Raw genomic sequence first — 72,089 nt, forward strand, 5'->3', positions numbered from 1 at the left:
CAAGAATATGTCCACATTCTCCCAAGTCCTTCATATCAAATTGCTTGGACATCCATATGCTTACGTCTAACAACACTTTGACATTGTTGCCAATAAGCAAAATGTCATCTATGTATAGTACAAGAAATACCATCACGTTTTCATCACTTTTCTTGTATACACAAGACTCATCCGGACACTGAATGAATCCATAAGACTGGATCATTTCATCAAACCAGATGTTCCAAGATCTCGAAGCTTGTTTCAGTCCATAAATGAACCGATTGAGCTTGCATACAAGATGCTATTTGCCCTTCGCAATGAATCCCTCTGGTTGTTTCATATAGATATTTTCTTCAAGAGTTCTGTTAAGGAAAGCTGCCTTGACATCCATTTTTCAAACCTCATAATCCATATGAGCAACAATAGATAAAAGAATCCAGATAGAGTTGAGCATGGCTACCGGCGAAAAGGTTTCCTCATAATCGATTCCCTCTTTCTGAGTATACCCCTTCGCAACAAGCCTTGCTTTAAAGGTTTCCACCTTCCCGTCTGTCCCTCTTTTCCTTTTGTAGATCCATTTACATCCAATGACTTTTACACCATTTGGTGATTCTATAAGCTCCCAGACTTGATTAGAATACATAGATTCTATTTCAGAGTTCATTGCACTTTGCCAAGATGCTGCATCTTTATCTTGGAGTGCTTCATCATATGTCCAGGGATCAGGTTCATGTTCACCAGGGATCAAGTCCGAAGACTCTCCCAAAAACATGAATCTATCAGGTTGCCAAACAACCCTCCCACTACGATGAGGCACTACCTGTAATTGTGCATCAATTGTGACATGTGTTGCAGTTTCTTGTGGTATCTCATCTTGTATCGTTGGTACTAAATTAGACATGTCCTCTCTTATTTCCTCAAGAACAATTTTACTCATGACTTGTGGTTCATTACATAATCATCTTCTAAAAATCGGGCATTGGTGCTAACAATGATCTTTTGATCTTTAGGACTATAAAACAAACCACCTTTCGTTCCTTTAGGATAACCCACAAACAAACGAACTTCTGTACGTGATTCCAACTTATCAGCATCTCCCTTCAGCACATGTGTTGGACTATCCCAAATCTAAATGTGTCTCAGACTAGGCTTACACTCATTCTATAATTCTGTGGGAGTAGAGGGTATTGACTTAGAAGGTACCAAGTTCAGAATGTACGTCACTATTTCCAGAGCATATCCCTAAAATAAATTTGGTAATTCTAAATAACTCATCATTGATCTAACCATTTCCATAAGAATATTATTCCTTCGTTCTGCCACACCATTCTGTTGGGGTGTACCAGGTGCAGATAATTGAGATTGAATCTCGGCATCTGATAAGTAATTCCTAAACTCTCCTAAGAGGTACTCTCCACCATGATATGACCATAGTGTCTTGATACTTTTACCATGACGTTTCTCCACATCAGCCTTGTACTCTTTGAACTTATCAAAGCATTCAGACTTGCAGCGCATCAAGTAAATGTACTCATATCTCGAATAGTTGTCTATAAAAGAGACAAAATATTTGAAATCACCTCTTGCCTGGATAGCCATAGGTCCACACAAATCAGAATAAACCAATTTCAACACTTCTTTGACTCTATACCCCTGTGCCTTAAAAAGTCTCTTGGTCATTTTTTCTTCCAAGCAAGATTCACAGGTTGTAAAGTTTTCCACCACTAATGAACTCAAAGGTCCATTGGCTATTAACCTTTGAATCCTACTCAAGTTAATATGACCTAGCCTTAGATGCCAAAGATATGTTTGGTTCATTTTCGAAGGCTACTTTCTCTTATTAGAATTAGAAGATGTGTTATTAATTTTCATTTGTTGCATCATGGGAGTTATTGGATTAAGAGTGTACAAATTGTCAACCAACGTACCAGAACAGATAACCTCCCTATTTTTCTTGACAACTACTTTGTCATCAAAATAAACAGAATATCCATCCATAAATAATTTAGAAACTGAAATCAAGTTCTTTCTAAAACATGGTACGTAAAGATAATTTCTCAAAATCAATGTTTTATTCCTATCAAAAGATAAATAAACATCTCCCACTGTAACAGCCATCACTTTCATAGCATTGCCCATGTAGATGGTGATCTCCTCTTCATGTAGTCGTCGAGTTTCTTGGAACCCCTGTAATGAATTGCAGACATGATCAGTGGCTCCCGTATCTACACACCAGGTACCGGTAGATAACACCACTAAACATGTTTCAACTACTAGAGAATAAGATATATCTTTATTGTTCTCTTTTCTACGAGGACAGTCCACCTTCCAATGTCCAGACTGCTTGCATGTGAAGCACTTGGCCTTCGATTTCTTCACACCTGCTTGCGGTCCAGTCCCTTGAGGTCGAATCACTTTCTTTGCTGAATCAACTTGTTTTCTTTTCTTCTTCCTGTCTTTCGGCTTAGAAGCAGAAATGTTTTCAGTAATGTGAATTTGAGAACTTTGACAAAATAGCCCTTCTATTGCTTGGAGTTCTGTCAGAAGTTCCACCAACGAATAAGTCCTTTTGTTCATGTTATAGTTCAGGCGAAACTGCTCAAAACTCTTGGGTAGCGTTTGGAGAATGATATCGACCTGGGTTTCCCCCATCGATTTCAGCTCTAAGGATTTGTATCTCGTTCAAGTGAGTCATCATTTTGAGGATATGATCCCTCACGGGTGTCCCCTCAGTCATGGTGGTCGTCATCAGGTTTCTCATAGCCTCCTGCCTGGCAACCAGATTCTGGTGTTCAAAGAGTTCTTTGAGATTGTACATCATGTCATAGGCAATAGGCATGGCCTGATTCTGATGTTGCAGCACATTTGACATAGAAGCCAAAATGTAACACTGCGCCATCTCATCTGTCTTGACCCATTTCCTATGTCTGTCAATCTCCTCTTCACTAGAATCGCTATCAGGCACATTAGGACAGACCTCAAAAAGTACGAACTTGTATTCTTCAGTAGTTAAGACAATGTCCAAGTTTTGTTTCCAATCAATATAATTGGGACCAGTAAGTTTGTTTTCTTTTAAAATAATAGCAAGAGGATTGAAAGCCATTTTGAAATCCTGAGAATCACAAAAAAAAATATTTGGTCAAAACTTTAGAATTTAAAATAATATTGATTTCTTAAACAATATAATTTAAATTCACCAATATCTCAAAACACCGTGAATTTCGTATGCCAAGATAGTGTGGACGTATACTAATTCAAACATTTGTAAGAGGAGGTTTTACCCATTAATTTTATTATCTTGTCAACCTAACTTTATGACAAATAAAATTAATAGTTGATTTTTCTTCGGTCACACAAATAATAGCAGTGACTCCGATGGGGAGGATACTATTAAATGCGCATAAGTGTATACCATTACTTGATAATTAGTCTATTAATTAGAATTGTGCCTCTTCAGATGGAGAAGATCACACAAACCTAAATAATTTCCAATAATCATCCATAGAGGAAGTTTGATCTAGTGATCCGCAAACAAGTTCATCCGATGTGGAGGAAGGCAGTCAAAGCCAATGCGCAAGTTTGAATACATCACTTACAAACCAGTAATGGAGACCGTTGAATTTATTTAAATAATTCCTCTCCCACTTAGTTATTTAAATCTAGGAATTTTAACATGCACACACATCACACATGCACACAAGCACACAAACACAGCATATAAAGGCAATAAATATGAAAATAAAATTTCAACTATTATGGCCTCATTCATCACTGTCCTCCATATGCCACCAACCCTAGCCGCCGCCAACCCTAGCCAGGTGAGGAGGAGAAAACCTAGCCGCCAGCCCTAGGGTTTATGTCGTCACGTCTATCTTGCTTCCTTCTTCGCCGCGCCTCCTATCCTCAAGGTAGCACCACGCATAGCAAGCCGCAACAATAAGAAATAAAAAATTACATTTATCGATCCTATATTCCATGAAGGAATGTACATGTAATATAGATCAAACAAAATATAAAATAAACTAATACAGCTTCGGCTATATTTAATAATTACAATCATGCACACACAAAATACCCTCGACATGCCTGAGGGTTCAAATCACATACAAACACAATAGGCCATAATAGTTGGAACTAGAATGCATGCAACCATAGAGTTAATCTATTTTGCATATCCTACTATTATACTGCCTAAATTATATATGAACAGTGCATAATTTAACCAAAAACCAAACACTCAGAGGCAGAAAACTTGCTCTGATACCAATTGTTGGCGCTGGGAATTCAGTTCTTTGTAAATCCCCTGTACAAAAATTTGTACGAGCACAAAACCTTTCCTAGCAACCCACATGCTCGATCAGACATGTGTTTGATCAATCAAGAAAGTTCTTGATTGATCAAAGCGCACCTTGATCGAAGCACAAGATCGCTGGCCTCTTGTGTTGGTGTTCAGGATCCATACAAAGAAAAACAAACTAATTGCGTTGCGAAATAAGAACTAGTTGTACCTTTCCTCGTATACTAAGACCTCTTGATCTTCTGCTGTATTCCTCTCCTCTTCTTGGACATCGTGTGGGCGACGATCTACCAAGACAACACCACCCTCCTCTTCTCGGTTTTCAAATCGCCGGCTACAAAAGGAGGCTCTAGGATGGGGCACCTTTTAATCTTCTTCCTTCTCTTCTTCTTCCTCTTATTCAAGCCGCCGGCCACCAATAGATTGCTAGGAAGGGGCGCCGGCCCTAGCTAGGAGAGGAAGGGGGCTGCCGGCCCTAAGCAAGGAGAGGAAGGGGGCGGCCCTTGCAAGGTGAGGAAGGGGCGGCCCTAGCAAGGTGAGGAGGGGCGCCGACCCTAGCAAGGGAAGAGGAGGATTGTGGAGAATTAGGAAAATTAGGTTTTAGGGGCCACAACCTACTCCTTTTATAGACTTGCCGTCGGTTACAAGGAAAGAAAAATTAACAGAATTCTATTTAGAAAAATTCTCCCTTTCTATAACCAAACCAAGTTAAACCAAATCAAGTTAAACTAAGTTAAGTTAAAACAAACCATGTTAAACCAAACCAAGTTATGGATGGGTGGATGCGAGGCTTTATATAGAGGCTACAACAGGGACCTAGAGGAGGAATTGGTTTAGGCCTCCTGATGGGCTTGGGCTTCCTATGTTCGGCCCGAACACCCAATCCAAGTTCATCAATAATAACTCATACCACTAAAGGGTTATTATTAAACTACCGCACCAATTCCATATTACAATATGAGCTCCTTCTTATCATGAGTGTGTTAATCTCCCCGTGTTTAAGATATCGTATGTCCGTTAATTAATTGAGTTACTGACAACCCAATTAATTAACATCTGATTCCAAGAGTAGTACCACTCAACTTTATTATCATGCCGGACTAAGTCCACCTGTAGGGTTTACATGATAATCCTTATGAGCTCCTCAAGGGAACATCATCAACCTAAATAATTAGGATACAGTTTCCTTTTATAATCAACAACACACCATATAAATAATACTATCTCCCAACTCATCGGGCCTATTGATTTAACGAATACATCTCACCCATTGATAAGTTAAAGAAATAAATACTAAGTATACATGCTTGTTATTATATAGGGATTAAGAGGACGCACATCCATAATAACAGAGGTTCTGTTCTTTTATGTACTCAGTATAAATCGAACAACCTCAAATGGTCCTGCTCAATACACACATAGTGTACTAGTGTAATTTTATAGTCAAGATAGACTAATACCAAATTACACTACAACCGTTCCAATGGTTTGTCCCAATGCATCTTGGTTGTGAGCTACTATTTATAATTTATAAGGAACCGATAACATGATATTCTGTATGGTACCACACATCATGTTATTTATAATATAAATTAAATAGACAACTATATTTACATATATATAAATATAAAATACAAATATTTGACCAAAGTGATTCTCATTTCAAAATATTTCAAAACAGATGTTCATACAAAAGTTAGGCTTATAGTATACATCCCAACACTCGTAAGATTCACAATGTATCCAACTCAACATATAGATACATAAGCAATGAGTGACATCTAGCAAGACATTATGGCTACCCAAGTGACGAGAATGTCGAGATCCGACTTAACCTTTCCATGGCTATTATCTTGTATGACTTGGTCCCTCTATCCTTGATATCTAGATTGATCAATGAGGTATAGACTGTGGCATCCTCTTATCAACCTTTGTGTTTCTTGATCTCTAAGTAAACACACTCAATCAAATAAGCTCAATTTCTCATATTAACTCATTTGCACATGGTCATGCTTTCTTGTGTCCTACTAATCAAGGGGCCCACAGATATCGCTTCTGTCATATGGAAGGGATAGATTTCATCTACATCACTCACATCTCTCTACATAATTCATTGCATACCCAATGATCGACTTTATTGTCCACCTTATTATAGGTGGCATTTGCCGATACCAAAGTACACAACTCCTTATGTAGGGAACCATAGTGATTTCATGTCTAAGGACTATTCATACCAATAGTCACATGAGAATGATTATGACACTCATATTACAATCAATGAAACACTGTCATGGCGGGTCATTCAGTATATATTCTCTAATACATACCCATGTGTCAACTTGATATCTCATATCCATGACTTGTGAGATTAAGTCATCCATTGACCTACATACTAGTCTCAACGTATTAATATTGTCCTTGTATATTAATGCTTGACTAAGAATAGTTAAGAGTAGTGTTTTATGTATATCTACAATCTCACTATCAATTTAACCAATTGATATGTTGTTGATAAGAACCTATTACCTAAGGACATTATTATATTTATAACCAACTATTTTTTTTATTAATAATGAAATATGATACAAAAAATGAGTTTTTTACAATCATCTCATAATTAGTATTAGGATTATTACTAACAATTCTATCATTTTTAATATCAAATCAAGAGAGAGAAAAAGAAAAATAATATTCTATCATTCTTTAAATCAAAAATTGATAACCCTTCATCATGACCCAGACTAGTATATCCATTCTTAATCAGAGTATGAAAGAAAGAGGCAAATAATTCTACCCCTTTATTAGAATAATTACCTTTATTTAACTAGATGATAGGAAGCTAAGGAAGAGGAAAGAATCCATACCATATTTGTTTGTTTCTACCTATTGTCATTTGTGATATGTGAATATCTTATTACTCCTTTAGTCAATTCTTTCTTGTCTATAAGTATAGTCCAGCTAACTATTCACAAAAATGAATTAATTTACTAGGTAAAAATTGAAAGTTTGAGATAAAACGGTCTACTTTTACATCCTGCATTGTTCAACTTTAACTAAGGTTTCTGTACCTTGAAATTTTGCATGCTTTGGATCTACTGTACCGCTTTATATGTTATAACATGTTCATATTGTAGTCATCTTTACTTCATAACTTCATAAGAATTTTTTGTGAGGGTTATTTTCACATATTAAGTTATTGTAATCTAGTTATTGATTTTTTTTTTTTTTGTCATTTTTAGGAGTATAAAAGTATTTCAAAAATGAAGCTAGATTATATCACTGGATCATCTCCAAAGCTTATTATTTTATGGTCATTGTCCGTGGTATTCCAAAGTCAATAGGGAACCTTTGGGTGATACGATTAAAAATTTCTTCCCATACTATCATGGATCAAGTTTCTTAGGACATCAAATAATTTGTTGAAAAGGAAAATTATAGAATTCTTTTGTAAATATATTTACTCTTTATTCATTATTTATTTAAGATGTTTTTAATGTTCAGTTGAGATGTTATACTTAATTATATTTACATCGGCATGTAGTATATCATATTTGAGAGTTATTTGAATGTAACGGATTTATAATTAATGTTCCCAACACTATATTAGTGTTTTGTTATATTTTAATTTCTTATCCATTTCAAACATAATTTTTTGTTACAGAACTCAAGAAGAAACATTAAAGAGATTTGTAGAACTTAACTTTGGTCACTCAAACATAATTCTATTCTTTCTTCTTTCCTCCAATGAAATAAATCTCATTAAACTTATACAACAGGAAGTCTATACTTTGTTTCCTTTATCAACTACAGTACTCAGGATGGGAGTAGAACTCTTGTCAAAAACAAATAGATCAAGGATGAATTATTCATAATTACGATCAAATTATGACCGTGATCAGATCGTAATTAGTTGTAATTTTTTCTTGGATTCACCGTTCCCTCAAATTATAATTTAGATCGGAGCGGACGGTCAGAGGTCATCCGGAGGTCGCCTCCCGCTCAGTGGCCAGCAGCCTGACCATTTGCCCACCATCGGCGGTATCCGGGCGGCCTGCCACTCCAACCCAAACTATAATCCAGGGAGGACAATAAATCCAGGAAAGGATTGCAATCAATTACGATCAGATAACAGTCATGATCCAACTATAATTACGAATAGTCCATTTCTTACATTTTTTTTTTGTAGACTGGGAGATCTAATCTCCTCGGGATGGAAAATGAATCCCGTTAAGCCGGCCTCGTACCCTTTTTTTCTTTTCTTTCTTCGCTCGCTCCTCGACGTACTCGAGAGGTTGGACAAAGGGGAGCTTTCTCAGGACATAAAAAAAACTCATTACGTTTATCTACTCAAATTATAATTTAGGTCGGAGCAAACGGTCGGAGGTCATCCGGAGGTCGCCTCTCGCTCAGTGGCCAGCAGCCTGGCCATTTGCCTACCATCGGCGGTATCCGAGCGGCCTTCCGCTCCGACCCAAACTATAACTCACGGAGGACAATAAATCCAAGAAGGGATTGCAACCAACTACGATCAGATAACAACCATGATCCGACTATAATTACGAATAGTCCATTTCTTACATTTTTTGTTTGTAGACTAGAAGATCTAATCTCCTCGAGATGGAAAATGAATCCCGTTAAGTCGACCCCGTGCCCTTTTTTTCTTTTCGTTCTTCGCTCGCTCCTCGATGTACTCAGGAGGTTGGGTAAAGGGGAGCTTTCTCAAGACGTAAAAAAACTCATTATGTTTATCCAGCAGGCAGGTTGGGCAAAGGGTAGCTTTCTCAAGACATAAAAAAAAATCTCATTAAGTTTATACAACGGGCAGGTTGGGCAAAGGGGAGCTTTCTTAGGACATAAAAAAAATCTCATTAAGCTTATACAACGAGCATTTGAGGAGAATTTGGACATAACATGATATTGCATATTCATTTTGAAAAGATTAGCACTGTGAGAACTCGAGGATTGTACAAAATATATCAAGTAAGTTAACACCGACTATAATAATAAGCTAAAATAAGGGTGATTAAAAATATTAAAAATTTAGTATACCATATATGTTGTATTGAAATATAATGAATCATATTGATATTATCAGCCTATTGAAATTTTAGTAGGGTATTATGCTATACCAAAGTTTTCAATATCGATATTAATATGAGATTTAGTATCGATATATCACATATAACATATCGATATTAAAATTTTAATATAAATGGTATGAAATTTATACCATATCAAAAATTTGGTTTACCAAAATTTCAGTACGGTATCCGTATAAATTTTTTTATATTGAATTTTTCGATATAGTATACATGTTTTGGGTTGGGTATACCGTACCGAACACCTCTACGAAGAATAAACTACTTCGAGGTATAGTGTGATGGTAAATGATGGGACAAGATTCTTAAATAATGAGGATTTAAACCTCACCTAGGAGTCCAGGCATATTACACATGAGGAGCTTGAATTACTTCTTATATTAATCGACAGTCAAGATTCATTTGTGATTTCTAATTTATCTTAATGGCTGATGAAAATTTTCTTTGAAATTGGATAGATCGTAACCAAGATTAGTTGGATCGTAAAATCTAGACACCTGAATTAATAAAAAAACATATTGTTGCCCTATGAATGATGCATCTAATGTCATTGTGGGTCCTCAATAGATTGAGTGCATGTTTGCTAAGAATGAGTGAGCCCTGAAATTGGCCCAAACCTGATCCGATGGATATAGAGACGGCTATCAATTTAAATGAGTTAAATTTGGATATTCATTCATTGTTAGGGTTTAAAGATGAGCTATACAAGGAAAGAAAATTTTCTCACAAGCCATATCTATTTGTCTAAACTTAGTTTTATCCTGATAATTTTTTATTAGTGATTGACTAATATACGTCATTATATTTGTTTTTTTTGATATTACTCTTAGAAGAAATTTTATTAGAAAATTGATTGACATAACCCCTAAATTCATTAGGGATGAGAGACGTATTTCACGAGTAAATTATTATAAATTAATTTATCGAATAAATATGAAATTAATGTCTAAAATTATTTGAATAATGAAGCATTCATTCAATATGAGAGGGACTAACATATGTGCTAACACATGTGAAACTATTGAGGGATGTGAAATTTAAATTAATTTTTGATATTCCAATTAATGGATTAATTAATTAAAAGATTAATCAATTGTATCAGTTGCTTAACTGAGTAATTAATCAATTTATTAACATATGGCAACATTGATTAATTAATCGAATAATGATGTGTTAAAAGACACATTCATATCTTTTCACCTCCTAGAACTCTTCGTCCACACTATCCTCACTTTTTCTCCTCAGCTCAATGTTAACTTGTGAAATCTCCTTTTACCTTCTGTTCTGTCTTTCACTCCTCTCTCAGGTGTTCCAATAGTTCGAAAGTTCACCGTGACTCAAAATTCAGAATGCTCATAGATTCGATCTAAAATCGATGAGAGATAGACTATCGATGAGGTATTATTGGTATTGATCAAGTCATCATGATCAGGAGAAAGATGGGGATTGTGTTGTCTTCAATATTGATCAGGTCATGGAGTTTCCGAAGAAGAGGGTCAGTTGTCCTCATTGTCGAAAGAGCCTGGGAAGAGTAAGAGAGCGAGGGAGGGGGTTAGAATGGAGACCAAAGTACCCCGACCTTCCACTCAGACGCTCAAGTCAGATCTTCGGCAACATAAAAATGGGGAGAAGATGAATAGTAGTTGAGTAATGAAATATGAGTGTATGTAGTAATAAGTATCTAACCTACCTTGGCCTGCGGGGTAGGACTTTTTATAGCGTGAAGCAGTGATGTCACATCCGTGGCTATCACTTATGACTAAATGTTATGTTCACAATAAATAATGTATCATGTCAAAAGTGTCAGAGGATCATGTCACACATATCTTGTACTATAGAGATCTTGAGAGGATCGTGTTATGTCATACATACTACTCTACGTGTTTGGAAATCCATGTGTTCTGACAACCCACGGGAAGCCCACATGCTAGAATGTCTAGATATTTGGGCATAGGAGAGGTGTCGGGTTAAAGTGGAAGTGAGCTAGAGCGTCCGATCGATAGAGCCAATTGGACATGAGTTGGATACCCGGTTGAGGAGCTGAGCCCCTGGAGTCAGTATAGGACCACTTGGTGGGTGGCAGGTTAGAATGGCTGAACTGACTAGCAGGTCAACTCAACTAGACTAACTAGCGGGTCAGTTGAATGAGTGGCAGTTGACTCAGCCTGGAAGACTGGCAAGTTGGCCTTGGAAGATTGGTCGGTCGGCTCTAGCGGATCGGCCTTGGAAGACTAGTCGGTCGGCTCTAGCGGATCGGCCTTGGAAGACTAGTCGGTCAGCTCTAGCGGGTCAGCCATGAAAGTGTTGGATCGTAGAGACGCTAGAAGGGGAGGGAGTGAATAGTGTTCGTCAAAAATCGCGAGTTAAAACGAGTTAAGCGAAAAAAAGAAAAAAAAAAAACAACTCTAATAAAGCCAAGTTTTACTTGGTTCAGAGCCTGTGACGACTCATACTCCAAGGTCCGCGATCGTCAATCACTTTCGTTAGGCAATCACTATCAGTTTGAATAATGTGTTACAAGTATTGAGTACAATAACCGAAATAATTGTTATCGATAAACAGAAAGGAAATTAAAATCTTTCGTTCTTCGAACTTTGGAGCAGCCTTTCGATGTCGTCAGAGCCTTTTCGGAGCAACACTCAAGAATGAAACTTATAGCAGATGATCTTCTGAAGCTGCTTGTTGAAGGCCTTTATAAAAGCCCATTTTGGGTGCTTGGAGTCCCTCCCGAGCGCCTGGACCATGCTAATGTGGTGAGCTCTCGTCCAAACTTGATATGTCAAGTTTATCCACTTCCAGGTGCCCGGACCCCCTCTGGGCGCCTAAACCATTGACGTGGGTTCTGCTAGTCATCGTGCTCCAACTCAGTTTCTGGGTAACTTTTGTAATTTGGTGCCTGGACCAACTCCGAGCGCCCGGACCACCCGAGCGCCCGGATCACCTGAGCACCTGACCAGGCACCCACGGGCTAAGCTGGTCCGGGCGCCCATAGCCTCTTTTTCACCCTTCCCTTCCCTGGAAAAAAGAGTTAGTCCAGGCATAAAAATTATCCTACAAAATAGAGTTAGCACATTAAAAATGTGATAGTAGTAGTAATTAGATCCTGTCTCCTTGAGACCAGGATCTAATCAAGGTCTCATCTTAGGTTTTTCAAATGGACCTAAGCTGGACTGATGCCTACAGTTCCCTCAACCAGGAACACGTCCTCACTAGATCTATCCTCCAGTTGCTTACCTCCACTTACCAACTGCAGTCGCTTAACTTTGTCTTTAACCCACCAGGTCTTCCCACCAGTTGTTAGGTCCTATGAACACAACTGAATTTCGGTCGGTTGTCAGGTCCCGCGGACCCAATCAGACTTCTCGCCAGATATCGAGTCCCATGGACCTATCTGGACTTCGCACCAGCTATTGGGTCCCATGGACTTAGCTAGATTTCAGTCTGGTGTCAGGTCCTTCAGACTAATCAACTCCTGCACACTTGGTAGAAAGGTTAGACAAACAATACATCTAAATTTAATCTATTTGTTATACATCAAAACTTAATTATCAGTGTAACCTACACCAACAGAAAGACTAGTCGGTCATATCTAGTGGGTCTACCTTGGTGGGTTAGCCCTGGCGAGTCGGCCTTGGAAGATTGGTCGGTCAAATTTGGTGGATCGGTCTTAGCGGGTTGGCCTTGGAAGACTGGTCAATCGGATCCAGTGAGTTAGCGTTGGTGAGATAGCCTTAGAAGACTGGCCGATTGGATCTGGCTGGTCAACCGTGTAAGTACCCAGTGATAGTTTTAATGCAATCAACCAAGTCAAGTTAGGTTTTGTTGTCTGTTGATACCTTGTGTCTAAGTGTGCAGGAACTTAGGAGCACAAGAAATTGAGCGAAAGATGCAGCTAGCGAGAAGGATAGCACGGGAGAGAGTCGACAGGCTCGGTGCGTCTGAGGGACGAGGTGCTACGAATGAGTACGCTGGCAGACGAGAAGGAAGCGCACGGTGTTTCTTAGGGATGAGAAGATGAAGCGGAAGATTGCTTGAGAAGGACGAAAAATGAGCTCGGTGAGCCTTATTCCGAATGGCCAAGATCACCCAAAAGAACAGAGCCAGATCGAAGAAGAACCGGACAGTTAACATCTCGTTGACTATCCTAGCGCCTGGACTAAGTCCAGATCCCCGGATGCTTCGAGCGCCCAAACCCAATTACGACGAGGCACTGTTTGTAACTGTGCATCATTTGTGACACGTGTTGCAGTTTCTTATGATATTTCATCTTGTACTGTTGGTACTAGACTAGACATGTCCTCTCTAATTTCTTCTAGAACAATTTCACTCATAGGCTTATGATTCATTACATAATCTTCCTCTAAAAATCAAGCATTGGTTCTAACGATGATCTTCTGATTTTTAGGATTATAAAATAAATCATCTTTTATTCCTTTAGGATATCCCACAAATAGACAAAATTCTGTACGTGATTCCAACTTGTCAGTATCTCCCTTCAGCACATGTGCTGGACTACCCTATATCCGAATATGACTCAGACTAGGCTTACGCCCATTTCACAATTCCATGGGAGTAAAGGGTGTACACTGCTGTTTCCAGAGCATATCCCCAAAACGTATTTGGTAATTCTGAATAACTCATCATCGATCTAACTATTTCCATAAGAGTCATATTCCTTCGTTTTACCACACCATTCTGTTGAGGTGTGCCAGGTGCAGACAATTGGGATTGAATCACAGCCTCTGATAAGTAATTCCTAAACTTTCCAAAGAGGTATTCGCCACCACGATCAGACCGTAGTATCTTGATACTTTTACCATGACGTTTCTCCATATCAGCCTTGTACTTTTTGAACTTATCAAAGCATTCAGACTTGCGGCACATCAAGTAAATGTACCCGTATCTCGAATAGTCATCTATAAAATAGATGACATATTCGAAACTACCTCTTACCTAGATAGTTATAGAACCACACAAATCAGAATGAACCAGTTCCAACACATCTTTGGCTCTATACCCCTTGGCCTTAAAAGGTCTCTTGGTCATTTTTCCTTCCAAGTAAGATTCGCAAGTTGGAAAGTTTTCCAACACTAATGAACCCAAGAGTCCTTTGAATCCTACTCAAGTTAATATGACCAAGCCTTAGATGCCAAAGATATGTTTGGTTCATTTTTGAAGGTTCCTTTCTCTTATTAAATTTAGAAGATGTGTTATTAACTTTCATTTGTTACATCGTGGGAGTTATTGGATTTAGAGTATACAAATTGCCAACGAACGTACCAGAACAGATAACTTTCCTATTTATCTTGATAACACCTTTGCTATCATAAATAGACAGAATATCCATCCTTATATTGTTTAGAAACTGAAATCAAGTTCTTTCTAAAACTTGGTACGTAAAGACAATTTCTTAAAACTAATATTTTATTCCTATAAACATCTCCCACTGCAATAGCTGCTACTTCTGTAGCATTGTCCATGTAAACAGTGATTTCTCATTCGTGTAGTTGTCGGGTTTCCTGGAACCCTTGCAATGATTTGCAGACATGATCAGTGGTTATTATATCTACACGCCAGGTACCGGTAGATAACACCACTAAACATGTTCCAACTACTAGAGAATAAGATATACCTATATTGTTCTCTTTCTACGAGGACAGCCCGCCTATAAATGTCCAGACTACTTACAAATGAAGCACTTGCCTTTCGACTTCTTCATTCATACTTTTAGTCCAGTACCTAGAGATCATACAGTCTTACCTGTCAGCATGATTCTAGTGTCCGAAGAGTTCCTTGAGATTGTACATCATGTCATGGCCAGTAGGCATGGTCTGATGCTGGCAGCACATTTGATATAAAAGCCAAATGTAACTCCGCGTCATCTCATCTGCCTTGACCCATTTCCTATAATACTCAATCTCGTCTTCACTAGAATCTTTATTAGGCACATTAAGGCAGACCTCTAACAGTACAAACTTATAGCCTTCAGCAGTTAAGACAATGTCCAGGTTTCTTTTACAATCTATGTAATTGGGACCAGTAAGTTTGTTCTCTTTCAGTATAGTAGCCAGTGGGTTGAAAGTCATCCTAAGAATCACAAAATAAACTTTTGGTCAAGACTCTAAATTTAGAATAATATTGATTCCTCAAACAATACTATTTAAATTTACCAACACCTCAAAACACCGTGAATTTTGCATGTCACGTTAGTATGGACGTATATAAATTCAACATTTGTAAGAGGAGATTTTATTCATTAATTTTATTATCTTGTCATCCTAACTTTATGACAAATAAAATTAATAGTTGGTATCTCTTTGGTCACACAAATAATAGCAGTGACTCCGTTGGAGAGGATACTATTAAATGTGTCTAAGTGTATACCATTACTTGATACTTAGTCCATTAAATAGGATTGTGCCCCTTCAGTTGGAGAAGATCACACACTCCTAAATAATTTTCTATAATCATCCATAAAGGAAGTTTGACCTAGTGATCCGCAAACAAACTCATCCGTTGTGGAGGGAGGCACTCAGAGCCAACACGCAAGTTTATTGTATCACTTACAAACTAGTAATGGAGACCGTGGAATTTATTTACTAATCCCTCTCCCACTTAGTTATTTAAGGTGAGGAATTTTAACCATGCACACATACATCACAGCAAATAAAGCAATAAATATGGAAAAGTAATTTTCCAACTATTATGGCCTTTTCCATCACTGTCCTCCGTGTGCTGCCAACTCTAGCTATTGCCATCTTTAGCCACCGCAATTGGGTCTAGTAGCCGCATCTATCTTGCTTCTTTTTCCGCTGCACCTCTGGTCCACAAATAGTACCACGCCTTGCAAGGATACGATCCGCGACAAAAATAGAATTGTACATTTATCGATCTTATATTCCACAAAGGAATATACATGTAATCTAGATCGAAACAAAAATGTAAAATCCTAAAACTAATACAACTCCTGCTGTATTTAATACATACAATCATGCATACAAATAAAATGTCTTTGATATGTCCAAGGGTCCAATCACACACAATCTCTATAAGTTATAATAGTTGAAGCCTGCAACCACAGAGTTAGCATATCCTATAATTATCCTGCCTAATTATGTATGACATGTGCATAATTAATCTAAAAACTAAACACACAAAGACAAACCCTAGTTCTGATACCAATTGTTGGTTGCTACTTAGAATATTATACCGGTTCCCCTGTATAAAAATTTTGTACAAGTCCTGAACCTTTCCTAACAACCTATTGTGTTCTTTAGAAATTAAATTTAGAATCGCAAACATAACTTAACAGTATTGATTCCAAATTCAACTTATATATTTTTAGAGGTTTAGACTTGGATTGTAAATGATGCATAACATTATTAATCCAAATCTACCTATGTTACAAATTTGATTAAATATTTATTTCAGAGATCGACTTCCAGGTTAAACATGGCGAGGCACTAGGCCTTTCAACGAAATTCAATATTTAATCTCCTTATAGTAACCCTAGGTTTAACCATTAAGAACAATCGAATTAGAAGATCGAAAAAATAAAAGAAACACAAACTCGAATCATAAATTCGAAACCTAGAATCGTTAGCCTCTTGTGTTTGATTTTTCAAGATTTAAACAAAAAGATGAACTAGTTATGATGCGGAAACTAATAACTAGTTATACCTTTTGTAGCTTATAGACCTCACGATCTTCTATCGTATTCCTCTTCTTATCTCGGGTGTCGTGTGGGCAACGATCTACCGAGACGAGAATCCACCCAAGCTTCCTTTTTCTCCAAGCAAGTTTCGGCCACCACCAATCTTCAAGAGATGAACTTTTGGCCACCAACCAAGCTCCAAGGGATGCTAAGAAACAAAGTCTCCTATCTCTCCTTCTTCCTCTAACAAGATCCGGCCACCACCAAACTCCTTGAGATGAAGATGCCGCTGGCCATAAAAGGAAGAAGAATAGGAGAGGAAGAGGGAGAGAGGGTCTGCCACCACCAAGGAAAAGAGGAATAATAGAAGATGTATTGTTGTTGTGAGGTGAGACACCTCTACCCTCTCTTTTATATTTCATAGTCTTGGCAAATAAGGAAAGTTTTAATAAAAACTTTCTTATTTTCCTTGCCATTGAAAGGAAAATTTAATTAATAAAAAAAATTCCCTTTTCTCTTATTAATGGCTGACCACCTCAAATCCTCCATAAAAGGAAAGTTTTAAACATAAAATTAAAACTTCCTAATTTGTTTCCGAAATTTTTTAAAATAAAAATTTCTCTTTAAAAATTCCCTTCATGGTTGGTTATAAAAGAAAACTTTTATAAATTAAAATCTCTCTATTAAAACATGTGGATGATTACAATAAGGAAAGTTTTCTCCAAAATTAAAATCTTTCTTTCAATCTACAAATAAGGAAAGATATCAAACTTTTTATCTTAATCTTCTGTAGAAATATAAAAGGAAAAATTTAATTTTAAAACTCTCTCTTTTAAAATCATAAGGAAGGTTACAAAAAAGGAAAGTTTTATCAAAAAATAAAATCTTCCTTTTAACTACAAATAAGGAAAGATATCAAATCTTTCTCTTAATCTATTATAGAAAGCTATAAAAGGAAAGATTTAAATTTTAAACTCTCTTTTAAAACCATGGCTTCTACATAAGGAAAGATTTTAAAATAAATTCCTTTTATTTTTTTATGTGGCCGACCACCTAAGCTTGGGCTCCAAGCTAAGGTCGGCCACACCTCAACCCATCCAAGCTCTATCTTGGTTGGCTCTTGCTTGGGCTCCAAGCTTGGCTTGGCTGGCCACCTTGGATAGGTAAGAAGGTGGGTTTATGTGGGTATAAGACTTTATAAATAAGAGGCTACGACAGGGACCGAGAGGAGGAATTGGTTTTGGTCTCCCGATGAACTTGAGCTTCCCGTGTTCGCCCCGAACACCCAACTCTAGTTCATCAATAATATCTCATTCCACTAAAGAGCTATTATTGAACTACCGCACCAATCCCATATTACTATATGGGCTCCTTTTTATCATGAGTGTGTTAGTCTTCCTATGTTTAAGATATATAATGTCCACTAATTAAATGAGTTACTAACAACTCACTTAATTAATATCTAGCTCCAAGAGTAGTACCACTCAACTTCATCGTCATGTCGGACTAAGTTCACCTCCAGGGTTTACATGATCATCCTTATGAGCTCCTCTTTGGGATATCATCAACCTAGATTTCTAGGACACAGTTTCCTTCTATAATCAACAACACACACTATAAATAATATTATTTCCTAACTTATCGGGCTTATTAATTTATCGAACTAAATCGCACCCTTTGATAAATTAAAGAAATAAATACTAAATATATACGCTTGTTATTATATCAGGATTAAGAGCACACACTTCTATAATAACAAAGGTCTGTTCTTTTATGCAATCAGTATAAAAAGAACTTACCTTAAATGGTCCTGCTCAATACACTCAGAGTGTACTAGTGTAATTTTCTAGTCAAGATAAACTAATACCAAATTACATTACGACTATTCTAATGATTTGTTTCTATCCATCTTAGTCGTGAGCTACTGTTTATAATTTATAAGGAATTGATAACATGATTTTCTGTGTGTGACATCACACACCATATTATCTATAATATAAATTAATTGAATAACTACACTTAGTATATCACTACAAAAATTTCTAGGATTACCGACGGGCTTACCGACGGATAACAAGTTCCGTCGGTAATGTCTGAAAACCACCGACGGAAGATACTATTTCGTCGGTAATTTCTACATTACCGACGGAATTAAAGAATCCGTCGGTAATGTTCTGACATTACCGACGGAATATTTAATTTCGTCGGTAATATGTATTTTTTAAAAAAAAAAATAAATTACACCGACGGAAAATATTTTCCGTCGGTGTAATTTTTTTTTTTTTTAAATAATAGCTTTACCGACAGAATCTAGATTCCATCGGTAAAGCCGACTAAAAAACCCTAACCCACCCTTTCCTTTCTTTCCACGCGCGCGCGGCAGCAAGCTCCTTCCTCCTCCCCGATCTCGCCGGTAAGCTCCCCTCGTTTTTCTCTTCCTCTCTTTGTGGCCGCCAACGCCCTGCTGGCCTTTGTGTCGGCCGACGCCGGTCGGTGCCTGCCGCCAGCGACGTCCTGGCCACTATGCTAGCTGCCAACGGCTTGGTGGCCACTGTGTCGGTCGCCAGCGGCTTGGTGGCCGCAGCAGGGCCTTTGTGTCGGCCGACGCCGGTCGGTGCCTGCCGCCAGCGACGTCCTGGCCACTATGCTAGCTGCCAACGGCTTGGTGGCCACTGTGTCGGTCGTCAGCGGCTTGGTGGCCGCTGTGCCGGTGAAGACAGTAAGAGTGAGAAAAAAAACATCTTTAGATATCATTTTAATAATTAATAATAATAAAAGGATGTTTTTTAAAAAAATTTATCCTTAAATTTATTTATCCACCGTGAGCATGGCAGATGAACCACCGGTGATAAAGCCAAGGCAGTTGATTAATCAAACCCCTGTTCTTCCACTAACTGCTCTGCCACTCTACGTGGGAGAAGGAATGGGCAAGGCCACTCGCTCTCTCTCTCCTCCCGAAAGGGGAAGAGAAGACAGCCAGACGGACAGAAAAGGCTCAATTCTCCACCGCCGCCCTCCACTCACATCGTTGCCTTTTTCTCCTCGCTGGAGAATGACTCAGCTAGGGCCTTTTTATCCCTGGCGATAGTGTTTGTCTTCTGGGTAGTCATGCTCTCCGGATCACAAACCGGTTTCCTCGGCCACGTAGGACGACAGGTACAGAGACAGCGGCATGATCTGCTGGTTCAGTTCGCTTTCAGAACGAGAGGGAGAGATCTCAAAAAAATCCATCAGAAATTGCATATTGATGCTGATGCAGACCAGCAGTAGACCGTCCGGTCTGATTAGTCTCGGTCCTGACCAAACTCGATCGATCGCGTTGTTCGATCACATGTAAAAAATTAAAATATCAATATTAATTATTTTATCTTAAATTTTAAATAAAGTAATTAAAAAAAATTTAGATCGCTATCTTATTTATTTTCTAAGGATATCATCTCATTAAAAAACATGGATCCACTCCTATATACTAATTATAACGTATCTTTTTCAATTATATTCCTTTTAATATTAATCTATATTATTTATGAGTTTAAAGGATCATTTAATTATCTTAAAATTATATCATATTAAATAATTATATTTTAAAATATTAAAATTATTATTATTATTTTAATAATAGTCTTACTTTAAAAATAATTTTAAAGTTTTAAAAAAATAATATAAAAATTTATAATTGTTTAATAAATGAAATTAAAAAAAATAAAAAGAAAACACATAAGGGGTCGGTCAGCCAGCCCACCCCATGTTTATTTAGAGCATCCACACCAACTTCTTTATCCAAAATACATAATTTAGGGTAAAAAAGTTACTTTATTAAATTTGGATATCCATTTTTCAAAATATCATATATCAGCTTCCCTATTTCTTCTCTCTCCTCTATAATGTTTAGGGAATGGAATCCATTCCCTAAATTTAGAGAAGTACTGTTCATAAATGCATAATTTAGGGAATGGATAGGGTAGCTGATGCAAAGATTTTTTAGCTACCCTATATAAAATTTAAGATAAAATATTTAAATAGGGTATCTGATGCAGATGCTCTTAAATGCGTTGAATACTTTGAAATCATTCAAATTAAAGGTGTTATAATATCCCATTAATATATTTATTATGAATGTTATAAATTTAGATTTAATGGATAATCATCCCCTAAATTTAGATAATTAAATTTCTATTCTAAAAGTAAAATAATATTTCTTTTTAATATCTCCTCTTTTACTTTTTTTTCTTCTCTCTTTTTACTCATTTTATAAATATAATAATAATAAATTAGAATAAAAAAAATACTAATAAAAAATTAAAGATAATAAAAATTTTAAAATCATTGATATAGTGTATAATGACATGTATATTAAATTTTAAATATAGTGATAAAAAAATTGATTTGGAGGATCTTATGCGAGAAAATACGACTCTGTTTCATCTAGAGCTGTCAAACGGGTCAACCCATGATGAGGCGGGTCGCCCCGTGACAGGCCGATCATTTGGCCGGGCAGGACGTGCCTACTCGTCAACTTGACGGGTTGAGAAATTTTCAACCCAACCCAATCTAAGACGGATTGCGGGTTTAGCAGACCAACCCACGCGCACATCAATTTTAAAAAAAAAATAAAATATTTTACTTTATAAATATCTATAAACATATATTTTAAATATAAATGAACACAAACGAGTAGTTATGGGGATGAAAAGTACTATTTTTATTTCAAAATTATAATAAAGAAAGATAATAAATTGATAAAAAACTTAACTTATATGTGTTTTTCAACCTGCGGGTCAACTCAAGTTCATCGTGGGCCGACCCGCGTAGGTCGCGGGCCGATCCGCACAGGTCACGGGCCTAGGTGAGTCGACCCGTGACAGATTTAGGTTAATAAAATTCTAATTTAATTCACTTAAATTATTTGACAGGATAGATCAATGCGACGAATTAAATCTAAATTGACGGCTCTAGTTTCAACTTATGACACCGGAATCTATCCATCGATTCCGTGAATTATATGATCAATTAAAATCGACCACGTATTATTTCTGCCGCGAACATTTTTTTTATTTATTCTGATCTTCGATATATCGACTTAAATATCTAATATCAATTTAAAAAACAAGATTCATTTTCTTGAAGGTAGAAGTTTCTCCCAGAAATCGTTCAAGACCTTGGACGAACAGGTAAAGAAAGGAAAGAGTAGATGAGTGTTATCATCACATGGGCTGGGCAGCGGTGGGACAGAAAAATATTCTCTGTTTTGTCCTTAGCAACAAGAGCAAAAAGGCTGACGCATTACTGTTCGACGCGGCGGGTGATATCATGCTTCTTGTTCTGCTGCGGCGGAATCCGTCCGTCACCTTTTAGTCCCTCCGATCCCCGCCCGTTCCGGCACTTGCTCCCCCCGGGAAGTGCGGGTGATGTGATCGCTGCGGCTCGTGTCGCCTTCGGGAGTGGATTTTCGGGGTTGTTCCGGTTGTGATGGGCTGCGGGGGGTCCAAGCTTGAGGAGGAGGCGGCGGTGGCGCTCTGCCGCCAGCGGTCGCAGCTCCTCTCCCACGTCATTCGCTGTCGCTACGGTCTTGCGGACGCGCACTCCTCGTACGTCCGATCGCTCGCCTCCGTCAGCGCTGCGCTCAGTGAGTTCCTGAATGGGGCACTCCCGCTTTCTTCTCCCGTACTCTCCCTCCCGGCCCGGCGGAAGGGTGACCCTCTCCCGCCACTCACCCCATCCCCTCCTCCGGCGTCCGTGTGCCTCCCCTCTGCTGCCGTCCGCGGACACTCTCGTTCCCACTCCGGCTCGCACATTCATTTCCGCCCCTCAGATTCTGATTCGGACGAAGATTCGCCCCTTCACTCGGATAGTGTTTCTCCGGTTCACCACCTCCCGGCGGATGACGCTCCGCCCGTTGGACGGTCCTACGTCAATCTCCGCTATTTGCGAAACGGCCCGGCGGAGCCGTCGGTCACCTTTGAGCAGCAACCTCCGAGTTCCGAGCCGATACGCTTCGGCACCGTTGATGATCCTGCTCTCGCGGCTTCCCCTTACTATGGCTACCTGTACCCCCTTCAAAGTTCCGACTTTTACCCCTCCTATCCTTCTTATCCATCAGATGCCAACAACGGTGGCGGTATCTTTGGCTCCTCCTCACCGCCTCCAAACATTCCGCCACCTACCATGGGAGCAGGTGAGAATCCTACTCCTCGAGAACCTCCACCACCCCCGTCGCCCAAGGCTTCAACCTGGGACTTTCTCAACCCGTTCGAATCGTACGATAATTACTATGCTCCCTATACCTCAAGCCGCAGCTCAAAGGACTTGAGGGAGGAGGAGGGCATTCCTGATCTGGAAGACGAAGAAGAGGAAGTGGTCAAGGAAGCTTATGGAGATCCAAAGTTCGCAGCATCCACATCAGCCGCTGCAGATGGAGAGCACTATAGTAAGGCGGCTATCGGGTTGCAAGAAGGTGACAACGGCAGTGTCGGGGAGGATTCCAACAGAAAGTCAAAGTCAGTGGAGGTGGGGAGTAGCTCGGAGCTTGAGGTTCCTGTGGCCGAGAAGAGTGTGGTGGCTGAACCAGCAGAGTGGCACAATGAGGAATTTGTGGTTTGGAAGAATTACCAAAATGATTCTGAGATCGTGCAGGAGATTAAGATTCAATTTGATAGGGCTTCCCAATCGGTTGTTCAGGCATCCAAGATTCTTGATGTGGGAAAGATTCAATATCAGCGCAAAAATTCTGTGTATAAAGGTGTAACACGCAGTTTGCAATTATTTTACAATTTGTGTCTCGATATATCTTATCCATTTGTGGAATAATTTGAGCAGTATATTTTCTATCTGTTTGGTTATCAAAACAGTTTCTGCCAGGATGATATGTGGATTTTCTCTATTTTCAACTTCTACGGGCAAAGATCTTTCGTATGAAGAAGACAACAGCCTTTCATCAACATTGCAGAAGCTTTACAATTGGGAACAAAAGCTTCTTGAGGAAGTCATGGTTAGTACAAAGATCATCTTTTTTAGGTCTAGTATTCATCTGATCTTGACTCTTTTTTGTTTTATTTGGTGGCGATGATTTAAGAGAATTAAAAATGTTGATTCTATGGTTGTCACAGGAAACATAGCAGCTCATAAATTTTATACAAGTTATAGCACTTGATTATTTGTTCATTTTCCTGCCTAAATAATTAAACCATATATTTAGTTCATTGGTCAAACATCTTCAGACATTTTTCTTTTTTCTTTCCATGAGTAACTTCCTTCCTCAATGACAATTTTTTGCTTAATTTTTAGCAATAAAATGTGACAGACATCTATCTACATTCTATGCCTAAATCCACATTTGGATATTTGATGTTCATCATAATTAAAACATGTTTGGACCATCTGTTTCTTGAATTAATCTATCACAATGCCATAGTGGTTGAACTCATCTTGTATCTAATGAAACATATGTCTATATAGCTATATTTTCATTTGATCCCGTCAGGAAGCTGAGTCGGATGAAGGCGGGCCTTGGTGTGTTGGAAGTTGACGGAAAGTCGCTGAAGCCTCGGATCTACCTGACACCTGGAAAGGTTCTCACGGACGGCTGACGAAGAAAGATGACCAGGACGATGACGCTATTGCTCTGCGCACACTCAGACAAACCCCCGGGTCGTTAGAGACCAGAAACCAGGGAAAAAGTCCCCGGGTCTGACCCTCCGACGCTCAAGTCAGGTACTTTTTCCCCATAAATCACGGAGAAAGGACGAAAAGTAAAGACTAGTGAGAAATGACGAGTGAGCGTACCTGCATAACGGAAAAATCATCCCTTTTTATACTGCAACGGATGCCTCTGGGACCTGGCAAGTGTCAGGGAATGTCGGCTGTCAGGCTTTGTCTGGCGGTGATTGATACGTGGCTCTTCCTGATAGGCTGGCGACAAAACCGAAGGCGTTGTGCACCCCGACTGCTAGCATATTCCCTGACACCTTGATTGTTCTCTGACATTCACTGACAAGCGGTTACGATTCCTTGGCTTGTTTGTCTTGTAGTGCCTAAATGCTGGGACTACATCCTGACCTGCTTCGATCCACTACCATCCATAGCTTGTACGTTCCGACCTGCCTGACCGGTCTGTTTCCTGACCTGCATTTGTTCCCTGTAATCCTTTGCTCGCATGTCCCGACCTGCACGCCCGGCCTATTTCCCGACCTGCTTCTATTTACCGTAATCATTGGCTCGCATATCCCGACCTGCACGCCCGGCCTATTTCCCGACCTGCTTCTATTTACCGTTATCCTTGGCTTGTATGTCCCGACCTGTACGCTAGGTCTGTTTCCTTACCTACTTCCGTTTACCCTTATCCTTGTCTTGTACGTCTCAACCTGCACGCCAGGTCTGTTTCCTGACCTGCTTCCGTTTACCCCTATCCTTGGCTTGTACGTCCTGTCCTACACGCTAGGTCTGTTTCCTGACCTGCTTCCGTCTACCGTTATCCTTGGCTTGTATGTCCCGACCTGCACGCTAGGTCTGTTTCCTTACCTGCTTCCGTTTACCCTTATCCTTGTCTTGTACGTCCCGTCCTGCACGCCAGGTCTGTTTCCCGACCTGCTTCTGTTTACCCTTATCCTTGTCTTGTACGTCCCGACCTGCACGCCAGGTCCGTTTCCCGACTTGTTTCTATTTACCGTTATCCTTGGCTTGTATGTTCCGACTTGCACGCTAGATCTGTTTCTCGACCTGCTTCCGTTTACCTTTACCCTTATCCTTGTCTTGTACGTCCCGACCTGCACGCCAGGTCCTTACCCTTATCCTTGTCTTGTACATCCCGTCCTGCACGCCAGGTCTGTTTCCCGACCTGCTTCTGTTTACCCTTATCCTTGTCTTGTACGTCCCGACCTGCACGCCAGGTCTGTTTCCCGACCTGTTTCTATTTACCGTTATCCTTGGCTTGTATGTCCCGATCTGCACGCTAGGTATGTTTCCCGACCTGCTTCCGTTTACCTTTACCCTTATCCTTGTCTTGTACGAACCGACCTGCACGCCAGGTCCTTACCCTTATCCTTGTCTTGTACGTCCCGTCCTGCACGCCAAGTCTGTTTCCCGACCTGCTTCTGTTTACCCTTATCCTTGTCTTGTACGTCCCGACCTGCTTCCGTTTACCTTTACCCTTATCCTTGTCTTGTACATTCCGACCTGCACGCCAGGTCTGTTTGTTCTACGCCCAAGGCCTTCTTTTCTTTACTCATGGCTTATGGGCTCAATCCTTAGATGTACTTGGCCCACGGGCCCTATCTTTGACCGCTATCAGGGCTGACCCTTGTCAGATTTATGCTCCTATCCCTTGACCGCCCCGTCAGCTGAGACTGTGACCCTGGCCATGTAATCTTGACTTCTGACCAGCCACGGAGGCTAGACTTTTGACCTCCATGTAAGCTTGACTTTTGACCGCCACTTAAGCTTGACTTCTGACTTCCACGTAAGCTTGACTTCTAACCTTCCCGTGATCTCGACTTCTAACCACCTTATCTTACTGACCCCACAAACATGCACCGTATCATCATCCTTGCTCATTGTGTCATAAAATATAATTTAAACAAACTAATGCCTTTAATTTTGCAGCTTTTCATAATATTTGTATCGGAATCACATGCATCCTGCTGGAGAATTCTTGTATAGTAAACCGCACTATGCATCTTCCTATTGAGATATTTCAGAATGAAACTACAGATGTTGTATTGAAGCTTTTATTGTTGTGGGTTGTCTTTACAAAGTCTTCTATTGAATATTTGTCAAGTTGTTTTATAAACATTCATTCATCAACATTTTCTTATACTCAATTAGGAAACAGAAGTGCTTATCTTGATTCGTATAAATTTATGTTGTCCTTATATACAGGCTGAAGAAGAGATGAGGGTACAATACGAAAGAAAACACCAATGCTTGAGGCACTTGAGTGAAAGGGGTGCTGAAGCTGAAAAGCTTGAGGCTGTGGAAACTACCATGAGGAAGATATCTACAAAGTTAAGAGTAGCCATTCAGGTTGTGGACACAATTTCAAGTAAAATATGTCAATTAAGGGATGGAGAATTATGGCTACTAGTTAAAGAACTAATTACTGGGTATGTGATTATCATTATTCATGCATCTGTTATCTTATTGTTTTGGAAATGTTTGTGGTGGAACAGGTACTCCTATCAAAGATAAAACCAGAGGAACCACACTGGTTTTACTTGGGTCTGATATGAGCTTTGTGTGTTCAAACCCTTGTCAGTTATAACTATTTTCATATCTTATGAAAAAATATCAGCTAACTTGTCCTTCTACTGTCTTGTATCTCAGTGAAAATAAATAAAGTAATAATCAGTAACAAATTTGCATCTGTTCCATTGAGCTTCTAGAGATTGAACGTAAAAGCTATAAATTTATGTTTCTTCATCATCAACATCATCATTATCATCATCTTACATTATAAAGAGAATGGTCTAGTATGAGATTTATATTTGATTCCTTGAGGTGTTAGAGATATTCTATCTTGTTCGTCTAGTTAAGCTTGCATGTAATAGTGTAAATTATGCTATATTACTTTGAATTAGTAAGAAAATTTAATTTATACCTTGTTTTGTTATGAATGCAACTTATTGTCAGTATAACTTGCCAGGTTTAAGGAAATGTGGGCGGTCATGTTAGAATGCCATCAGATTCAATATCAAGCAATATCCGAAGCCAAAAACCTGGACTCTATTGTGTCCAGAGGAAAGCTTTCTGATACTCATGTGGAAAAAGTAAAGCATTTAGAACTAGCAATGGTGGAATGGATTGCCGATTTCTCTGCTTGGGTTAGTGCTCAAAAGACCTATGTTGATGCTTTGAATGAATGGCTGAAGAAAGGTATAGCTTATGAACCAGAGGTTACTGATGATGGTGAGGTTCCTTTTTCTCCTGGAAAATTAGGTGCACCTCCTGTATTTGTCATTTGTAACTATTGGTCTTCCAGCATAGAAATGGTATCTGAAAGAGCTGTTGTTGAAGCAGCACATGATTTTGTAGATAATGCCCTTAATATTTGGAAAGACCACAAAGTTTTACTGCAGCAGAGGTTATTAGTAAACAGAAATATGGATGACAAGCTAATAAGATCAATGGAAAATGAAGAAGAAGAACTTCTTAAGCAGAGAAAGAGATTAATGATAATTTCTGGCAGGGATTTGTCGACAACTGAATATGTGCATCGTGAATCCACTGCGAGTAGTCTTCAGTCAAGTTTGAGACACATGTTTGAAGCTGTAAAAGATTTTTCTGCTAATACCATGAAAGCATATGAGGTACTCCACAAACAAACTGAAGGAACGGATCTGCTAGGAACTTCTTAAGCGGAGAAAGAAATTAATGATGATTTCCGGCAAGATTCATCAACAACTGCATAGTGAATCGACTATGAGTAGTCTTCAGTCAAGTTTGAGGCAGATCTTTGAATCTATAAATGATTTTTTCTGCTAATACCATGAAAGCATACGAGGTAGTCCGCAAACAAAATGAAGAGAGATCTGCTAAAGGGCAAGCAAGAGAGTTGTACTGCACAACTACTTGACCTTGCCATTCATGACAGAAGCACAAGCCCCCTTGTGCTGCTATAAGATTCAATGTTTGTCTCTGGCATGCATCATTCAATGCCTAAATTGTTCTGGAATGATCTTTTGTGTAGCACAAACACATAAACTTGGCACGAGCCTCTTAGAAGAAGATTTCAATGGTTCACAATCATGTGCGGGATCGGTATTGGCGCCAGATCATTCTAGTTAATGTAACCCACAAGGTCTGAGAAGCTTTGTATCATTGCAATGGAAGGGCCACACAACTGGAAAACAATTTCCCAGCCACTATATTGGAAAGATAGGTGGTATCTGATGATTAGTTGGTTTAGTTCTTGGTATTTCATTTTGTTCGACAACATCAATTTGAAAGTGGGAAAGGTACGTTGCTGCTAGCTCTGAAATGTTCGAATCCCTTTGTATGTCTGACACCTGATATTCCAATAATGGTCCTCTAAGTTGGATATCGACATCCAATTGATAATCAGACACTGATCCTCTGAGTTGGCACTGACATCCCATTGCTATTCAAACACTGATCCTCCAAGTAGGATACATGACAGTAGAATCTGATGTGATCACTGACTGAAGTTGAATTGCTGATTTTTGTTAGGAAGGCCAAGGTAGTCCCTTTGCTCTAGAGTAACATAGATTTAATTTTATTTTTATAGCTTTTCTTATATTCTGTTATTTATTTTTTAAGATACATATTTTATCCTAGCGCTAGCATTGTTTGGTGCCTGATGGATTATTTGGTCATGTATCCTCCTTAGCTTTGCGCATTTGGAAGTTAAACTATGTGCAGTTCGATCATCAGCTATTTCATGTGGCACTTGTTTCTGAAGTGATTTGATGCAGAATGCTATTTATTTATTTTAGTTATATCTCCCTTAGATTTGTAGGAAGTTTTTCTATGTATTATACAATTCATTAGATGCATTTTGTTTACTTTATCTACTGTAAATCTGCATTAGAAAGCAACACAGCCCTTTAGATGGTAAACAAGGGTATCTATCGTCTATTAACCCCAACGAAGAATCCGTTCGAAGAGTAAGGCGGGAGTTGCATAGGTCATACGGTCCTGATAGGTTGAGCTGAGTCAAACAATTCAAGTAGGTTGGGGAAGTCGACCTAGCCTAGTGGACGGTGAGTTGATTGGTGATATTAGATAAGATAGCGATTATCCTAGAGATTACCGAGAAAGAAAGATTAAGTAGAAAATAAAAAGAAGATTTTTCTATAAGAAAGAGAATACAGTGTTTGTTGATTTTATTATGAATAAAAGATAATTCTTAAATGACTCTTATATAGACCATTCAAGTAAAGAAAAGAAATTATAATATCTATAGATCTTAATTTCAATCCTGTAAAAAAAGAAATGAATTTTTTACTTAAAAAGAAAAGAAATTATAATTAACATATCTTAATTTCAATATGGTAAAGAAAAGAAATAGATCTTTTATCCGAAATAAAAAGTTTGTAATTGAACGGTCTTAACTAGATCGAGACAAATTCTTTCCTATAAATACCAGGAATACTAAAATTACCTTAAATATATTAAAAATACAAATTATCAAAAATAGTAAAAATATTCTAAAAAGGGTTTAAATGTTAGAATTTGGGATCAAATTTTGGTGGTTATACTTTCACCCATAATAAACATAAGTTTTTGAATTATGTACGTGTGATCATCAATAGAGCATAATTTCGAATTTCGAATAAAAAATTATGTCCATCTAAAGTTTAATATGAAGTTCATATTATACTTCATCATAGGTTCAGCCGGCATCATTAGTCAATTTGATGGATGGGTCAAGTGGGTTGATTAGGTTTGTAAGTTGTTGAACGATTAGGGTAGCTTCGGCAAATCGGATGATCCAAATATGACAGATAATTTAGACACGTCTAGATGGGTCAGACAAGTTAGGCGGGTCGAACGGTGTAGTTGTGCTGGTGGGGATGAGCCAACTAGGCTAGGAAATTAGTTAAACATGGCAAATGCTTTGAGCAACCTTGGTAGGGTGATCGAACTAGGTGGGCCAAGAATGTGGGTGCAAGAAAGTGGTCGGGTCGAGTAGACTGATCGAGCCATGCATGTGGTCAACCTAGTTGGTCGAGCAGGTTGAATGAGCTTATTTGGCTTGGTTGGTCAGAAAACTCCGTCGCCTGAGCTGGTCGATCAAACCAAATCAAGGTCGTGTCAAGAAGCGGAGTGAGATATGTTTTCGTTATTAGTACTTAATTAGTTGGTATATTATTTTTGAAGTACAATCTTTAACTTCTTTAACCTCTGCAACCATGAAGCATCATCCAGTTCCACCAAAACCCTAATCCACACTGCATTGCAACAATCATACATTTCTGGTAAGAAAGTGGTTAACTACTTTGATGCTAGAAGGCGCAGTGCATCACGACAAAAACAGCAGTTATCTCGATGTAAACCAACTTCAGTGCACCAAATAAATAATTCTGTGGAAGAATTGGATGATCAACAAAACCGCACAGAGTTTTATGATTAGTCAGACAGTATATCATCAATCTCAGAATCTTCTGTTCTTGTAAATGAATCATAGTCCATCTCTGTATCATTAGATGAACTTTTACTTAGAGATGTATACTCCCCGTAGTCACGTTCAGACCCATCTGGTTCTTCAGGAAAATCGTCAGATGTAGGCTTGCCTTTTCGATGTTGATTGTTAGGGTTGATTTGATTCAGTGACTCCGCAGCATCACAGATACAAGTTGATGGATTTTCATGAAATTCACCTCTGCCTGGTCGAACCTCCTTTGGCTCTCCCATATATCCTCTCTGATGAGTGCGAACCTTTGATGCAAATTCATCCCAGCTTATGTTTGATCGGTTCAGGAACAAAGAGTACAGCTTCTTGGCATTTGGTCTAATAGTCCTCTTGTGCCCAAAGTATCTCCTGGTAAATGTACAAGTGATCAATCGAGCATTGTCCAATGTGTGCATATTGTTAGGCAATCTTTATAAAAGCAAAATTTACCTTTTCCCGGCCAATATCCGAGCCATGTTGCCATTGTTGTTTGCTACAAAAGCATCGCTACCATCACACACAATAAAATCAAGGGCAGCCATGCGTGATGAGAACATAGAGAATGGTTCCAATTCCTCTTTGCTGGCTAATGTATCTTTTGAATGAAAATTTGGAAAGAGCGTTTTCAGAGGTGCCAATGATTCATCACCGCCATATATCTCACCGGATGCCACATATATGTGGGCATCCGTTCCATAGCCCAATGCCCTCAGCATCAGCCCTACTTCTTCTGGTGTTAGTGGGCATCTTCCTTGCCTTCGTGCCTTGTCAGGGTTGCTTCTCTACTCACGGTTTGTAATACACTTAGGCATCAGACGAACACTAATCAAAGAATAGAGAATACTTTTTTACTTACGTGTAAAGTTTTCCACCTCCTGCGTATTGCACCAAGTTCTCTCATTTCCTTCTCTCCTCCACCATAGTAACACCCTGAGAAGGCAAGCATATCTGGTTCAAATCTGAAACAGAAATCAACTGAAACATCACCGCATAAATCCCAGTAATCAAGAAAGTGTGAGACTATGTAAGAAGAAAAAAAACAAACTAAAAAGAATCTCAATTTATCATTCAGTCTTTCTCTTGATTTTATTCTATTCCATTTTGGAACCATTTGATTGTACCGAAAGTATCAACAGTGCTCTTCAATAAAGAACATGGAATATATATGAGCTAGTTCCCCACAACTTCGATGAATTATTAGGCTCAGGTATGTTCAGCATCAACTTCAATACTAAACAATCAGGATCAAGCTATGCAGCTAAACAACAGACTATTCAAGTCATAATTCTTTTATTGTTGTTTTGAGTGACAGGATTATCAATATATACAGAGCAACAAATGACAAGTGCTGCATATATTCTCTAACTAAAACTTTATCAAGATAAGGAAGATGAAATTGAAGTTTTTTTACCTCAGGTGAAGGGCAATGAATTGATTGCCTTTTCCTTTCATTCGACGTATCAGTTTCTCACCCATTTCTTGTATTGAATTAGTAAACCTCAATGCATGATAATTTACTCTACATCTAAGCTTCTGCATCTCTGTTTCCAACTTGTTTGCAAGCCTGTAATCGAACTTTGTCAGCTGAACAACCTGCATATTACAGACATTAATTCCACTTCAAAAAGGCTATAAACATTCATATTAATTTTTCCTCCAGAACACAACAAATGCTCATACAATTTACCATTTCCCATGCTATATAGACAACCTTTAACATATAATCTTGTCTGTCCTTGATAAGTAGAGAAAACAGAAGAGTTATACAAAAGTCCTTCATCTAAACATGAAATTATTAGAGTAACAGAAGAAACAGAGATAAACTTTCTCAAATTATTTGCATGAGCAAGTTTATCTTTGAGAAAGAGGTGAAGATTTCCAAATAAATGTTTCATGGAGATGGAATAGCAGAACCTAACTCTTGAACAAAGCATATGACACAAACAAAGCTTATATACTATTATACAAGTTAACCCAAGACAATACGCACTCACATGCTTCTTCATAAGAACAGGTAAGACTCTATTTTGGTAACATCTTGGAGTACACTTCCGTGGAACTCGCATTGTGTATGGAGACCTGAAATACTTCCCTGCTTTCTTCGGAAGCTCTTTTATGATTTTAACATCTTTTGAAAGTAATGAGATGAACCAATCGGCATCAAAAATATCACCAAAATTGCTGGATAATGTATCACAAAACATGTCACAGTTTTCGATCAACCTTGTGAGTCAATAGTATTATATAAATCTTTTCAAGTGCCAACTGAGGGTTTTTGAAGTTAACCTGGCATCCTTCCAGAAAGATCTCTGGTCCAGCTTTGGAACAATGAGAGTGGCATTCAGAATCCTAGCTGCAACAACAGCATCTATTATCTGAAACATATCATGGTTTTTGTCAATGATCTAGCATTCTATCAAAGAAGTAAGGCCTCGAGGCCATGTTGCTGCTATCACTTTAACCAAGCTAATTGGCATTGTTACAACAGACCAAAAAAAAAGGAAGTTGATATTCCCAAGGTGTCAAAAACAAAGTTTCCTATTTGATTGATTGATAATTCAGAAAAAAAAATCCATAACCGACACTAATTTGACAATTATGAGCAGCAATTTGAAGCATGCCCTAGCCATATTTCTAGATATATAGAATTGAAATTTCCAATAATATTTTGAACATAGTTGTGCAAAGCATGCGCTGGGCTATGCCTAGGCGCAAGGCGCAGCCAAGCGTGTCATTTGCGCAATGACCCAGGCGCAATACTTGAAAGAAGCATACTTAAGCGCATACCTTTTGAGAGGTCAGGCGCACTTAAGGCGCAATTTCCTTGCCTTATTGAAGTGGGGAAAAAAATTTAAGCCCAACCCATATCTTTAATTACCCTTTAAATTAATTAGGTTGCATGCATGTGGCACATTTTTCTAACATGACTCTTCCTCCCCTAAAAGATAAACATCAACCTTTAATTTGGTTGCATGCATGCAACACATTTTTATTGCATGACTCTTTCTCTGCCCTAGAAAATGAACATCAACTTCCCTTGCAAACTTATTTCTCTTTGCATGGCTCTTTAATATTGGAAGTTTGTTGTTTCTTTAATTTGAATTTTGATTTTGATTATAAAGACAAACTATTTCAATATTTGAATGTGAATTTTATATTTACATTATTGTTTAATAGTTTATAGATTATAATTTTGTTAATGAAATATGTTGGCAAAAATTTCCTATATATGTTTGAATTATATAAATTTATACCCAAAGCGCCTTACTTCAGTAAGGCATGCGCCTCACCTTGTGCCTAGCGCCTCAGACCCCATAGCACCTATGTACTTTTGGGCATCTCATGCCATAAATAACTATGATTTTGAATTTGAACTCAAATTTATTTTTCTAATGGACCACTATTAGAGTCCCTTTGAAGGGCAAAAACCATGATAAGTTAATCTAGACTTTCAGGGATTCCCCCATTTGTCTGAAAAGTCTCATTCAACAGTTTTTTCTTTAGCTGTTCTGTCTAGGTCACCCACCAAGTTGCATTTTAGCATATGTTCATTTTAATTAGTCAGTCAACCAACTATTGTGGCTGATTTTAATTAGTATTAACTAAAAAGATCAAGTGCTAAAAAAATATCTGAAAGAACTGACCTGGTTTCTGATACTATTTGTTTAACTACCACCAAAATGCTGCTTTCTAGTACTAGAAAAATCAAGTGATTTGCTTCTTCTTATATGAAACAAGTGAAGGCTCTGTTATGGTCTTTTCGAAAATGCAGGAAATCCAATAACCCACCCTAGGGGAAATGCATCATGTAGAACTGATGCATGAGGAGACCACAAGCAAGTTGATTCCTTCCATTATGATATTTCACTATGAACAGCAGTCATTACATCCACTAGTAGATCGCCTGCTGCTCACAACATAACTACCAGCCACAATTGCCCACTAGGTGACCATTACATCAACTATGGTCCACAATACACAAGCACAAAAAATAAGCTTCATCGTTAGAGTTCCTTATTTTAGTACATATAAATCCAATCCAATGATGATAAAAATCTCATATTGAGGATATAATATTCACAATATGCCAGTAATTACTAATTCAAAATACACTTGTTTTCAGGTTTAAATAGCATACATGCATTTGCAATACCTTGATACTTGATACTCTTAAGTTGTACCAGAACTAAGACCTCCAATGCGAACAGAATATGTAGCTGATGTTCATCTTCTGGAGGAAATATAAAAAAGAATGGCTGATGAAACAATGACAACATACATGCATTTGCAAAACCTTGATACTCTGTAGGTTGTACCAGAACCGAGACCTTTTATGCAAAAAAGATGTGTAGCTGATGTCCATAGAAAAAAGGAATGACTGCTGAAACCAACTCAACCAGTCTATTGATCAAACATACTTTAAGAACACTGATAAGAAGGGAAGAATGGTGAAGCAATTTATTATATTGCAAAGGATACAAAGAACTCACTCCTGTCCTCTGTTGATTTAAGCCTCCACTAGTTCCAATCATCAAGTATCTATCACGATGAGTGACAGTTTCAGCTGCAGCCAAATTCATGGAGAAAATAATGTATCATACGAACTATTCAAACTTTCAAATGATCTAAAAGATTACAAGAATTTTAATGTAAAGAGCCTAACATCTCATTAGCACATAAGTACATTAACAGCTTGATATTTAGTATCGCAAACCTGCAAACTTATTACTAGCATTGCTGCACCCGACGTAAAACCTGGACCGCTTTGATCTCCAAAGGTCATTCTTGACCCTCCCGTCAACTCTCTAAGAAAAGAGATCGAGAAAAACAAAACGAAAGAATTGTAAGTGGAAATTTGAATGAGATGAAGTGGTAAGAATCATAAAAACAATGAGAAGTTTTAGAACCGGAACACGGGAAGTTTGTTCATTGACCGCACCCGTCTGCAACCAGCAAGAAAAGAGATAAGAAGCAATGACGAACTGTTTGCGTACTTCTTGGAAGCAGACTTAGAGTATAGAAAAGGGAAGAGGTAGAAAAATTGGGGTTTGCGCACCGTGAGATGGGAAGGGGGATCGGCGAGGCGGCGGCGTTGTGTGCCGGGGAGGGGCGGGTGGTCGAGTAGTGGCGGGGCAAGGTAGGAGAGAAAAGAGAGGAAGATAAGGAGGATCAAGGTGGAAAAGGAAAGGGCGGAGACGTCGGAGGCCCCCACGATTTGGCACCGGCCACGGGGGTGGCGCCGCCGCGGTGGAGGCATTGCCCACCGTTCTGCTGCCGCCTTCACCTCCCCACGCTCGCTTCCTTCCTCCAATCCCTCGCTCGCTCACCTCTTTATCGGAAGCGCGAGCTCGACGGAGTGCTCTTCGGCGGCCGCTTGCTATCGCGGGACACGGCGGGCGGATCCATCGCCTCACTGAAAGTGAAACGATAGAAGTTAAATAACGGGTGTTACAAACTTGATTTCTCGAGTATGTCGGTATCGTTTTTGTTCTGACATAAACTGACTGTTCAAATGGTTATCATAGCAGTTGGACCGCATAAAGTTTTTGTAAGAAAAATAAATAAATAAAAAAGTACACCCTTTATTTTTATTATCATAAAAAATATATTTCATCTTAATTTTGTACTTTGCTTAGCATTAACTAAAAATCTAAAACTATGATCAAAACTTAAAATTATACCAATATTAATTGAAATAATTTTAATTTAATTTGAAACTTGATCCCAATACAATTGAGAAGATGCACATTGGGAAATGACTTTAAGTTGATCAGTACTTTTTAACATCATTAAACTGTTTTAACTTAATAAAAACTATCTAGCTTGATCAAAAGTGTTTAATTTGATCAAAGTTATTGCAACAATGTTCTAATAATAATCAAAATTATTTTATATTATAATAATTTTAATTAAAACTGTTATAAATATGTTAAAAGATAGTAAAAAGTATTTTGAAAAGAAAAATTAGAATGATGTTTTTTTTATTTTTAAAATTTAAGATATTATTTTAATAACAAAAATAAAGAGCATCTATCAGCAATTGACGGGTGCATTTAAAATTATAAAATTCTCAAAAAAAAAAAACACAACACACCTAACTTTTAGATTTATCAAAGACATTTATTTTTTATTTTACTCTTTCCGCAAATTATTATGATATTTTTATTCTTTTCGTCAATCATTATGCTGTTATATTTAAAATATATTATTATATGATGATGTATTTTAAAAATCAACTTCATTTTAATATTATATAAATTTTAAAATCAATTCCACTATAATACTATATTTTAAAAATCACCATCACTACTATTTTTAAAATTTGAATGCACATGGTTAGTGGACGAGTAAAATGAAAAATATATATGTTGTTTAAGAAATCTCAAAGTTAAATCCGTCAATTTTATAATTTTAAATGTGTCTTTTAAAAATTATTTATTGGTAGAAGGTGATACGAATAAATAAATTATAAAGGACATTTTATTCTATCACAATGATCTTTTGCACAGAAAGGGCAGATATCTAATAAAATATTTTATCCCTATTAAAAATTAATCCCAAGGGATAGTATATATTAGTTTTTAGACTGAGAATTAATCTGAAAGTGGAATGCAGAGACGGCTATTTGGAGAATGGGCGTCCTAAAGCATGAATGTCTGTTTCTGCTTGTTTGATTTGCATTATTGTCTGAAAAGGTGAAGTTGTATGGTAGAGTGGAGCGAGGAAGCATAATTTTAATGCCACCTGCAACTTTAGGTTTTAGCTTCTGCAGCTGCAATAAAGGACTGTCACAGCCTCAGAGGCAGTGCTGAAATAGTGGACTCTTCTATCAGGCAATGAATGACCAGCAACTCAAATGTTACTATTTTTAGAATTTTTAATTCAGGTAAACAAGTCGAACATCAATAATGCCTGTGCTCTGACACGATCTTTAGTTTAGTGCATGGTTTGAACTTGGATAACTAAAGGGACTCACTGTTCGTTCAACTCTATCATTTTGATTATGCTATAGACTAACAATCTTTTTCTGATCTTTATAAAAAAAAAAGGACTAAATTAAAATAACAAACAAAGTCAATATCACAATCTAGATTACAAGGGTGCAAAAGCTGAAGATCTCCCTTCTCATCTTGCTTAGTTGTTGCAATGCCGGCCGGTCGTACACCACACTATGCTTTGAACCTGAGTCACAACCGCCACTGTTGTATTAGGGAGCATTAGTTGGAGCCTCTGCTCTAGAGATTCCTTTTGTTGCCTCAATGCGCTCAAGTGCCTCCACGACTTGTTTCATGGAGGGTCGGCCCTTGGGGTTGCCATTAAGGCAGCTGAGGGTGAGCTTTGCTGTTTGAAGAGCCGCTTTGGAGAAGTACTTCCCTTCCAGATGCGGGTCCATGAGTCGCGCTAACTTTTTTGGGTTGCCTAACATTGGCCTAGCCCAGTCCACCAAGTATTGCTGGCCGCTCGGACGGCTCGGGTCGTATGCCCTCCGTCCCGTCAACAACTCTAGCAACACCACTCCAAATCCATACACATCGCTCTTCACATACAAATGACCTGATGATTCACAACACCGACAAAGCCATTACTAGACATCAAATGGAGCTTTGATACTTTCTGAAGAAGAAAGACATCTTGAATTGAAATGCTTGGTTGGTGAGAACTTTATTTTACCATTATATTTTGATCTTCTTTTTGAAAATGTCCCCTATATATTTATGGAAATGTTCCTATAGTTCACTGTTGCCATTTTACGTGGCAACATTCATAAATAGAGTGGTGTTTTGACTAGGATAGCACGGTACACGAAATTCCTGTCGGTATAGGATTCCAGAGAAGAATCGGATCATATTGGATCCATTATATGTAGCTTTCCCTTGCACTTTGCAAGAAGCTGTCAACGTACAAGATCACATGGCATGATGTTTTGACTACAATAATGAAAATACATGGACATTTTGAAAAAAAAAAAGTTAGCAAAAACATATGAGTAAATGGAATTTTCTCGTGATTCATTTACATACCAGTAACAACGTATTCTGGAGCAGCATACCCATAGGTGCCCATGATTCGTGTTGTGACGTGTGAATTACTGCCAGTTGGCCCATGCTTTGCGAGGCCGAAGTCGGAAAGTTTTGCATTGTAGTTCTGAACCAGTGAATGCAAACTTAGATTTAGTATAGTTTTGTTAGGATTGCTAGGTGTATAATTTCAACCTTAGAAGCTTACTGTGTCAAGGAGGATGTTTGAAGCCTTGAAGTCGCGGTAGATTATTTGCTTCTCTGAAGAATGTAAGAACGCTAGACCTCGTGCTGCTCCAGCAGCTATTTTGAGCCTTAAGTTCCAACTGAGTCGCTCGGTGTCTGTTTCTCCTGTATATGACAATGATAAAACGATGATTACTATTAGTGCATGGTTGTCATTAAATTAACAACTGATGGATCCTTCAAATAGTTCTATTAAATGATGAACTATATGTACCATTATACGTATGTTAGGGTTGAGTCTGTACATCGATGTACTAGTCTCGACAATAGTGAAAATTTGTCAATATGATCAAATACATGAAGTTATCGTCTCAAATTATTCTTTATAATTATCTCCTCAAATACAATAAGATAGTAAACACAGACACACAAGTAAAAGAACAAGACCAATAAAACATCAGTTAATTAAGCATACTCCATGAAGAGAATATAAATATACACAATATAAACTCCATGAGAGAACATAAATTCCACTACGAGGGAGATTTCCTGAATCTCTGTACACTAATAGATCTAGTATTTTACTTATCTAACGTCCTGATGTGTGTTGCGCTATCTTAGCTCACTGCAAGTCCTACCTATCTCATGTCTCCTCGGAAGGTATTGCAGGAGAAATTTGTGCAACGGAACACTTAGGTGAGAGTTTCTGGAATTATTAGATATGGGAAAGATTGAAGATACTTAATCATTCTATGGCTGCAATTTGATGAGTATCCCTACTGTGATTCCTATATAAATTGCATAAACTTCATTGTTTAGTAAATATAGGACTCATATGCAGTAGATTTGGTTAAAAGATTAATTTCTCAGATGTTGGCAGTCAGTGTTTTTCTTGACAGTGGATTGATATTAGATTGCCATTGAGATGCATAATTACCTGCTTGATTTCCTTTGGCTTGTAATATGCATAAATATTTGTTAGTTTAATTTTCTTATAATTGAACCTTACTGTCCACTTTAGTAATTGATTGAAACCATATTTCCATAATATGTAAATGTTGAAAATAATAGAAGAAACATTTATAACACATAACTAGTCAATGTAAAACTGAATCTAGTAACATAGAGAAATGAAGGTGGCATTTACCTACTGCCATATGATTATATGCCCCCACAACTGGCCCTCAGGGCTATGGTGCAACGGTAGGGCATCCAGGTTGTCACCCAAGCATCCGCGGTTCGATCCCCAGCTATAACGAATTTGCAGGAATTTTTCCTCCAAATGGGGTGCGCAACCAAAAGATGCTGGACTTTTTGGCCGTCCGCTGTGAGTACTTCCCAATTTACCCTGGTAGCCGGTAGAAAAATTCCATAGAGTCGGGCCGATCACCACATATATATACATATGGCCCCACAACGGGGTCTTCTAGATTATTCTAACCAACGACATGACAATTATTAATGTTTTCATATGTTACTTAATTTTTTAATAACTAATTTCTTTTGTTATATTATTATTCTTAATAATTAAAAAAAGACATTTATTTATTTATTAATTTATAATTATTTATGATTTTATATATTAATTAATTAATTAATTAATATTTTTACTATATAATTATTCTTTATAAGTCCAACAGCATTCGAGACCGACAAATAATTTTATAAATTTTAAAAAAAATAATATAATAATCTTAAATTATGGCGAACCGTGCACAAACCGTGAACTAGCAATTCCGAACCTTGAACCGGCGGTTCCAAGCCATGATTCGTAACCATCTTAGATAATTAAGGTTAACTCCCTTGGAACCGTCGAATCGTTGGCTCTAAATCAGGGTTGGGTCTACATGGGTGTTTGCTACAATAGACCTTGGAGTCAATTTCCAACGGATGTGAAAATGCCTCGCTGAGTGTCTAACCTCCCCATGTAAAGGACCGCTGCACTAAAGCAAATGTCCCTCGTGATTTACCCCCTTCCAGAATGTGTGGGGTCATCCTAGTCCTAGAAGAGCTGCTAAAGTGGCGGCTTAACCTTTTACTACAATTAGGAGCACATGCCCAGATCATTAAAGTAAGACTATTAGCCAATTTATAAAGGTGGGGATTCTAGCCAAGCATAAAGGTGGGGCTTTTAGTCCAATTTACTAGAAGGCTTTTATTCTTGTTAACACCTACTGGCCATATTTTGCTCTTTCCAATTTTCTTTTGGCTTCTAGATTTGCAACTAGCAAACTTTAGGTGGAGATACTATCATACTTATACTTACTGATAAATGAAGCAAATTCTACTTACTTTTGAAGAGGTGGTTTTCCAAGCTTCCACTTGGCATGTACTCGTAGACAAGGAGCAACTCCTTGTCTTCCCAGCAGTATCCCAAGAGCTTGACGAGGTTTGGATGCGAAAGCCTCCCTAGGAAGTTCACTTCTGACTGCAGCCACATTTAGCAGTTATCATTAACAAGAACTCCCAAGTCAATTAAACCAAATGGCAGAATTTACTTTGGAAGCCACAGTATCCAATAAGAAAATATACTTGTTCGAAACTATCTACAAATTGGGCATTACTGATTTCTACTACAAACTGCAATAAAAGTTGAATTTTCAATCATCCACAATGAGTTATATGTCACAAATCTAAAGAAGCAGAAGAAGGAATAGCAGATATTGAACAAGGGGAGGAAGGGAGAGTATCTCAGACCTGCCACTCCTCCAGCCCCTGCACGCTCTCAGGGTTGAGCTTCTTCACGGCCACCAACGTGCCCACGCCGCTCTTTGAAGGATTGAGAGTCTTCTCCTCCACCCAGCCCTTGTACACCTTCCCGAATCCGCCCTCTCCGAGAACGGACTCGGGCTTGAAGTTCCTAGTGGAGCTCCGGAGCTCGGCGAAGGTATAGACGCGAAGGTTGGGCGCCTCCAGGATCTTCCCCTCCGGGAACACCTTCTCGACGCTGACGCCGCTGCCGGAGGACTCCCCCAGGGTCGTGCTGCTACTGAGGTTCGACAGCTTCCCGGTGGTCGTCTCGCTGCCGCTGGTCCTCGACGTCGAGCGACCTGCGCGATTAGCCAAAAGGGTCAGGATTTCTCCAGATCAGATGAAAATTAAGCACGGAAGTAAAATTACTGAAGGTGGAAAAAAAAAGGCAACTTTTTCAATCAACTGGAGATGAAATCTGGACCAAAAACCATCTCCTGAAACCTAGCAAAATCAGGCGAAAGATCGGGAAGAAAATATACCTGGACTTGACGGTGTGCCAACTGCAGGAGTGGGAGATCTTGAAGACGAACCGAAGCAATTCCCCATTCTCTTGTCGTCGTCGTCTTCTCCTCTTCCCCGCTATCTTTCTTCCCGATTGTCGTTTCTTTCTCTCCGATTAGGAAACGAAAAATCGAGGAAGATGAGGAGGGAGAAGGAAATCCAGAAGGAGAGATTGAGGGATTGGATTTATGCAGTAAATAGTCGGTAGCCACAGTCTTCGTCTCCGCTTTGACCATGGCAGCCATCAGCCGGAATGCCTGTTAAAATGTCTCCGGAAACTTAAAACAATTCATAGCGAAATCATTGCCCATAAATAATGTCAATAAAAGGCAAAAAAAAAAATCATGAAGAGACTATTGTGCCCCTCCTATCAAACCAATGTTGATTAATAATTCAAGGGCAAACTATTAAATTTCTCATCAATTCTATTTATTTTAATAGCGTGGTAACGTTGCAAATCAACAAATAATAATAATAACTGATTAAATAATAAAATTTTATTATGAATTTAACTAGTTAAATTTTATTTAGGGTTTAAAGGTCCAATATATCAAAATTGAGGAGTAGGGAAAAGAAAGTAGTTAAATATTTTACGGTAATTTACTTGATGACGTAGATGGAGTTCTCAGATAGTCAAATCAATGGACCTAATGAACTCTTAATCGCTCCAAATCAAGTATGTCCCCTTGACACGATATTGTGATTAAAATATAAAATATTATCACATAAGGTCTTGAAGTCAAAACTCAGTACATCCAATCATACATTTTCTCATATCTTGGTCACCTATACTAATGACTAGTAGTTATCCGTGATTTACCTTCTCCATGTTGACTTAGAGATTGATTTGTGGAACACCGGGGGCAAGTGAATCGTTGTCATATTCATACCATCAAATATCAATATGATATGCCATAATGAGAGCCGTATTTTTTCAATTCATTTCTAACATTAAAAATTATGTCAAATACTCATTATAAGTACTATAATGATACTCACTAACTGACACCATAAATGAATTCTTATGACTCCTCTTTACCAAATAATATCAAACTTTTTATTTTTAGAATGGTCTGTGTAACCACTTTATATTTGTCTAAGTCTCCTTAACACATTCATACCCTAAAATATTAATATAATGCATTATAGTGAGAACAATTATTTTTTCAACTTATTTTGACATAAAAAAAATATGTCAAATGCTCATTATAAGTGTTGCAATGATGATACTCACTAATCGTCACCACAAATAAGTTTCTATCACTCTTCTCTATCGGACAATATCAAAATTTTGATTTTCTTAATAGCGTAGGTTTATCAACCGATTTAATCTAAAAGTAGTTGATTAGTCGATCAACAATTATTTTTTTAACTTATTTTGACATAAAAAAATATGTCAAATGCTCATTATAAGTGTTGCAATGGTGATACTCATTAACCGACACCACAAGTAAATTTCTAGCACTCTTCTCTATCGGACAATATCAAAATTTTGATTTTCTTAATAACGTAAGTTTATCAACCGATTTAATCTAAAAATAGTTGATTAGCCGATCAATTGATTACTACATTATAACAATCGATTAGTAATAGTGATTCTATCAGTCAATCAATTTAGAATAATAATGTGAAAAGATGAGAAGTGAAATAGAAATTTAGTATGAGATTTGATAATTTTAAAATTAATAAATATAATTTGAATATTTCAAAACTTTATCTACGTGGTCCAATAAATTATCGGATATTTTAATTTAGTGAAATAAATTTGAGGATTGTACCGGAATATAGAGTTAAGCAAGATCAAAGGGTTCTATTTAAAAAATACTAATAATAATTCAAACATCTAGTTCTTACAATTTTATTAATCTAAGAGGTGACATATTTTATTTTACACAAATTTCTCATAACGGATGATTCAACATCACAAATAATTAAAAGTTCTCAGGTGTAACGTGGCTTAAATAAGATTCAACTCGTCGTCGGAGAATTCTATCTAATTTTGAAAATATCTTTAATGATTTGCAACTGCATGGGCCTCTTTTGAGTGTGTGAACAAGCCCATTAAATATCAAGCCCACTTTGTCGTACAATTTGTTATGCATAGTCGAGTTGATGCGAGTGTTTTCGCAACATAAATTAACTCTTATACGAACTACTGGTTTTTTTTATTATTATTTTACTGTAAAGAAACACTTGTAGATTCCTTCAAGTCACATATAGGGCTGTAAATGAACCAAGCGTTCGTGAATAAGTTTGGTGTTTAGCTTGGTAAGAGCTTGTTTATGTTCGTTCAATATACATAAGATTAATTAAACAAACAAGCTTGAACAGCTCGTTAAGCTAAACAAACAAGCTTGAACACATATGTGTTCAGTTCGTTAACGTTCATGAACAATGTTCATGAACAACGTTCGTGAACAATGTTCATGAACCATATTTATTAATAAAACTCTTTCAATATGCTAAATAAATAATAAAATAAAATAAATAAATTTAAATTGTCAATCTTAATAACTAATCAAACAATTAAAAGTTTCAAACAATCAAACAAACTTGAATTGAGAGCTTGATAACATCTAAACGAACCAAGCTCAAGCCAAGCTCGAACCAATCCCAAGCCAAGCTCAAGCCAAGCTTGAATTGAGAGCTTGATAACATCTAAACGAACCAAGCTCAAGCCAAGCTTCAAACAAGCTCAAGCTCATAAAAAATAAACCAAGCCAAGTTTGAACACTCATTTCAAAAGCTTGATTCATTTTAAGTTCGGCTCGACTCGACTCGGATCAATTATCTTACCAAATAAGCTTGAATACCTCAAAATTCGACTCGACTCGTTTACCGCCCTAGTCACATATAAATGAAGTGCATGTTCATATGAGTTAAGTGATGTATTTTGTATGAATTTTATTTTTTTTTAAAAAAGAAAGATTTGAAATTGTTACTGTAATTGGTGAAATGCATGGTACAAATAATTTAATAAATGCATCACTAACTCCATTAAAAGCTTTTATATAAATGAGCGCATTACTTCGAGGTATGAGTTAAACGATGCATTTATTATATTTCAAAAAAGAAAGTTCTTATTTAATAAACATTTGTAATTGTCACTAGAATAGGTGAAATGCATGGTACAACTAATTTAATAAATATATAACTAACTCCGTTAATAACTTGTACATGAGTTGGTATTATTTAATTCGTCCTCGAGATAAAATTATTTATTGTTACTCATTAAAATTTACAATTAGTGTTTACTGACTTAAAAGTTGGGTTTCTAAGAACATCTCTAATGTAAACTTTATCAAAAATTTGTAAAATTTAAAATAATAAATTTTGTTGGTAAGAATCTGGCCAATTAGAAATCTTTATGTTTCAATTATAATACATACATATGCATGTACATACATGTAATTAATATATAAATATGATATTACTAAAATATTTTTATACATACATGCATACATATATTTTAGCGGGTCATATTCTGATCATTTAGCATTACCCAATTTAAAAATTTCATTAAAAAAAACTTTTATGATTGAGTAGATGAGGTTTGAGATTTTTAATTCAAGAGCGAGTTTAAGTTTTCAAATATACTTTTTATCTTGAAGGTGGAGTCAATAATTGATGTACATGATTGATCTTTTTAAAATAATTTAAAAATAAATTATTTGATGAGCTAATTATAATGTTTCAGTTTATAAATAATTAGTAATAATTAAAATTATATTTTTTCTTTTAAAAATAAATATATTTGAGATAAGTTAAAAATATATACAAATGACTATAATTAAATTAAATTTATAAAATAATTAAATATTAAATAAAATGATAAATTATATTAAATTATAAATTAATTAATTATTTATTTATTTATTAATTATAAATAAATTAAATTAAAGATTATAATAATTAAAATATCAAATGAAAACTATATAAAGATATTAAATGAAAAAATTGTATAATGCTAAATGGCCAGGTCAGCCAGAATATATGCATGCATGCATGTAGAAGAGCATTTTAATAATATTATATTTACATATTAATTACATGCATGTATATGCATGCATTATAATTAGAAGATAGAGATTTCTAGTTGGCCAGATTTTGACCAACAATATTTACTGTCTTTTTTAATTGTAGAGAGAATAGTATATTTGTATTGAAATTGATGTAATATGCATGAAGCCATGCAACTATATGTAGAGAGAATTAAAAAAAAAAACTCGCTCAAAGCTTTAACGATTGAGAATATTTCAATGAGTTTTTATAATGTTGATGTGGCATGTTAGAATTCTAAAAAAAACTCATTCAAAACTTTAACGATTAGAGATGCCCTAAGTGTTTCCTCATTAATTTGTTAATTAATTCCACATGTACAATAATAAAAAAATAAAAAAAAGACTGAACCATCACATTAGCGATCCCTAAGCCACCTACTATCTTTCGGAGGGAGGTAAAGCTAAGACACCCAAGTGACAAGTGCCTAGACGGAAGGGGATCTACGGAAGTGATAAAACCCTCTGCTAAATTTTATCCCGTGACCACTACAATCTTATCTAAGCACTTATCACTAAACCATACCCTCAAGGGCGATATGCACAATAATAAAAGCATGATTAATTATATAATATACTCATGTTCATGGATTTATAAGTGATATGGTGGTTCAAAGAGAGTGTCACGTGGCGCCAATAAATGAATATAAGAAATGATATAACGGTCAGAGTCACGATTAACAATATAGACTATATTCTAGCCAATCAATTATAGTACGATTTACCTCCGATACGTTAATCATGTCCATTAAGTATGGACATGACACACATATGTATTCCAGTGAATAAGGTATATTTTTGGAGAACTGACAACTAGAGCTGTCAGACGGGTCAACCCATGGCGGGACGGGTCGGCCCGTGGCGGGCTAATAATTTGGCGGGGCGAGGCGGGCCAACCCGCCAATTTGGCGGGTTGGGAAATTTCCAACCCAACCCATTCTAAGGCGGGTTACGGGTTTGGCGGGCCAACCCGCGGGCCCATCAAAAATTTTTTAAAAAATTAAAAAATATTTCATATCTTCAACATTTGACTTCGAAAAAGTTTTCTATAATTAAATGTATACATAAACTTGTATTTTAAATATAAATGAACACAAATGAGTACTTATGTTGGATGAAAAGTACTATTTTTATTTCAAAATTATAACAAAGAAAGATAATAAATTGGCCTAAAACTTAGTTTACATGTGTTTTTTAACCCGCGGGTCAACCCAAGCCCGAGCGGGCCGACCCGTGCGGGTCGCGGGCCTAGGCGGGTCGGCCCATGGCGGACTTGCGTTGATAAAATTCTAACCCAACCCGCTTAAATTGTTTGGCGGGGCGGGCCAACCCGACGGGCCCAACCCAAATTGACGGCTCTACTGACAACTAACAACCTTAGAGTTTAAAAAGATCAATAAATTTTGTTGGTTAAAATTTAGTCAGTTAGAAATCTTTTTCTTTCAATTATAATACATATAATTAATATATAAATATAATATTATTAAAATGTTTTTTTAAATATATATATATATTCTAATTGATAAAATTTGGACCATTTAGTATTATCCTAAAAGATAACCATAATAGCCAGTAACGTTTTTTCCTTTGCCTTTGTTGCTGAGAACTTCACTATTGACTTTTGAATGTATCTTGATAGCTTACATGCAACAAAAGCTATGTCTACTATAGTGTAATGCCATAAGGAGTGTATTTTGTCTCCCGATTGCGTGACGTGGCAGAGGACCCCTGTAGTCTTATAAACGCCCGCAATTTAATTTCTAATTATGATGAACTGGAGAACATTTTGTTCCAGTAGAATAAAAAATATGGGACATTGGCTACTGAGCCATCTATTATTTATCCTTCCAGATTTACTCTATGATGGATTAGAATTTTATATATATATAATTATTATTATATATATAATATAATATATAAATATGTATAAATTAATATCTTATATTTATAAATTAGATTTAGTAAGAATACGTTAGACTAAGACTGTAGATGAATCGAATCAACTTGCGGGCTTTTTGAGCCGGCTCGAAAAATTCGATTCGTATTTGAATTTATCAAATTTGAGCCGAACTCAAACATGTTCGAACTTTTTCGAGCCAAACTCGAGCCTAAATTGTATTGTTCGAGCCGTTCGTGAGCCTTAATATTTATTAATATAAGTTAAATATATATTAAATAAATAAATTTCAAGCCTTTCGAATTTATTTTCGAACAATAATTCGAATAGTTCATGAACATATTCGAATATTTTGAACCGGACTTGAACCCTAGCCCTAATTCGAACCAAACTCGAATCAAACATTTTGAATTTTTCGAGCTTCGAATCGAGCTCGAACTCGAACTCGAATATACCTATTTCGAGCCGAATTCGAGTCTTAAAATTTTCTACATATTTGGCTCAATTCGGTTCGTTTACACCCCCTACACTAGACTCATTAATTTAATTTTTTTATATCAGATATTAAACTTATAAGAAGAGATATTACATTTGATCTTAGCCAAAAGATCGAGAAAGATATGCTTTCTGTTGTAATACTGATTACGCAAACACAGTAATCTATTTGCACCAAAATAGCAAGCATGCAATAAACTTGTAAATGAAAAGAGTAAGGTTGAGAAATCGTGTATCTCTGGTTGAAGCGCCGGCGTGCCGACTGTCTTTAGAGAATTTATTGCCGCCCACGGTGCAGAAGCTCTCCGGCAAAATTCTCCCAAGATCCGACAACCACTCGCGTCGTCCGTAGGTGCACTCCAAAACGAACGCCGCACTCGGACTCAACCTCAGATTGCAGAACCAAGCCTCAGAACAGGGGAAGAGAGGGGAGAAAGAAAGAAAGTAGAATGCTCTGTTTTCTGGAGTGAGTTGAGAAGGAACAGAGGAAGTGTATTTATACACTCCGAAGCAATGCACGCACCAAAGCGTACGTCGCTTCGCTTCCTCACGCTGACAGAACCGCGTCACTTCTCTTCCTCTCGTGGACAGGTGCGTCGCGTTGCTTCCTTACGCGGACAGAACCAAATCCAAGTGCGCGCGGGTCAGAACCTAGAACCAGACTAAACCAGAGACTGGCAAAAACAAACCAGGCCGCCTGCAAGCGCGAGGCCCACGAGCTGGGGATTTGCACCCCCCCTGCGCGCGATGATCGCGTGCGTCGCGCCCGGTTTATGGATTTCCGGCTCGAACCCCCCGAAGCCACCTGATTTGGGCTCGGCCCGCGCATGCGTGTAGGCCCCCCTTTACTTTGCTAAGCAAGGATGGAAGGGCTCCATATATAAGACATTCCAACCTTCTTTGCTTAGTAATATGTGATTAAATGCATACACACATGAATTGCCAAAACAACAACTAAACCAAAAAATAGTTTGAATTAAAATACCAAACTCAACAATCCCCCACTAATTCAAATTATTTTTTTGGGTCGAAAACAAAGATATGTTCTGAGGCTTGGTTGCAATGAGCTTTTAGTGAAAATAACTTCCGGTTTGGATTTTCACCTAAGTACACCAATCTTATTCACATAGGTTTGAAGTGAACTCAGTCTTGAACTTAAACCTTTTATATGTGAAAATCAATTGGTAATAACTCATCACGGGCGACGGTTGAATCCTTCTGGGTTGGTGCATTACGGCCATGCCACCGAATCTTGTTTCATAAGTGCTAAGGGGAGTTGCCTAGACCCCCACACCGCGGCCACACAGTTACACTTACATAGGTGAGTTCTCCAAGGATGTACTGCAAGCATCCTGTCATTTAGACCTTGAACTCATTAAGAGCTCCTAAGCTCATCCTTACTAGCAGTCATGCATCTATCCAGGGAAGAGACTATGAGATTACATCTCAATCAATTTGATGCTTACGGTTCACCCTTATAACTTGTTTGTACCACATTGAACCTACTTCTTGGGATCTCCAATCAGATAGGTTGGGTTGCCGTTATAGGTGAAACCAGGATAGGCCTCAGTCTCATTCCCTTATTGGATCTCTTGATTTTCTCAGAATCAAGTCCTTTAGTGAGTGGATCAGCAATATTGTCTTTTGAACTTACAAAGTCCAATAACACCACTCCAAGAGACACTAACTCACGAATAGACTTTAATCTTATTCGTACATGTCTCTTCTGGTTATACTTGGAGCTTCTTGTTGGGGTTGCAAGGTTGCAAACATAGTCCCATATTGGAAACACATGGGAAAGATCATGGGTTTATAAGAGAAAAGATATCTCCATTGGCATGAGGCCTTTTGGAGAGAGCCCAAGAGCAAAACCATGAGGGCTTAGGCCCAAAGTGGACAATATCATGCAATTGTGGAGATATCTAAATTCTTTTCGATCCAACAATTGGTATCAGAGTCCGGACTGCCAGAAGGCTTAACCGCCGACTGTGCACAAGAGCTATGGTCTGATTGAGCCATGTGGGTACAATATTGACCTCGAACAAAAAAAAGTGGGGGCTCCTATGTTCGGATCAAGAGGACCAGACACCAGGTAGGAAGTCCTAGTTGCGACTAGGCAAGGAAGTCCTAGTAGGTCTGGTGGACCGAGGGGCAGGAAGACCTGGTGGGTCGAGGATCGGACATGGGAAGCCTATGGTCCTTTGTTTGAGGGGGGGATTGTTGGGGTTGCAAGGTTGCAAACATAGTCCCATATTGGAAACACATGGGAAAGATCATGGGTTTATAAGAGAAAAGATATCTCCATTGGCATGAGGCCTTTTGGAGAGAGCCCAAGAGCAAAACCATGAGGGCTTAGGCCCAAAGTGGACAATATCATGCAATTGTGGAGATATCTAAATTCTTTTCGATCCAACACTTCTAATCTGAGCTATTGTTGTTTGATTATCACAGTGTACTGAAATAGAAGGTATTGACTTTATCATCAAGGGAATTTCAGAAAGAAGACCCTTAAGCCAATCAGCTTCAGTTACTGTGGTATCCAAAGCACACAATTCTGCCTCAGATGTAGAACGGGTTATAATCGTCTGTTTAACAGACCTCCAAGCAACTGCACCGCCTCCAAGTGTAAAGACATAACCAGTAACACCTTTACACTCAGCAGTGTCAGCTATCAAACTAGCATCACTATATCCCTCCAGGACTGCAGGGAATCCCCCATACTACAAGCCCAAGGATATAATACCTTTTAGGTATTTGAGTACTCTGTCTAATGCATCTCAATGCGTTCTGTCCGGACAGCTGGTAAACCTGCTCAATTTCGATATAGCAAAAGAAATATCAGGTCTAGAACAATTTGCTAAATACATTAGACTACCTATTATTTGTGAGTATCTTAATTGAGACACTGCCACACCACTCTTATTCTTGTGGAGAGTTTTTGAAGGATCATAGGGTGTGACGACAGATTTAACTTGGCTATAGCCATATTTCTCTAATACTCTCTCAATATAGAGTGACTGAGAAATTGCTATTCCATCAGTTGAACGAGTCAACTTCAGCCCTAAAATCATATCATCACAATCCACATCCTTCATATCAAACTTACCACTTAAGAGGGCCTTAGTCTCATTAATAATGGAAAGGTTAGAACCAAAAAGTAGAATATCATCTACATATAAACATAAGATAATACAATTATCACCTTTCATTTTAGCATACACACATTTATCAGAGTCATTCATTTCAAAGCCAAATGATAGCATAGCACTATCAAATTTTTCGTGCCACTGCTTTGGGGCTTGCTTCAAACCATAAAGAGATTTGACTAACCTACAGACTTTATTTTCATTTCTAAAAACTACATGTCCCTCAAGCTGATCCATATATATCTCTTCTTCAAGATCTCCATTTAGGAATGTCGTTTTGACATCCATTTGATGGACCTCAAGATGATATATGAATGCCAATGCTATTAACACTCGGATTGTAGTAATTCTGGTAATAGGATAATAAGTGTCAAAATAGTCAATCCATTCTTTCTGTTTGAATCCCTTAGCAACTAGGCGGGCTTTGAATTTATCTACTGACCCATTAGGTTTTAGTTTTTTTCTTAAACACCCATTTACATCTTATAGTGGTACACCCAAGAGGTAAATCTACCAACTCCCAAGTGACATTAGAGATAATAGAGTCCATTTCACTTTTAATGGCCTCTTTCCAGTGCTTAGCTTCAGGAGAAGCCATAACATCTCTATATGTCACAGGGTCACCTTCTATATTATAGGTGATAAAGTCCTGGCCTAGATCCATAGACACACGTTGCCTCTTGCTCCTTCTCAGTTTTATATGCTCACTAGATTCATCTAGTCTAGAGTGACTTGAGGAAGGTGTATCTTCTACGGATAATGAGGTCTCTATGGAAGCAGGCATAACTCTAGTAGGAATACTAGATATAGACTGAGGTGTTCTCGTCTTCATAGGAAATATTGTTGGTGCGGGAAGCATCCGACGATCGAATCTTAGTTTTGATAATGGCGAAGAGATTCAAAGTTAAGTTTAATTGTTATTTAATGTGTGTGACTGAGTGTTTCAGGAAAGTCCTAGCTGCGGTTAGGCAAGGGAAAACCCTAGGGGGTGGTAACCCTAGGTCATATGGGGTGGTAACCCTATGCGGGAAGTCTTGGCGGGTCGACACTTTGGGCAAAAATCCTAAGGGGTGGTAACCCTAGGTTAAAATCCTGGTGTCGCGAACCGGGTAGAAGTCTGGATAGGTCGAGGACCGGACATCCAGCATGAATACCGGAAGCATCGGATGCTGAGAAAAAGTCCAGTCGATCTGGAAGATCGTACTGGCAACAGGTAAATCTCCTGAGTGGAGTAGGTGATGACGCATTCCCCGTAAAGGGAACAGTAGGCGTCGGGTCGACCTAGGGTTTTCGGTTGGAAACTCGAAGTCAGACCCGGACAGTCTGGTGACTGTCAAATTTATTTATATATATTATCTTTTGTGTTCTAACTCTGTTTTACAGGAAATTAATATTTTTGTGCAGGGTTAGAACTGACCGGGATCGGTCGACCGAACCTCTAAGCTAACAGATCAGGTCTTCAGAAGTTGGACCGGGCTCGACCAGGGATCGATCGACCGAACATAGTGATCGGTCGACCGAACCTGGGATAGGTGTCGACTGGATCAAGTCGAGATGTGCGGGTCAGAGGAGACTGATCGGTCGACCGGACCTTGGGATCGGTCGACCGAACCCAGGGATAGAGTTTGACCAGATCGAAGCGGAGCTACAGATCGACGGATCAGATGCGGTGGAGATCATCTGATCGGTCGACCAAACATGAGGATCGGTCGATCGATCCGCTTCGGGTCAAAGCTGATCCTGAGACTTGGGGATCTAGATCAGATCTTGAAGAGCTATAAGAGGAGGCCTCGAGGTGCAGCTCAGACATCAAATTCGAACAGAAGAATCTGTGCTTTCCAACGCTGCTCCGAACGCTTTCAACAACACTCTGCAACTCCGACAACCAGCGCCTACATCTTTATTTCTGATAGTGTCGGTATAATTCTATTATTGCTATTAAACTGTAATACATCTTGTAAGCTTTGCGATATTATAATTGTTGCCCACCGAAAGTGGTCAACGACCACGGGCCTTCGAGTAGGAGTTGAGATAGGCTCCGAACGAAGTAATTCGACCGTGTCTTCTGTGTGTGTTTGCATTTACTTTCCGCTGTGTTTAAGTTTTCTTTTACAATTCTGAAATCGATTGTGAAAGCCACAAGCGCTATTCACCCCCCCTCTAGCGCTTTCGATCCAACAATTGGTATCAGAGCGGGGTAGCGTTGATCTGGTGCAACCACCAATCATGCATCTTTTTGTGGTTATTTTCAGTTTTACGGAGTCAATTAGAATTAGCTTAATAGTTACATTCTAAATTTTTTCTTTCGGAATCGATTTTTGCTCGAAGTTGGTGCAACACCACTCGAGTTGGTTTCTTTTATTTTCATACCGCACAGCTAATCCAGGATCAAGTCCTGGTACATTTTTTTTTGGTTTCCTTGTGTGCAAGTTGTTTTAAAACGGCCCTCCAAGAAGGCTTTAGCACTTCTCGCCCCCTCGCTCTTCTCCGGAGATGATTTTGCATATTGGAAGAACCGGATGAAATACCACCTCAAGACACAAGTCGAGATGTGGATCATCATCCAGACCGGTCTCGAGCTACCACGTGACGACACCGGAGAACTGGTTTCCTGCACCAACTCGGACACTAGCATCAGGAAGAAGGTGGAAGCAGATACCAAAGCCACTTGCATGCTACAATGAGAGCTTACAAAAGAAGAACTCAACAGAGTAGGACCCTTCTCAAGCGCCAAAGAGCTATGGAGAAAATTGATCGAACTGCACGAGGGCACCTCCGATGCTAAAGTAAGTAAGCGCGATTTAATTTTAAATAAACTGTATAATATTAAAATGCAGGAAGGTGAAACGGCAAGCCAGCTTCACGCGCGCATCCGGGACCTACTCAACGGACTTCATGCGATCGGCCAAAGGGTGGAAAACCGCGATGTAATAAGGTACGCGCTAAGCACTTTTCCAAGGAACACCTTGTGGGCATCCATGGTTGATGCTTACAAAGTTTCCAAGGATTTATCTTCAATAAAACTAGATGAATTGTTTTCCGAACTAGAATTGCATGAGCAGACTAATGCACGCCCGGTCGAGAAAGGTGTTGCTTTGGTTGCAGGTACCAGCAGAACGCGCGAACCAACGTCAAGGCGCAAATCCAAACCCGAGTCCAAAGACGAATCAGATGCAAAGGACGAAGATGAAGTTATTTCCGAACTGATAAAGCTCGTGCGGAAAATATACAAGTCAAAAAGGGCAACTCAAACGGACCTGAAGGACAGATCTGGAGTCACCTGCTACGGATGTAACCAGAAGGGGCACTACAAGCCGGATTGCCCAAACAAAAAGCAACGTAAAAAGAAAGCATTAAAGGCAACTTGGTCCGAGTCCTCAGATGAATCCGAGTCCGACGAAGAAGAACCGACAAGCTTCCTCGCGTTGCCAGTACAAGTAGATATTGACGAAACCGAGTCCGAAACCGAGAGCGAGTCGGAAACTGAGTCCGAGCGAAGCCACGGATACGCATCCATTTCCGAAGGACCGAACCCCACTGTAAGTGCCTTACTTGCCGAAACTCAATTAGATAATTTGCAAAAGTTAATTCCTTACTTGCTTAAAAAGTTGGCTAAATCCAACGTCCGGGTTAAGTCGCTCCAAAAGGAGGTAACAACCCTTAAGGGAGGGACTGACTCGAGTTCTTTAACTGAGTCAGTTCAAATTGGAAGTTCAACTCAAGTCCAACAACTTGAGGAAGAAAATTCCAATTTGAAAACTCAAATTAAAGAACTCAAGGACACGTTGGAACGGTTCACCTTGGGTTCCAAGAATCTGGATCTGATTCTTGGAAAACAGCGAGTTGTTTACAACAAATCCGGACTTGGATTTAAGACCAAAACAAAGTTTAAATCATACTTGTCATTAGTAAACAGAAATAATAGAAACATAATTCAAGCATGGGTCCCCAAGTCAAACTTGGTTAATCAAGTTGGACCTGGTCACTATTGGGTCCCCAAGGATCATATCCATTACCTTGATAGACTATATCGAGGCTATGATCTAGGGGGAGCCTATAGAAAGACCATCTTTACCAATAAATAGAATTGATTTATGCTTGTTTATTTATTTTTCCTTGCAATATACATGCTTAGACTAGGATAGCTTAAGGATCTAGGCGTAATTTACACTTGCTAGTTAAATCTAGGAGTTTCAAAAAGAAAATTGAATATATATTTCTTTGAGCGATTCTGTCTAGGAAGGGGTGGATGATCCCATATCCAAGAAGGCCTAGAGCCTCGCCCTGACCTGGGAATCAATCTTTGAAATACTTATTTAATTAACTAATTGGAAAACCTAATTTTAACTCAAATGTAAATTAATCCTTAGAAATAATTTAAATCAAAGATAATCATCTCACAAAAATACTTAAGATTACCTGATTGATAACTTAGAATCGGGTGAGATGGATCAAGGTTGAACTTAGTCTATAATCAATGTAATCTAATCAAATTAATCAACTTAACAAAATTTAATCTATTTAAACAATTTTAAATCCTTTAAAAACCTATTGAAAATTAATTTTAAAACTTATTTGAAAACTTAATTTCAAAATCATTTTAAAAATTATTTTAAAATAATTTTAAATCCTTTGAAAAATTATTTCAAAATCATTTTAATCCTTTGAAATAATTTTGAAAAATTATTTTAAAATTATTTTAAAAATCCTTTCAAAAATTATTTCAAAATCATTTTAAAAAACCTTTGAAAAATTATTTCAAAATCATTTTAAATCCTTTGAAAAATTATTTATTTTTCAAAATCATTTTAAAAAACCTTTGAAAAATTATTTTAAAATCATTTTAAAAATCCTTTTAAAAATCATTTTAAAAAACCCTTTGAAAAATTATTTCAAAATCATTTTAATCCTTTGAAAAATTATTTCAAAATCATTTTAAAATCCTTTGAAAATTAATTTCAAAATTATTTGAAAAATTAATTTCAAAATCATTTCAAAAATCCTTTTAAAAAATTATTTCAAAATCATTTTAAAAATCCTTTGAAAATTTATTTCTAAATCATTTTAAAAAATCCTTTGAAAAATTATTTCAAAATCATTTGAAAAATCATTTGAAAAATCATTTGAAAATCATTTTAAAAATCCTTTGAAAAATAATTTCAAAATCATTTGAAAAATCCTTTTCAAAAAATAATTTCAAAATCATTTGAAAAATCCTTTTCAAAAATCAATATCAAAATCATTTTAAAAATCCTTTGAAAAATTATTTCTAAATCATTTTAGAAAATCCTTTGAAAAATTATTTCAAAATCATTTTAAAAATCCTTTTCAAAAATTAATTTAAAAATCATTTTAAAAATCATTTGAAAATCATTTTAAAAAATCCTTTGAAAAATTATTTCAAAATCATTTGAAAAATCTTCTGAAAATTAATTTTAAAACTTATTTGAAAATCCTTTGAAAATTAATTTTAAAACTTATTTGAAAATCCTTTGAAAATTAATTTTAAAACTTATTTGAAAACTCCTTTGAAAATTAATTTCAAAATTATTTGAAAATCCTTTGAAAATTAATTTCAAAACTTATTTGAAAAATACTTTGAAAATTATTTCAAAATAATTTAAAATTATTTCTTAAACTTAGAGTTTATAAGAAATTTTTAAAAAGAAACACTTAGACTTTAATGTTTGCATGGAAAGAAATTTGAAAAGCTAAGTGTTTACTTCAGTACTCAATTTTTTACTCCTCTCTTTATTTTGATATATGGCAAAGAGGGAGAGTATAAGGAAATTAAAAGGAAACTAAAATTAAAAAAAAAATTCAAAAATTCAAAGCTAAAAGAAATCAGTTAAAGGGCAAGCTCCCATTAAGGGGGAGCTTAAATGTGCTTAGGTTTTATTTATACTTGTACTCATTATTGCATCTTTTCACTTAACTTTGAATTTCGGTTGCCATAATCAAAAAGGGAGAGATTGTTGGTGCGGGAAGCATCCGACGATCAAACCTTAGTTTTGATAATGGCAAAGGGATTCAAAGTTAAGTTTAATTGTTATCTAATATGTGTGACTAAGTGTTTCAGGAAAGTGCTTGCTGCAGTTAGGCAAGGGAAAACCCTAGGGGATGGTAACCTTAGGTCATAGGGGGTGGTAACCCTATGCGGGAAGTCTTGGCGGGTCGAGTCTTCGGGCAAAAATCCTAGGGGTGGTAACCCTAGGTTAAAATCCTGGTGTCGCGAATCGGGTAGAAGTGTGGATGGGTCGAGGACCGGACATCCAGCATGAAGACCGGAAGCATCGGATGCTGAGCAAAAGTCCAGTCGATCTGGAAGATCGTACTGGCAACAGGTAAATCTCTTGAGTGGAGTAGGTGAGGACGCGTTCCCCGTAGAGGGAACAGTAGGCGTTGGGTCGACCTAGGGTTTTCGTTTGGAAACTCGAAGTCAGACCCGGACAGTCTGGTGACTGTCAAATTTATTTATATATATTATCTTTTGTGTTCTAACTCTGTTTTGCAAGAAACTAATATTTTTGTGCAGGGTTAGAACTGACCGGGATCGGTCGACCGAACCTTGAGATCGATCAACTGAACCTCCAAGCTAACAGATCTGGTCTCCAGAAGTTGGACCGGGCTTGACCAGGGATCGGTCGACCGGATATAGGGATCGGTCGACCGAACCTGGGATAGGTGTCGACTGGATCAAGCCGAGGTGTGCGGGTCAGAGGAGACTGATCGGTCGACCGGACCCTGGGATCGATCGACCGAACCCAGGGATAGAGTTTGACCAGATCGAAGCGGAGCGACAGATCAACGGATCAGATGCAGTGGAGATCATCTGATCGGTCGATCGAACATGAGGATCGGTCGACCGATCCGCTTCGGGTCAAAGCTGATCCCGAGACTTGGGAATCTAGATCAGATCTTGCAGAGCTATAAGAGGAGGCCTCGAGGTGCAGCTCAGACATCGAATTCGAACAGAAGAATCTGTGCTTTCCAACGCTGCTCCGAACGCTTTCAACAACACTCTGCAACTCCGACAACCAGCGTCTACATCTTCATTTCTGATAGTGTCGGTATAATTCTATTATTGTTATTAAACTGTATTACATCTTGTAAGCTTTGCGATATTATAGTTGTTGCCCACCGAAAGTGGTCAACGACCACGGGCCTTCGAGTAGGAGTCGAGATAGACTCCGAACGAAGTAATTCGACCGTGTCTTCTGTGTGTGTTTGCATTTACTTTCCGCTGCGTTTAAGTTTTCTTTTACGATTCTGAAATCGATTGTGAAAGCCACAAGCGCTATTCACCCCCCTCTAGCGCTTTCGATCCAACAAATATATCCTCAAAAAATGTAGCATCATGAAGTTCTACAATAGTATTTGCATCTATTCCAGAAATTTCATATTTAATAATTAGAAACATATATGCAATACTATTTTGAGCATAACCAAAGAAGATACCATCTACGGTCTTTGGACCAAGTTTTTTCCTTCTGTGTTCAAGTACTAGTACCTTTGCAAGGCACCCCCACACTTTAAGGTATTTCAAACTTGTCCGCCGACCTTTCCAAAGCTCATATGGGCTTTTATCCCTTGACCTCATGGGGACTCTATTTACCACATGACATGCAGTGTTTAGAGCTTCCCCCCACATGTAGTTGGGTAACCCAGAACTGCCTAACATGGAATTAATCATATCTTCAAGGGTTTGATTTTTTTTTCATTCTGCCATACCGTTGGATTGAGGACTATATGGAGCAGTTACCTCGTGAATTATACCTGCATCTTGACAAACTTTTTGAAACAGGTTCGAGGTAAACTCTCCACCCCTATCAGACCTTAACCTCTTAATAGTTTTATTTGTTTGATTCTCAGCTTCAGATTTAAAAACCATAAATTTATCTAAAGCTTCATCCTTAGTTTTCAGCAAATAAACATAACAATAACGAGAATGATCATCAATGAAGGTAATGAAATACCGTTTATGGTCTCTCGTTATTACACCGTTAAACTCACAATAGTCAGTATGAATCAATTCTAAAATATCAGAATTTCTATCAACTGATTTGAAGGGTTTACGGGGTTGTTTATATTGCACACAAACTTCACATTTTTTTCTTATCATTTATAGCATGTTTAGGAATCATATCTAGATTCATCATCCTTTTTACGGTATTAAAATTGACATGTCCTAATCAGTCATGTCATATATCATAAGACTCAATGTTATATGAACAACCAATATCAGTAGATTTATTTAAGGTAGCATTTTCTACATTAAGTTTAAATAAACCTTCATTAAGGTAACCTTTTCCAATAAAGGTTCCTAAATGTAATATTACAACTTTATTACATTTAAAGTTCAACTCATAACCAGGGCGGACTAACTTTGACCCGCTAATCAAATTCCGACGGACCGCTGGAACATGATGCACCTCATGCAGTGACAGGACTTTTCCAGAGGTGAACCTCAGGTCAACTTGTCCTATCCCAAACACCCTGGCTGCAGAATGGTTCCCCATGGTCACGGAAGTGCCTTCAATTACCTGATAAGTAAGGAAGGCAGAGCGATTATATTAGCACAACAGTGCACATTAGCACCTGTATCAACTAACCATTCATTGGGTTGATAGATCAAATTTAGTTCGGGTTTGAAGGTAACAAACCTATCGCTGGTGCCGTCACTAGCAGTCACAACATTTGCTTGTACCTTGGTGTTGGACATATTGCTCTGGTTTTTCTTCTTGGGGTAGAATTTGGCATAATATCCAACTTGTCCACATGCCCAGCACGGCTTGGTTTCATTTTTCTTTTGAATCTTTGGTTTGGGTTTCATCTTGTTCTTCATTTTTTTATTTTTGAATTTCTTCTTGTCAGATGAGACTACTACGTTTGCCTTGGAATAAAATCCATAGGCATTCTTTTATCATCATCTTTATGTTGCTTCCGATGTTCTTCTTTGATATTTAAGGCAATCATCAAATCTTCTAGAGAGATTTTACCTCTCCGATGTTTAAGAGTCATGCCAAAATCTTCCCAACTCGGAGGCAATTTTTCGATGATAGATAAAACCTGAAATTTTTCAGATAATGACATATCTCCTTCAGCAAGACCATGAATTTGAACTTGGAATTCATGTGTCTGCTCAATCACAGATTTGCCTTCTACCATTTTGAAGTTTAGGAATTTTACCACAGTATACTTTTCTAAACCAGAATCTTTGGAGTTGTATTTTTTATCCAAAGATTTCCACAGCTCTTTAGCCGAAGATATTGAGTAGTATACATCAAATAGTGCGTCTGAGAGGGCAAACAGGATCCTCCCATGGCAGAGGTAATCCTTTGCTTAAACCTCTGTAGGGTAGCACTATAGGCAGGTTCCTCTTCATCAGGTGAAGGAGGATCTGTTTCTATAACAGATAATAGCCCTAGTGTAGTAAGCCAAAATTTCATCCGTTGTTGCCAGCGTCTGAAGTTTTGCCCGAAAAATCTTTCGGGTCTAGCACTAGCCTCATCAGACCCCGTTACCCTATCATTTATCATGTCTACTAATGCTTACAATAAATTCTCTAAAATTGTTGTAATACTGATTACGCAAACACAGTAATCTATTTGCACCAAAATAGCAAGCATGCAATAAACTTGTAAATGAAAAGAGTAAGGTTGAGAAATCGTGTATCTCTGGTTGAAGCGCCGGCGTGCCGACTGTCTTTAGAGAATTTATTGACACCCACGGTGCAGAGGCTCTCCGACAATATTCTCCCAAGATCCGACAACCACTCGAGTCGTCCGTAGGTGCACTCCAAAACGAATGCTGCACTCAGACTCAACCTCAGATCACAGAACCAAGCCTCAGAACAGGGGAAGAAAGAAAGAAAGCAGAATGCTCTGTTTTCTGGAGTGAGTTGAGAAGGAACAGAGGAAGTGTATTTATACACTCCGAAGCAGTGCACGCACCAAAGCGTACGTCGCTTCGCTTCCTCACGCTAACAGAACCGCGTCACTTCTCTTCCTCTCGCGGACAGGTGCGTCGCGTTGCTTCCTTATGCGGACAGAACCAAACCCAAGTGCGCGCGGGTCAGAACCTAGAACCAGACTGGGAAAAACAAACCAGGACGCCTGCAAGCACGAGGCCCACGAGCTGGGGATTTGCACCCCCCCTGCGCGCGATGATTGCGTCGCGCCCGGTTTATGGATTTCCGGCTCGAACCCCCCGAAGCCACCTGATTTGGACTCGGCCCGCGCATGCGTGTAGACCCCCCTTTACTTTACTAAGCAAGGATGGAAGGACTCCATATATAAGGCCTTCCAACCTTCTTTGCTTAGCAATGTGGGACTAAATACATACACACATGCATTGCCAAAACAACAACTAAACAAAAAAATAGTTTGAATTAAAATACCAAACTCAACACTTTCTAACATCATCAAGATATTTATAAAAGTTTTTTTGCTCGTAGTATTGCCAATCCTAAGACGTGGGACTAAAAAGAATCATGACAGTGCATATATTTTATATAAAAAATAACTAGAAAAAATTACTAACAAGACTTAAAATTATTTTTATTGTGAAAAGAAAAAAAAAGGACATTGATGTGCTGTGCACCTAGACTATGTACGTCTGTGGATAACTGAGTGGATTTCGATTACTCGGGGGCACCCGTAAGTGATTTGAGCGGTTGGAATCCCACTCAGTTGCCCATAAGCGTGCACAATCGGGGTGTACAACATATCAAAACTATATATAAAGAGCAATGTTATCCTACATGTATACCTTATGTCGCACATCCCGCACACACCTAAAAAAAAATTTCTATTTGAAAATTTTTAAGTACTTAATATTATGATCTAACTATTAAATCCTAAAGTCAAAATCTTACTGCATAACCCAGAATTTAAAAAAAATAATCACAAAAATCACAAAAAAACAATTGAAAACGATGCTGTGATCTATGATTTTTAGTTTTCGAACTAGATCACAAAAGATGCTAGGTTCTCATCTTTATTGTTACTGTCTTTCAAAGAGCCTCAGTGGTAAAGGAGCTAATAGCAGGGCCGGCCCTGACTTTTCGGGGCCCTTGGGCGAAAAGAGAAAAGGGTTCTCTATAGGAAAAAAAATATATACTAACGTACAATTTGAATACAGTTTAATAGAAAAACTTGAAAATTAATATATTTTATTTAAAATATGATAAACTCCATACAAAATATATTTCTCAAGATTCTTCAAAAAGTACAACATCGTACAAAATATATTTCCTATGTTTCTCCAAAAAGTATAATACCTATGAATATAAAAAAATAATTATGAAATAATCATTGAAAAATCTATATCTTCTAGCATTTTGAGAAGTAAAATCGTCAATAAAATTTTCAAAATCAAAATTTTCTAACACTTCATTTTCGATACATAAAATTGTCAACCAATTTATATGCAAATCATTATCATCATCTTCTCTCAATTCTTCTTGCTCATTCGTTGCATGTTTATAATCATCATTTTCTCTCAATTCTTCTCGTTCATTGATTGTATTATCATTTAATTCTTCTTGATTATTCAATTGTTGTTCATTTGTTGTATAATCATTTAGTTCTTTTTAACTTTTTTCTTGTAATTCATCAATTGAATCTTCAATTGAAGAGTTAGCTTTATAAAACTTACAAAGAATACCTTTGTGAGTTTTAATAATTTGTTCCACTCTTTATCTTTTGTTTCTTTTTTGACTCCAAGGTTAATATTTCTTTGAAAACATGTTTATACTACCAATTTCAAATGTAAAAATAAAACAAACAAAACCAGCAATAAAGCTAATAATGAAACAAACATAAGTAGTGAAAATAATAGTTAAAGAACAATAAAGCTTGGTTTATGCTTGAAGCAATCGATATAATCTATTCTATGATAATTAAAATTGAGATGATTTATTTAAAGTCTTTCAAATTTGTAAGAAAAATCATAAAATATTGGCTCTAGTACAATATTAAAAATCAATATTGAATATCGATAATAAGAAAAAAAATATAGATAAGTAGGTAACTTACGTTGTAAGTTTATATATTGATCAGTGATGATATTGATAAAACTAAAATTTCAATTGGAGAATAAACTTTTCTAATTTAATTAGAAGAGATTCAAAGGAGAAGAAAGGAGAAAATTAGCATTCATGATTCATACTTTACTCTTTGGAGTCTTATGACTTCTATAAACAAATTAATGAAGAAAGAATTGTAAAAATCTTAGAAAGAGAAAAAAATGATCATTTACCTTCCTTCTTTTTTTTCTTAGACCTTTATTAAAATAATCCAATAATTTTTTGGGGTTATTAAAACAATCTAATTATATATAATATATATTATATGTGTATGTCAAATTCAGGGCCCCTAAAAATCGAGGGCCCTTGACCGTCGCCCCCGGTGACATGCCTCATGGTCGGCCCTGGCTAATAGTTGAGTCATAACCTCAGTTATTTTCATGTTTTAGGCCACTTGTCTATCTTAGCGTCTTATATAGTCAAGGCTGTTCTTCCTTATATAGTTATTCTTCACAAAAGTATTAATTGGATAAGGACGGAGAAAGATCACAAGACTGAGAGAAGAAGAAAGCATAGCCTTCCGTAAACCTAAAGAGAGTTTAGTTCTTCATAAAAAATATTATGTACATATTGGAGATACACACACATAGAGCTTAGAAAGGAAAGGAAATTACAGGAAATCTAAATAAAGCTTACACGCTTATAGAAATCTTGCACACTAGTACTAATCTGAGCTTGGACACTTGCTCAGTCGCGCTATGCTATCCTATCTATTCTTCTAGTCTAAGGTCTTATTTACATAGCAGTGGTTTTCGGGGTTATAATATCGTGATAGGATATTCAAATTATCATCCAGATATTTATAGTTCGAACCTTAGCTACCATGTATTTGTACAAATTTTTTTTTCCAAATGAGAAGCGTAATCAAAAGATACTGAATTTCTGGATTAGTCATCGTGTGTATTTTTTAATTTATCCTGATACAACAACAACAACAACAATAACAACTAAATTTTTTCTCATTAAATGGGGCCGACTTTAATTTATCCTGATGTCCGATGAAAAATAATCGATCATTCCAAAAATAATTAATAAGAATAATTAAAAATGTCATTTTAGATTTTTTATTTACAAAGCAGTCAGTGCCTCAGATGTCAAATGCTTCGTTATTTGAGTTTTGACATAAAAAAAATGTTGATAATTCATAAAAATATGTTATTTTTGTCATGTAAAAATTGTTGTAATTATTAATACTGTTAAAAGTGTTCTAATAATAATAATAATAATAATAATTTTAAATTATTATCTTTAGCACGATAGATAATAATTCTATAATAATTTCAATTTGCTATATTTAAATACTAAAAATAATGATTTCATAATTTTTAAAAATCATTATCTTTAGATATTTTTGATAATAATTAACTACCATTATCTTTCTTAAGGACTTCAATATTAAACGATGATTTAACAACAATTTAAAACCATAATTTTTAATTATTTTTCACAACGATTTAAAATTAATAGTCACATTAGCTGTACACAAAGTTAACGGTACATTACTAAATTTAAGATTTATAATAATTTAATTATTTTTCATAATAGTTTAAAATTTACAAAATTAATTGTATATATCTGAATTTAAGATTTACAATAGTTTAATTATTTTTCACAACAAAATAATTTGAGATTTATAAAATTAACTATACACATCTAAATTTAATACTATTAAATCATAAATCAACTTTTTTTCATGGTGCACAAAATATCTTCTCCGCATTAATTCCTTGAAACAAAGTCAATTCATTCTTTCATCTCTCTCATCACTTAAAAAAAACATATATATCACTTAAGATTTATAAAATTCATACAACTAAAATAAAAATCTATATGTTTCCTATTAACAAGAAGGCAAAATAAGAAATGAAACTAATTAATGCTTTTTTAACTATAGGTATTTAACATATTTGTCATTCTCAACTAAAAACTAAAATAGATTAATTTTCTGTAAGAAATAAGTAAATGTTGTAACTAAAACAATTTTAACATACGTGCTATAATTGAAATAAAATAAAAAATTGATGTACGTGACTGAAATTTTCTGAAGTATATACCAAAAGTATATGCTAAGGTTCATCGACACAAAAGACATTTATATTCTATAGCAGAAACGGTTAGACTACATTTAGATGTTTGGACAAAATTTCTTACATCAATCAACTTACTTGGTTATGTTGGTCTCCGTTAAGCCGAAATGATAATTTCTTTTATTTTCTTATTTAGTAAAGATAAACATAAGTTAAGTAGTTAGAAATATAATAAATATAAATTAAAAAAGAGGTAGAATTTATTTGATTTATAATCAGGGAGATTATTAAGATAGTAAAAGCTCTAATAAAAAAATCGTAGAATAATCTCTTACAATGTTGAAAGTGTAAAAACGTAAAAAATAGAAATTGATATTAAAGCTCATAATTCGTTAACAAGTGTTGTACTAAATTCCTAGATCCAGAGCTCTATTTATAACTTACTAGTCGAATTTGACTATTGATTGACATAACAACTTTGGACACCCCCAATGGTACACCTTATCTGCTTCGCAACGACTCTTCAATGATTCAATGATAAAACTTTATTCTCACCCAGGCACCTGGACTGGTCTAGACGTTTGGAGTTTTGCTGGCATGGACTTCGAACCTTATCCTCGCAACAATGGCTCATCGGGGCGCCTCTGCTAGCCCCAAGGTGGTCAAGGCATCTGGAGTTGGGGCGCCTAGACTTGGTCTAGGTGTCTGGACAAGTCAACTTCGTGTTGACTTATCCGGCTACTGCTCTGATCACTCGGGTGATTCTTCGGCCATCTAGAGTTAAGCTCACCCAAACCCAACTCCGGCCTTCTCCTCGAGCAGTCTTTCGCTCTAGTTTCTCGTCCCTCATAAACGCCGCTCGTGTCCTTCTCATCCACGAATGCACTCTTCCGTAGCTTTTCGTCCCTCAGATGCACCGAGCTCATCGACTCACTTCCCGTGTCATCCTTTTTCACTCGCTATATCTTTCATTTGACTTCCTGTATTCCTAAGTTCCTGTATATTTAGACACATGATATTAAATATATAGAACATAACTTAACCTTATATCAAAATCAATCCGGAATACTTACTTATTCTCAATGCCTTTTAGTAAATGTCACATGCTTCTAAGAAATGAAGTCATATCCTCTGAATTTTCGAGTTGCCTTGTCTACAATAACAACCCGTTTCTCAATTTCTCCCTGCACGCTAAAAATCTGAATAGAAGCTATCTTTAAGCATATCATGTAAAGATTAAAAAAAAAGATTTTTACATATTCAAGCAAGCAATGAAAGTATTTAGAATCACATAATGAAAATGCATCATGCATTATCAATAAGCGAGCACAAAAGCACTCCCAGCACACAGTTTTTGATGTAGTGTCCTATGACAAACCTCGAACAAATAACTTGCAGTGAACAAGATATGAGGGATATTGGTTGCCTCTGCAACATCATACAAGCAGGCAATTTTGTGCAACCTTAATGACAAAGACAAACAATAATAGCAATACACCCACTTTAGGTATGCTGGAATGCACCATTGAGCATTGAATTACAAGGAAAAATTAAATAAATATTTAAAGTTCACACAGCCTCTCATGCTACACTAAGAAACACTCCAAAAATTATAGTAACCAAGACACGCACAGAATCTGAAGAGAATGCAAAACATAGAATATCAGCAAGCAGAGTTGACTATAAATCTACTATGTTGGTTCAAGTAGTAATCTAAATACATAAATTAAAACAAAAAAGGGTAAATACTTACATCGATTTGCAAGGATCTTCTTCGTACACACTGTCGGAAGATTCGTGCTCACCGTCGAAAGAGCAATTACATAAATCAAAGAGCTCTCCATAATTTCAAAGACAAATCTTGCAACCTTTCTTCTATTATGTGAAAATGAATCTCACATTCATAATTTCTCAACCTTTGTAAATCATCATTGGACGCACCTTTTATAATGAGAATTATCCCAAATGTAAAAGGAACTTTTTTTTTCCTAAAAGAAAGTGAGCAACGTGGGCATGCCCACATTCCCATTTCCTACATCTCTCACTTATCCAAGGTAAGTCACTAAGACTAGTTCATCCAAGTAAATCACTAAGACCAGTTAGTCACTAAGACTAAATAAGTCACATAGACTATATAAAAGTTTAGTCACAAAAACTATATCAAAACATCTAATTCATACTTAGAGAAAATGGTGCGTGCGACAGCAAACACACTGAGTGATATTTGTTAAGAACATTGTTACACCTTACATAGTCACTCTCAGAGCGATCATTACTAACAAAGTTGTTATACTTTACTTAGTCGCTCTTCTAAATGAATTAGAGACATACTCATTATGACACATAGACTCTTTCCTGGTGGTAGATATCCGTTATCCAGGAAATATCCAATCTCCCGGTGACACACAACCATTATCTTGGAGATATCCATGTCTTGTTATTTATCCAAATTAAATAATCTTCATTTACATCAATATGAATATCTCTAATCCTTTATCATGACTATTATGTTAAAAGCATGCTTCATATTCAATATTCACAATCATTTCCATATATAACATAAATGGGTCGACCAGTGAATAACTTCTGATCCTGTCGGGAAGCAGAGAAGACAAACTTGCTGGAACGACGTGTCTGGAAGGTTGACCGCATCCCCATGACCCGGCTGATGAGCTATCTCCTGTGTTGACTAAGTCGTCAGATGTCCTCCGGTCGGCAGTACCTGTAGCCAACGACCGGGTTACCCCGGTCCCTGGTACCTCGATGCTCGAGGCGAGTTCCAATAATGCATAAGAAACAAGCTGAATAAATAGTAGAATAATGAAGTAAATAGAGAACGAGTACAATGACGTAACCTGGCCCCGGGGGGGGGGGCGCCCTCGGATGGATGGGTGAACCGGTCGTGCTGCTGATAGAGTCGTCGCTACTCTGGAGAGTAGATAAATGTCCACCAGATAAGTAGCTGGCTACGACGGCGCGAAGCCGGATGCGATATGGATCCGTAAGACGATGCACGATCCAACTACAGTATCGGCTCGTGGGCCAGAATAATGGCACGAGGGCCGGAATACCACAACGGCTCGCAAACCGAATACCCTCTCAACTCAAAAACCCAGAGTAGGCTAATAGTGTGGATCCCAAGCACTCTAGCGGCTGCCCGGATGGTGACTGTAGCGACGGTAGTAACCGCTGGAAGTAGCGACGTCAGTGCCCGCTGGAAGAGAGCGTGCTGGAGGCGACGCCTGGCTGCCGACCAGGGGGCTGCGTCGCGTGGAAGCTGGGACAAGCCGTCGGCGAGGAATCACAGGACGAAGGTGAGCTGACAAGTCAGATCCGACGACAGGAGTGCAGCCAGCAACGATGGCACTGTGCGGCCGGCAGAGGCCGCTGATCAGTCGACAGAGGCAGCGAGCAAAGAGGACCAACACGCGAGTGAGGGCGCTAGAGACTGCCGGTGTTAAGGAGGTGGCGGTGGCGACGCCCGTGCTGGAGATGATGCTCAGGCGGGTTGCCGGCGAGCGAGTAAGGAGAGGGAGAAGTAGATCCAGTGCAAGCGACGTCGGCGGCGTGCATGAGGTGGAGAGGCGGTGGTTACTGGGGGCCCCTGCCGGCAAGTGGAGAGGAGGGAGGAAGAGGTGACTCGTCGGCCACCATCCTCGGAGGCGGCGACCATAGATGAAGAAGAACCAGTTGCTCCTCTTCATGGTGGTGGTGGCCATCCCTGTTACCACAGGTGGCGGCTGTGGAAAAGCACGAATCAAGCTCTCCCCCCTTCTCTGTGCTACAGTGTCATTCTTAAAAGAAAAACCCTATTCCCTTCCAATAACCAAACTGCCCTCCTCTTTCCCTTAATTCCCTTTAAACCTCTCAATATATCCGCATCACAAGCCTCCCCTTCAAGTCTAGTCGAAGGAGGAGCAAGTCCGACTGACTGGACGATCTACAACAAGGGCTGAATCAACCTCCATAATCAAGTGAACTCACAGAACTCATCATACATGCCATGCGAACGGTCGCTATAATAATGGTGTCGCATGAGATGGCAACGGTGCCGAGCGAATTAAGTCGACAACCGGCCCGATGCCGAGCAAACGACAAAACATCAAATGAGCACCAAAACAACAAGCGAGCGACGAGTGCAATGATAGTAGACCGAGCGACACGCTGGACAACGAGCAGACCAAGCGGACGAGCGATGCCTAGCCTGCGACCGCGAAGATGCCGAATGGGCGATCGGAAGGATGTCGATCGGGTGGATAAATGTCAGGCGGACGATGCCAAGCGTACGACCTAGCTCAAGCGTGTAGCCGAACGGACGGTCAAGCGATATCGGTCGGATGATTACGAGGGTGCTGACCTAGCAGCCCATAGGATATTGAATGGGCGATCGTGAAATGTTGACCTGACAATCGAGTAGTACTGAATGGGATGATGCCGAGTGGCCGCATCACCCGTGAGCTGATTGGAAGTGTAGACCGTGAATCAAAGATGCACGGAAGCGAAAGTCTTTAACCGAGTGGGCATAGAGTCGGTGAGATATCCTGGTCTGAAACCATTGGACACTTTGGTCCGTGGTCATTAAAGCTGACTCAACCCCGAACGAGGGAGATATGAGATCCGATAAGCTGGTCCGCGACCAGTGAAGACTGCTCGCCCCGAACGGGGGAAATAGAATAACCGAGGCTGGTCTGGGACCAGTGAAGACTGCTCGACCCCGAATGGGGGAGATAGATGCTCGGATAAGTTGGTCTGAAACCCTTAAAAATCGTTCAACCCCGAACGGGGGAGGTAGATGCTCGGATGTTCTGGTCTATGACCAGTGAAGACCGCTCGACCCCGAACGGGGAAGATGAAATAACCAAAGCTGGTCCGAGACTAGTGAAGACCACTCGACCCCGAACGGGGGGGATGTAATAATTGAAGCTGGTCCGAGACCAGTGAAGACCACTCGACCCCGAACGGGGGAGATGTAATAACTGAAGCTGGTCCGAGACCAGTGAAGACCACTTGACCCCGAACGGGGGAGATGTAATAACTGAAGCTGGTCTGAGACCAGTGAAAACCACTCGACCACGAACGGGGGATACGTAATAACTGAAGCTGGTCCGAGACCAGTGAAGACCACTCGACCCCGAACGGGGGATATGAAACAACCGAAGCTGGTCCGAGACCAGTGAAGATCACTCGACCCCGAACGGGGGAGATGTAATAACTGAAGCTGGTCCGAGACCAGTGAAGACCACTCGACCCCGAACGGGGGAGATGTAATAACTGAAGCTAGTCCGAGACCAGTGAAGACCACTCGACCACGAACGGGGGAGAAAGAATATATCTGAAGTACTAGTCCGTGAACACGGGGTTTTAACGTCGCTGCTCGACGGTCTGCAAGCCGGGGTTTTTATAGTCGTCGGTTCGACTCTAGAGTTTAACGTCGCCGCTCGACGGTCTTCAAGCAGAGGTTTTTATAGTCGCCGGTTTGACTCTAGAGTTTAACGTCGCCGCTCGACCGTCTTCAAGCCGGGGTTTTTATAGTCGCCGGTTCGACTCTAGAGTTTAACGTCGGCGCTCGACGGTCTTCAAGCCGGGGTTTTTATAGTCGCCAGTTCGACTCTAGAGTTTAGCGTCCCTCTCGACGGTCTTCAAGCCGGGGTTTTTATAGTCGCCAGTTCGACTCTAGAGTTTAGCGTCCCTCTCGACGGTCTTCAAGCCGGGGTTTTATAGTCGCCGGTTCAACTCTAGAGTTTAACGTCACCGCTCGACGG

General features: G+C 38.0%; 3 protein-coding genes and 1 non-coding gene across 5 annotated transcripts; 1 reads left to right on the forward strand and 3 right to left on the reverse strand.

The window, feature by feature from the left end:
• Positions 1-22,221: 22,221 nt before the first annotated feature.
• LOC122045284 (protein ALTERED PHOSPHATE STARVATION RESPONSE 1-like) lies at positions 22,222-29,477 on the forward strand. The gene is made up of 4 exons (XM_042605430.1): positions 22,222-23,771; positions 23,881-24,020; positions 26,906-27,129; positions 27,669-29,477. Exons 1-4 carry the CDS (start codon positions 22,502-22,504, stop codon positions 28,378-28,380), a joined length of 2,346 nt encoding a protein of 781 aa, XP_042461364.1. The 5' UTR covers positions 22,222-22,501; the 3' UTR covers positions 28,381-29,477.
• A 1,607-nt stretch (positions 29,478-31,084) lies between these two features.
• Positions 31,085-36,637, reverse strand: LOC122045285 (O-fucosyltransferase 16-like). Of its 2 annotated transcripts, XM_042605432.1 has the most exons (10): positions 36,214-36,637; positions 36,065-36,100; positions 35,872-35,962; positions 35,648-35,721; positions 33,444-33,532; positions 33,152-33,338; positions 32,569-32,750; positions 32,014-32,116; positions 31,608-31,939; positions 31,085-31,526 (listed from the first exon to the last, which is right to left on the reverse strand). In XM_042605432.1, the coding sequence occupies exons 1-10, from the start codon at positions 36,412-36,414 to the stop codon at positions 31,115-31,117; spliced, it is 1,707 nt and encodes a 568-aa protein (XP_042461366.1). In that variant the 5' UTR covers positions 36,415-36,637; the 3' UTR covers positions 31,085-31,114. The 2 variants fall into 2 exon arrangements, with proteins under 2 accessions (XP_042461366.1, XP_042461367.1); XM_042605433.1 differs by lacking the exons at positions 36,065-36,100; positions 36,214-36,637 and adding an exon at positions 35,311-35,558 and having other exon boundaries at positions 33,444-33,510; positions 35,872-35,892.
• Positions 36,638-38,016: 1,379 nt separating this feature from the next.
• Positions 38,017-42,802, reverse strand: LOC122045286 (probable serine/threonine-protein kinase PIX13). Its single transcript, XM_042605434.1, has 6 exons — positions 42,595-42,802; positions 42,059-42,411; positions 41,654-41,789; positions 39,384-39,526; positions 39,179-39,302; positions 38,017-38,711 (listed from the first exon to the last, which is right to left on the reverse strand). The coding sequence occupies exons 1-6, from the start codon at positions 42,659-42,661 to the stop codon at positions 38,365-38,367; spliced, it is 1,170 nt and encodes a 389-aa protein (XP_042461368.1). The 5' UTR covers positions 42,662-42,802; the 3' UTR covers positions 38,017-38,364.
• Positions 42,803-48,999: 6,197 nt separating this feature from the next.
• LOC122049751 lies at positions 49,000-49,193 on the reverse strand. Its single transcript, XR_006131029.1, has one exon. It is a non-coding gene; the product is annotated as a U2 spliceosomal RNA (small nuclear RNA).
• Positions 49,194-72,089: the final 22,896 nt, after the last annotated feature.

Source organism: Zingiber officinale, chromosome 2B (genome assembly GCF_018446385.1).
Source record: "Zingiber officinale cultivar Zhangliang chromosome 2B, Zo_v1.1, whole genome shotgun sequence".
NCBI classification, from domain to species: Eukaryota; Viridiplantae; Streptophyta; class Magnoliopsida; order Zingiberales; family Zingiberaceae; genus Zingiber; species Zingiber officinale.

Excerpts from the sequence above, each read along its gene's own strand:
- LOC122045284 (XM_042605430.1), top strand. The coding sequence starts at position 22,502 with ATGGGCTGCGGGGGGTCCAAGCTTGAGGAGGAGGCGGCGGTGGCGCTC. Across the intron at positions 24,021-26,905 it reads AGCTTCTTGAGGAAGTCATG|GCTGAAGAAGAGATGAGGGT; the intron begins GTTAGTACAAAG and ends CCTTATATACAG. Across the intron at positions 27,130-27,668 it reads GTTAAAGAACTAATTACTGG|GTTTAAGGAAATGTGGGCGG; the intron begins GTATGTGATTAT and ends ATAACTTGCCAG.
- LOC122045285 (XM_042605432.1), bottom strand. The coding sequence starts at position 36,414 with ATGCCTCCACCGCGGCGGCGCCACCCCCGTGGCCGGTGCCAAATCGTG. Across the intron at positions 32,751-33,151 it reads CTGTTCTTATGAAGAAGCAT|GTTGTTCAGCTGACAAAGTT; the intron begins GTGAGTGCGTAT and ends TGTAATATGCAG. Across the intron at positions 31,940-32,013 it reads GGAGGTGGAAAACTTTACAC|AGAAGCAACCCTGACAAGGC; the intron begins GTAAGTAAAAAA and ends AACCGTGAGTAG.
- LOC122045286 (XM_042605434.1), bottom strand. The coding sequence starts at position 42,661 with ATGGGGAATTGCTTCGGTTCGTCTTCAAGATCTCCCACTCCTGCAGTT. Across the intron at positions 42,412-42,594 it reads TGGCACACCGTCAAGTCCAG|GTCGCTCGACGTCGAGGACC; the intron begins GTATATTTTCTT and ends CTAATCGCGCAG. Across the intron at positions 39,527-41,653 it reads GGAAAACCACCTCTTCAAAA|GAGAAACAGACACCGAGCGA; the intron begins GTAAGTAGAATT and ends TGTCATATACAG.